A 72,089-nucleotide genomic window follows, 5' to 3' on the forward strand; every position below is an offset into this window, starting at 1 on the left:
TTTGTGAAATGGGAACCCATCTCATAGGCTGGGATTTTTGTTTCAGAGGCTGGATCTCCCTGTCTCACCCAGGATGGAAGTCCAGGCATGATCCCATTACTGATTCATCATGGAAGCGTTAACCTCCTCTGTCTTGCTAGTTTGCCACTTCCTAGGTGCTCTGGTGGCATCTTACCCCTCATCCCCTGAGAGGTCACCACCTCAGAACCAGATTTAGTGAGGACAACCACCAGCAGGCTTTATTCCTATTGAAGCTCAGGACTCCTGAACTCAAGTGATCCACCAGGTTCAACGTCCCCAGTAGCAGGGACTGCAGGATGCCACCACCACAACCAGCCCTCCCAAGATTGTTGTGAAGTTCAAATGAGATCGTGACTATAAAGGGCTACTACATGGCAGTTCTTATTACCTCCCTCACAGGGGGTTGTGGCAAAATTGTTTCATATATCCCCAAATAAGAATTATTATCATGTACAAGGCATCACGGGGATTCAAAATGAATGAGCCCTGGGCTCAGCTCTGTGGGAGCTTATAGTCTAGTAGGGAGATAAGACCAGGACAAAGATAACTGGAGCAAAATGTGAGCCTGGATATGATAAGTACAGAGGAGTTGTGCAAAGTGTTTTGAAAATGCAGAGGAGGAAGAGATAGCATCCATTTGGGGGGTAATCAGAAAAGGAGGTTGGCCTTGAAGGATACATACGAGTTTAGACAACTTTGGGAGGGGGCAGATTATTGTTTCCCATTTATTTGCTTGAGCCCTTTTTTCCTGGAACTGTTCTCAATTTTTGGATTGTTTTGTGACCACTTTATTTTCAGCTAGTAATAAAAATGGCTCATACTAGCACCAACAGCTCCCATTTCTATAGCTTTAAGGCTTACAGAGTATTCTCTTTATATAATGAGAGGTTAAACATGGCATCCTGAATTCTGGTCAACTATGTGTGCTAGCTGAGTACTCGACCTATGCTTTGGGGATGACAAAATCACAGCCTTACTGGCCATTAAGCAGGAAGAGCTGATGACTCAGTGGGTCTTTAAAAAGAGAGTGACGCTGCCCCTAGCTCTCTTCTTCCTTGGAATTTCCATGTGGCTTTCCTGTGAAGGGTAGAGAGAGGAACCACTCTTCCAAGCCCCCAGCCCCCAGCAGAAGTGTCAAAGTCCTGAGCACAGGGCAAGCCAGAGTCTGGCTTCTGGTTGTTTCTTGTGTTTCTAGGTTTTTTTGCCTGGTTCCCAGGTGGACAAACCTCTGTCTAAAGATCAGCATATCCAGATGTGGAGGCCACTTCCTGAGTGTGAGAGGATCGGGGTCCTGAGCTCTTTGGTTGGGGCTCACAGAAGCCAGAGAGGGAGCTACTCTATTGCTCTTAAGGCAGATGACCATCAAAAAGAGGATAAACCCAAACTGTGGCCCAGCCTGCCAGAGACCTTTAGAGTGAAGGGGATGGTGAAGAGCCAGTTCTACAAGATGCCTCCTGTTTAGGTAAGGTTTTTTGCTATCTTTGCAACTTGGTTAAAGCTTTCTGTCAATGTGTACTTGGGAGTTCTCCTGGTTAGCATTCTTTTTCCTATTTCAGAAATAAATACCTGGCCCATATTTGATTCATATTGTGCATTTAGTACTTTCAACTTTGTTCCTTCCTTTAACCTCTCCCTTCCATTCCCCACTCTGGAGAGACTAGACCAGTGATGGCAAACCTTTTATAGATGGAGTGTTGGGCCCTGCCCCCACCCCATCTCCACCCAAGTACTGTGCCTGTCCTCCAAGAGATGAAGTGCTGTGCCCCCTCACCCCCACATTCTGGGTTTACTGCCCCCCATTTACCTCACACAGGGGTGAGAGAAAGCATTCCCACTGGGCTGCTGGGAGAGGGGTAGATGATGTGAAAAAATGTCATTAGACACAGTAGAGAGAGGGAAGGGAGCAGCTCTGTCAGAGTCCCTCTGCCTTTTTAGTAACAAACTCTGGGGTGGAGGGTGGTCGAGTGCCCACAGAGAACCGGTGCCATCAATGCTCTAGACATAAACCAAAATATAAGCTTTAGGTAAACCATCTCCAGGGGGCTAGAGTAAAAGAATATAATAAGCAGAAATATGGGAAAAAATGGAGACCAATCCCTCTCATTAGAGGCCAGGTTCCTCCAAGGACTCAACCCAGCCCAGACCACAAGTATGAGTCCAGAGCAGAGAGTTCTTACGATGGAAAGAGAACAAGGCAGAGAGTCCCAGTCCTCTGGCTTAGCAGCAGTCATTCTGATTAGAGAATTACAATAATCTTGTAAGGGGAGGTACTGTGCATATTGTTGTCCTCATTTTGAAGTTCAGGAAACTGAGGCCCAGAAAAGTTAAGAGACTTATCTAGTTACACAGGTAGAGGCATCTAGGTGGTGCAGCAGCTAGAGTGCTGGGTATGGAGTAAAGAAGACCTGATTTCAATTTCAGCCTCAAACACTTATTAGCTGTGTGACTCTGGGAAAATCACTCAATTTCTGTCTGCCTCAGTTTCCTCAACTGAAAAATTAATAAGAGCACCTACTTGATAGGGTTGCTGTAAGGATCAAATGTTTTATAAAGCCTGGAATATAGCAGGTGCCTAATAAATGCTTTCAAAAAGTATCAGAGCTGGGATTTGAACCCAGGTTCTAATTACTACCCCAGATTACTTTTTTATTAGTCAACATTCTACTTTTTTAGTAGATTTAAAATTTATAATACTTAAAATAATCAACCTGTCTTTTCTCAGTGTTCCCAACAATATTATTGTGTATTTTGGATAAGCCAAAAGGTTTGAAATCTTAAATAATAGTACCAGTTTTTAATCACAAAGTCTATTCAGATAATCTTTTATGGTCCCCAAAGAGGTTTTTGCCTGTTCCCACAGAATAGTATGAAACAAGCCTATGTAATTGCCTCCAATATATGAAAATCAATTTGTCCAGGGAAAGTAGGATGCTTGTTGTCATCAATTAAAGCACTCAAAAGAAACCCAGAAACCCAGGAAATGGAAAAGAAAGTGGTGCTGCTTATTCTTATTCTCTCTCTCTCTCTCTCTCTCTCCCCCTCTCTCTCTCTCTCTCTCTCTCTCTCTCTCTCTCTCTCTATCTCCCTCTCTCTCTCTCTCCCTCTCTCCCCTCTCTCTCTCTCTCTCTGTCTGTCTACATCTGTCTCTTTCTGTGTCTCTCTTCCTCTCCTCATCTTCCTCTTGTTTTCTCTCTGCCTCTGTCTCTTACGGACCATGGTGATTGTTTGGCTTCCAGTTGGAATGGTTGGAAAGAGTGTGAATACCAAATACAGGTGAGCCCTGGTCTCATCTCTGGTCTAACGTCTATAACACAGATTAAGTTCCTGCAATATGCTAAGTGTCACTTAATGTCTCCTTTTTGCCTCGGTTTCTGTCTGGCAAGCTTACCCTTGACTTTATCTTCTAGAAGCTAACTCCATTTTGTTTGGAGAGTGATTGAATCGACTTGGGTCATAGTTTATACAAGAGTGCCAGGAGCTTGGAGATAAAACATCACAGACTAAATTCATAGATCTGTCCCATGGGCCTTTGAGAAAAAGTGTTTCCTCCTCACAGTGGGCATCTCTCACTTTCAGGAATAGAAGTTGAAAAGGGTCACTGAAATAAGCCAACTTGGCTTGTTACTATTGCCAACGTGTCCTAATAGAAAAGGAAATGGTCATGGAAATAGGATGAACTTGGAGGAAAGGATCATACTTCTGGGATCGCAGAGTACTGAGGTTAGTTTACGTGAGGAAGTAAAATGCAGTCGAGTATAGTAGAGCATACAGAGTGCTAGACTTGGAGTCAAGGAGACCTAGTACTTATTATTTATGTGACCAGGAGTAAGTCACTTCAATTCTATGAGTCTCAATTTTCTCATCTCTAAAATGGGGATAATAACATCTGTAGTCCATATTTCACAGGGTCACCATGAAGTTATAATGAGGTCACATGATTATACTCTTTTAAACACTTTGCTTATTGCTGCGAAGAAAAGGCAAAAGTTCTCTCCGAAGTACAAACACATTTAAGAGAAATCTTGGCCAAACCATTTAAGATATTTTAAAAGTCTATTCCCATGATCTTCTGATGTTGGGGCCCAAACAATGAAAACACTGTCTGAGGGGAAGATTTGAACTAAAAATATTTGGTGGCTTGGATACCACCTATCAGTCTGGCCTTTTATTCTTGTAATCACCCACAGTCCAATAGCCCAAACGGTCAATATCAGAACTACAACGACGGTGGGGCAAACAGCACTTTGTTCCAGGCCAGCATCTTGAAACATGTGCGTGACTTTTGTTGCACAGAAACAACTGAGGTTAGTATCTACTCAGTAACAATAATGACTACCACAGGGTTACTCAGGAGAGCTCTTCCTTCCATGGTCTGCACCACTCTGCTCTTCCCCCTTGGTGTGGTCTCTCTAGAATCACTTTCGACCCTCAACTGAAGTGCCTTGGATATAAAAATCGCTACTCACAACTCTGGTTAATCTAGTGGACTTCAACTTGTCCTAACCATAACCATCCAGTGTGCTCCCTTGAATTTTGTATCCAGTCCCATTTCCACATGTTTCACTATTCATCATTCAACATGAAGATCACTATGGTGGCAAACCTATGGCACATAGTACCTGAGAGGGACGCTCCCCTCCCCCTCTCCACACACACCTGAGAAAATTTCTCTCATCACCCACCCCTCTCTGCCTAGCAGCCCAATGGGAGCACTTCCTCCCTCCTCTGTCTGGGGTAAGGTGGCTGGGGAGGGGGGTGCTCTTGCATGCAGTGTAAAGGTTACAGTTTGGGCACTTGGTGGTCAATGAAGACTTGCCATCACTGCTCTATAATATCACCTGACAGTGCATTTATATATACATATATATGCACATATATATATATATATGTTTATATCCATTCAGTACCTTAGAGAAAACCAGTCCGCCCATCACATTTGGACTACTCCCAGATTGTATTCAATCAAATAAATCAATCAAAAAACTTGACTGAGCATTTATTATGCTCCAGGATCTGGGCTAAGTGCTAGGGACACAAAGAAAAAACAAAAACAGTCCCTGCTCTTCAGTAGCTTATATTTCCCAAAGGGAAAACAACACATATCTAAACAGGTACTTCCAAGAGAAGTTTAGAAGAAATGGAAGGTGTCTTTTTTCCTATCTAGCATTTATTTACTTGGGGGAGGTAATTTCTTTATTTCTTTACCAATTACATGTAATAACAAATTTCCACAAAAGTTTTCCAAAGTTATATGATCCAAATTGTCTCCCCTCCCTTCTCTCTCCCCTCCCAGAGCTGGCAAGCAATTCGATCTGGGTTGTGCATGTATCATCATGCAAAACATATTTCTATATTGTTCATTTTTGTAAGTGAATGATCTTATAAAACCAAAACCCCCAAACAAAAACGTAAATGGAAACAAGTGAAAAATTGTGAAGGTATTTTTAGAACCCTCAGATTCCATCTTAGATTTAATACAACGTATTCAGAAGAGCAGCAAGGGCTAGGCAATGGAGGCCAAATGACTTTCCCAGGGTCATGCAGCTAGGCAGTGTCTGAGGACAGTTTTGAACCCAGGATCTCCCATCTCTAGACCAGACTCTCAATTCACTGAACCATTTAGCTGTCCCCTGAAGACATCTTTAAAGGAAGAGGGACTAACAGCTGGGAGGACTGGGAAAGGCCTCCTCTACAAGGTGGTATTTGAGCTGAGTCTTGAAGGAAGCCAGAGATTCTAAGAAGTGGAGGAGAGGAGGGAGAGCATTCTTGGCATGACAAATAGCCAATAGAAAAGCATGGAGGGCAGAGATGTATGTGTGTGAGGAACAGCAGGTAGGCTAGGATGGCTGGTTGAACTATAATGGGCATGGAGGGAGTAATGTGTAAGAAGAATGGGTTGATGGGAAAGGGTCAGGTTGTGAAGAATTTTTAATAAGGAAAGTCATTTATACAATCTTAGACTTGTGTGGAGGTATACTGAAATGAACAGGGACCATTTAGCAAGAAAGAAATACTGGGTAAAGGCTAACATTTAGGCATGAAAAGAGCAACGGTCTCTTCAGAGTAGTCAACCTGGATCTCAAGAAGCAGCTCTTTGCCTCTCCTGCATTGTAAAGGCATAAAGCCATCCAGGGATGAAGAGAGAGGCAGGTATTTGGTCCCCGTGCATTTTCCCTATCAGTGTTTGACCAATTTTTATTTCCATGTTGCATCAGCAGGATTAGCCCCATGACAAGTCTTCACTTGCTCTTGCTAGTTGCTTACTACACTGATACCAGACAGGGAAGGTGGATTGAGTTCTACTTATCAGGTACCTGCAGTTGAATGCTGCTGGTGCCCTCCATCTCACTTGGTAAAGAAGGTCAAGTTGCCTTCTTTCTTGGAATGTTAAAGAGGATCAAAGGTACTAAAAGAGATCAGTGGTTGTCAAATCATTGAATCAGATGGCAGCTGACTAGGTAAGTATATAGGAAAGTCACTTTCTGTACCTGGATTGTGTGAGAGAGTCTATCTGCTGACCCCAAGCTCCAGAGGGGAACTTGGGTGGCCTTTGGGAAAGAAATTATCAAGATGGCGGCATGAAAAGTCATGGTAGAGCTCAGTTCCTCACCTGTTCTCTGGCAAAGATATAAAAAATAGTTCCAGACTAAATAATGATCAAAGAACCCAAATGCAACTTTGGTAAGAACCTTTATCCAGACCAGGACTAAAGAGAAATACTCAGAATTCTGTGGGCCACATTCACCAGAGACACCAGAGTGGGCTCAGATAAATAAACTAGAAGCCTACCACAATTAGCCCAGAGACCCTCCAGGGGCATCTGGGGGAGGTGAGAACAGAAGCAGGCAACACCCTGACCTTGATACCTTAGTGGGGCGGAAAGTTGTAGCACTCTGACTGGAGTCATTCAAAAGAACACTGAAGTCTACAGCACTCACTACTGAGAGATAAGAAGCTTTGAGGCTTCCATGGAGAATCCCTGAGTTGGGTGGAGAACCTCTGTGATATGGACTTGAGGCTCAGAACAGCATTCTTTGACTGCAATGCTCTGGGCTGGGAGGAGTGGCAGAATTCTGTAGCAATCTTATCTGATCTGCCCCACAGGACCCTGAAGACTGCAGTTCTTTGAACCCACATGATCCAGAAGGCACCAGAAACCTGCTAGTACTATGAGCACAGTGGAGGAAGAAATCAATGGCAAGAGCCAAGTAATTGAAGTCAGAAGCAAACAGGCCTTAACCATTCTAACTAAGAGTACAGGAGGCAACAGCCTAACCCTGGAACAAAGATCTAAATCATGAAACGAGGCTAAAGACTTGAGTAAAAAAAGAAAATGCTGAACACTGTGGAGAAATATTATGGGAGAGAGGACATCCAACCAAGAAGTATGCCCAGAAGAAATCAAATCAAGTCAACTGGCATTTATTAAATACCTAGTAAGACCCAGGCATCATGCTGTGTTGCATGTATAGAGAAAAAGCAATTCCTGCTCACAAGGAGTTCAGAGTCTAATGGAAGAGGAAAAGAGAGTAACCCCATGGCAAATACCAGTAGAGACCTGGAGGAAAAAACCAGCTAGGTCACAAGGACTACAAAAGTATTAAGAAGAAATGAAGCAAGAGATTAGGAAAAAAGAGAAATCATATATGAAATAATTGCTGTAGGAGAAAGAATTGGAAGGAAAATGAATAGCTTAGAATACAAAGTGGAAAGTCTTATCCAGGTTAACAAACTCCCTGGAAGTTAGAATGGAGCCAAAAGTACTCTCTGACTCCATAAAACAAGATGTATTAGAGCTAAATCAAAACCAACTGATCTAGAAAAACAGGTCAGGGAGAGAGATCATTTAAGAATCTGACTCCTTGGAAACCATGAACAAACAAAAAATGGAGGTTAAACTCAATTAATTTAACCTGCAAGATTTAGTAATTCAAAGAAGGAATCATAGAAACAACAGGTAATGTCATCATAGAAAATGACATTAGTGACACAACATAGTAAAACTTTTGGGATGCAGCCAAAAGACTCCTTAGGGGACCATTCATATCTCTAAATATTTTCATCAACAAAATGGAGAAAAACTGACAACCTATAGGAAATTGCTGAATATTAATAAAAATATAAAATACCCAGGTTAGGAGGACAAGAAAGAAAATTTAATATTAGATGGAGAAATTGAACAATTCACAAATGAACACCCCAAAGGAAAAAAATCCAGAATTTCCTGGATTTATAAGTGAATCTTCTCAAGCATTCAAAGAACAATTCATCCCACTCTTACCTAAACTGCTAAAAAAAAAGAAAATAGGAAAAAAGGAGGGATACTTCCAAATTCTTTCAATGATATAAATATGATTTTGATACCTAAATCAAGGAGGAACAAAATAGAAGAAGAAAACTATAGACCAATAATTCTAATGAGTATTGACTCCCCCAATCCTGAATAAAATACTAGCAAATAGGTCATAGCAATGTATTTAAAATTTTTTATATTATGGCCAGTTTGGATTTTTTTGGTAGGAATACAGGGTAGTTCACTATTAGGAAAACTATAAACCTAAAATACCATATTAATAATAAAATCAATAAAAATCACAATGAGTCAATAGATATATAAAATATTTTGACAAAATATAACACTGATTCCTGTTTTTTTTCTAAACCCTTCCCTTCTGTCTTACAATCAATATTGTATATTGGTTCCAAGGCAGAGGAGTGGGAAGGGCTAGGCCATGGGAATTAAGGGACTTGCCCAAGGTCACACAGCTAGGAAGTGTCTGAGGTCATATTTGAACCCAGGACCTTCTGTCTCTAGACCTGACTCTCAATCCACTGACCTGCCTAGCTTCCCACTCCCATTCTTACTAAAAAAGCTAAAGAGCATAGGAATAAGTGGACCTTTTCTTAATATGGCAAATATTATGTATCTAAAACTTAGGGCTTACTTATATATAATGTAGAAATGTTAAAGGTATTTGGAATGAGAATGAGGATAAAGTAAGGATATTAATTAAGACCACTATTATTTGACACAATGCTGGCAATCATAGCTGTAGCAATAAGAAAAAGAAATGAGAGAATAAGCATGGATAAAAAAAAATTAAACCATCACTTTTCACAAATAATATGATGGTTTATTTAGAGAACCCTAAAGATTCCTGGTGCAATAAGATCAGGAAGTCAAGTCCAGAGTCAGGAAGATCTGAGTTCAAATCCGACCTCACATACTTTCTAGCTATATGACCCTTGACAAATCACTTAATCCCTATTTATCTCAGTTTTTCATCTGTAAAATGGGGACACACTGGAGAAGGCAATGGCAAACCACTCTAGTAACTTTGCAAGAAAAGTCCATGTTCATGGGGGTCCCATAGAATCAGACATAATTGAACAGTGAAAACAAAAGAGTCAACTGTAAAAATAAATTGAAACATCAAACAAGTAATAGAATATAAAGTAAACTCCCACAAATCATTGGTTTTTCTATATTCTAGCAACAAAATCCCGCTCATAGAGCTAAAAGGAGAAATTCCATTCAAAATAACTACAGAGCCTATGGAATATTTGGGAATCTACCTACCAAGACTGGAACTACATGGATAAAATTAGAAAACATTCTTTATAGATCTAAATAAATGGAGAGATACTAATGGCTCATAGTTGAATTGTGCCAAAATAGTAAAACTAAAAATGCCACTTAAAATAATTTCCATATTCAGGGGCCATTCTGATAAAATTCGTTTGGTCGTTTGGTAATGTCCAACTCTATGTGATCCCATTTGAAGTTTTCATGGCAAAGATACTGGAGTGGTTTGCCATTTCCTTCTCCAGATCATTTTACAGATGAGGAAACTGAGGCAAACAAGATGAAGTGATTTTCCTAGGGTCACACAGCTAAAAAGCATCTGAGGTCTGATTTGAACTCAAGTCTTCCTGACTCCAGGCCTGGTGCTGCCCATAACAGTACTAACAATACTGCCTAAAGTAATTTACATGTTTAGTGCCATGTTAATCAAACTACCAAAGGGTTATTTTAGAGAGCTAGAAAAAATAGTGACAAAATTCATCTGAAGGAACAAAAGACGAAGAATCTCAAAAGAAATAATGAAACAGAGTGGTACTAGATTTCAAATTGTACTGTGAAGTAGTAATCATTAGATTATTTTGGTACCGATTAATAGATAGAAAAGTTGGTCTCCAACTCCTCTTAATTTCATTGTCTCCTCTCTGTTAATAATCTCCTATTTAGCCTATATGTAGCTTGCACTGTATGTATTTATTTGCTTGTTGTCTTCCCCATTGGATTGTAAACTATATTAGGACAGGGATTTTCTTTTACCTTTTTTTGTATTCCCAGCACTTAGCACAGTGCTTGGCACATAATAGTTGCTTAAAAGTTTGTTGATTGATTAATGGAACAGAACAGATACAGAACAAACAGAAAAGCTTTTACACAAACAATATATGGCTGGAGTTAGAACTCTTTACTGAGGAAAAAGAATATTGGCATCAAGGTTCTCTGATATATGCCTGATATTTCAAGTACATTAGAAACTGATTTAAAAATAAAGTTAAGACCTATTCCCCAATAGATAAATAGTCAAAGGATATCAATAGGCAGTTCTTAAGGAAAGAAGTACAAACTATCAACTTCCAAATTACCAAATACTCCAAAACACCAATAATTATAAAGATATAAATAAAAAGCAATCTGAGTTCTATTTCACATCCATCAAAATGGCATAGGGAATAAAAGAAAATGACAATTATTGTAGGGACACTTGGAGGACAGGCACACTAACTCATGGTTGGCCGAGCTATGAATTGGTCCAGCCATTTGGAAAGAAATTTGGAATCGTGCCCCCAAAGTCTCTAAATTTCTTATCTTCTGACACATCAATACTACCACTAGGCATATTTTGTATAAGAACACTTATGTAATACATTAAGGTATACCAATCACTTTACATATCTTCTCTCAAAAAGATAAAAGGAGGGAGAAAAATTGAGTATAAAAGTATTTATAGCAACAATCTTTATTGTGGTAAAGAACTAAAAACTAAGAGGGTACCTATGAATTAGAAAATAGATAAGGACATTATTACATATGAATGTAATAAAATATTACTGCATTATGAGAAATGACAAAGGTGATAGAAGTAGAGAAGGAAGACTTGTATGAACTGATACAGAGTAAAGGGAATGGAATCAGGAGAGTAATATCTATGACTACAACATCATAAAGAAAAACAATTTGGAATGATTTAAGAATCAAGACCATTGCAATGAACAACTACAAAAAAATCTAGATGACTAATGATGCATGTTACCCAGTTGCTAACAGGCAATGGCCTAGGACAGTGATGGCAAACCTTTTGGAGAAGGAGTGCTGGGTCCTGCCCCACCCCTGCCCCTGCCCCCCCAAGACGGAGTGCTGTGCTCGCTCTCAAGAGACCAAATGCTATGCCCCTGTCACACTGAATACCAGGCATGCCCTGCTCCCCTCTTACCCCACACAGGGGTGGTAGAAAGTTTTCCCTTTGAGCTGCTGGGTGGAGGGGCGAGTGAAGTTAGGAATAGCCTCAGCAAGTGGTTTGAGTACTTTGCTCCCCTCTAGCTCTGTTGCCTGTGATCTGCCCACATTACCCCCTGTGCACTCCCATTGGGATTCTGAGCATGGGAGGGGGGTGAAAAATGTTGGGCACAATGGAGAGGGGGAAAGAGCAGCTCCACCTGAGTCCTCTGCTTTTCTAGTAAGGAACTCTGGGGAGGGGGAGGGGGGAAGGACAACTTTGTGCCCACAGAGAGCACTCTCTGGATTGTCTTTGGCATCCGTGTCATAGGCTCACCATCACTGGCCATGGAGTACAGAGGTACAGAGTAAGATACACATTTTTGGATGTGTCCAGTGTGCAGACTTCTTTTGCTTGATTATACTTCCTTATTACAAAGAAGGCCTTTTTTAATTCTGAGGAGAATATGGAGAGAAGCAAAAAGTGATAGTGATGATGATGTCAAAGAAAGAAGAGAAGAATTGAAATAGTGTCAATGAAGAATTTTAAAAATTTCAGATGAGAATAGAAGAAAGTTCAGAAAGAGACACAGACAAGAAGGACAGCTTTGAAACTAATGTGCTGAATTTATTATGTACATATATATATATTTAAACAAATTGTACATAATAGAGATTTGTAGTTTCATATATAATCCTGTTTTATTCTTTCTATTCGGAAATGTCTGTGCTTGTTTATGTTTGTTAAGATCATAATAACAAAAAATAATTTTTAAAAGAAAGAAAATGGAACGTTATCCCTCCCCATACCCCACCCCTCCCACCCCTCATTGATTCAAATCCCTGGAGCAAGAGCCTCTTAACTCAAAAGAAGCATTTTAACTGTTCCAAATCACCAGCCATTAACAAATTCATGGAAGCCAATAAGCTGTTCAGGTTCGAACACAGTACAGAAAAACCCCATTCATTTCTTCTCTATTCATTGGGAATTTGTGATCATTCAGATGGGGCTGGGCTGAAATTTGCCTTTTGCCCTATGAAAAAGCATTTGTTAAGAAAATGAATAGAAGAAGCAAGATGGTAAGGCTTACTTGGGAAAACCCACTGTTTTCAAGTACTTAAAAATCCCCTGTAAGTGGCACCACATTTGCATAACAACAAGCAAATTATAAATTATTCTTAGCTATGTGTTAAAGCCAGTCCAGCAGTAGAACAACTAGTTGGCAGGGCTGGCTGTATTATCTATGCTACTGTGTATTTGAAAGTGATAAAATTGCATTTCTTAAATATATGTCTACATATATAAATATGGATGTATACAGATATACACATAGACATATTATATACACGTCAGATTTTCACTAGTTCACATTGGCCTTTTTCCTAATAATAGTTCCTATTTATTCCTGTAATACTTTGAAGTTCCTCCTTCCCAACAATACTGAGTTAGGAAGTGCAGGTATTATTGTCTCTGTTTTACAAGTAAGGAAACCAAGTCTCAGAAGTTCAATAATTTGCCCAAGAATGGCACAATGGGATTGAAAACCAGGACTCCTGACTCTGGTATTCTTCCCATTACAAATGATTATAATCCCCTCTCTCCTCTTTGCTCCCCCTCCACTCCACTATTCTGTTTATATACATACATACATATATATATATATATAATATGCACAGATACTAAAATAGATAATATAATATAATTCTCACTACAGAATTTGATTGTATTAGTAGTATTTCTAACTGATTCGGGGTGTTTGAGAAAGATGGGCAAACTGATGCACTGTTGATGAAGATGTGAATTCATTCAACCATTTTGGATAGCAATTTGGAAATACACTAAGAGAGTGACCAAATGTGCAGATCATTTGATAGAGAGATCCCACTGCTAGGCACAAATCCCAAGGAGGATGAGGATAAAATGACAGGTACCAGATATATAAAAATATTTACAAAGACACGTTTTGGAGTAAAAAAGAACTGGAAACAAATTAGATGTTCACCACAAGGGAATGGTAAACAGATTGTGGCATGTGATTGTGATGGAATATTATTGCACTTTAAGAAAGAATGAATGCAGAAAAAAATCATAAACTCATGCAAAGTGAAGTAAGCAGAACCAGGAAAAAACATACATGACTATGAAAATATAAACAGAAATGACAACAAAATAATGAAAATGAATTCAAAGAAATTATAATGGCCAAGCTTGTCCTTGAAGAAAAGATATGAAAAGGTACTTCCTACCCCTCTTCTTCTGTGCAGAGATAGAAGACTATGGCTATGTAATATTGCATATATGAGACATTTCTGATATATTGATTAGCTATCCCAGACTATTTTTCCTTTGTCTTAAGAGATAGCTGTCTGGAAGTAATCAGGAGGAATGCTTTGGCAGATGCAGGCAATAAAAAATAAAAGATATTAATAAAATATATTTAAAATTGTTCTAGGGGCAGAGCCAAAGAGAATATTCATCGAAAACATAAAGTACACTATATAAATGTGAGGGCTTTTTATTAGGTAATTAACAGTCCATGTCTTTTTTTTAAACCCTTATCTTCCATCTTGGAATCAATACTGTGTATTGGTTCCAAGGCAGAAGAGTGGTAAGGGCTAGGCAATGGGGGTCAAGTGACTTGCCCAGGGTCACCCAGCTGGGAAGTGTCTGAGGACAGATTTGAACCTAGGACTTCCTGTCTCTAGACCTGGCTCTCAATCCACTGAGCTACCCAGCTGCCCCCAACAGTCCAAGTCTTAAAGCTCATACTTTTTGGATTTGCTTTGCATCTTCATTTTTCTAGGGCTAACCTGTACTGATATCCTCTTCTGATGCCTCAAGATGGCATGGAAAGGATGCTGGGCCCATAAAGACTGAGCCATCAAATTATAAGGTGATACCAACTTATAAAGGTTTTGGATGTTAGCCTTAGGGACACATTCTCTTGCCTGAGAACCCAGTTAAGTTTAGAGAGGCTCATCATCAAGGTTGGCCTCCAGAGTTAAATTTGAATGTCACAACAATTCTTGAAGATATCTACCAAATCTTAGAAGATTTGTGATCTGCATTAATGGAAGGAATAGTGACAGTGATGAAGTCACGGATCTTTGAAGAAAATGTTAGTCAGTATTCATCTAAGCCATTCTGGTCCATCAATCTAGGGAAGCTCAGACAAAGCTCTCTTGTGCTTTTCTAGTTCCTTACATGATAGAATACTCTTATGGTGTCCAGGGCTAGACAGATGTCTAAAAATGATTTATAGGCTAACTGGCCATACTGGAACAGAATCTTACTACCTAGAGCTGCCCTGCTTCTTTTTGTTGGGGGAATATGATTTGATCCATTGTTTATCCAAATCTGTATCATAATGAGCTCGAGTTAGAAAACAACTCTGCTTTGTTTACGAAATGACTCCAAATGTCCCAATTCTTCTTCTTAGGAGGGGATTGGTGGGAGGGGAGGGAAAGAACATGAGTCTTGTAACCATGGAAAAATATTCTAAATTAACTAATTAAATACAATTTTTAAAAAGGAAATGATTTATTAATCTGTATTTGGGACCCCCAGGCTTTTCTTTGATTGGACACAGCTATTTATTTATCCATCCATCCAAAAATATTTAGTGAGCACCTACTATGTAGTAGGTCATGCTATCCCCAGAGAACAACCACTTTCAGGACTGAAAAGTGACTGAATTTTGAAGTTATTTTGGCCTCTTGGTCTGGATTACTTCAGCTAGTGCTAGTGAAATTTCTCAGGGATAGTAGGTTTTTTTCTCTCTTTTTTTTTAACAAGGTCATTTTATTCACTAAATGGAGATGCAAGACTAGTTATTGATTTAGCCACATTGTTATTCATCTGGATTCTTCAGACTGCAGAATGGAGGCCACAGGGGCTGATGGTGGGATTCTGGGTACTACCTGCACCCTGGAACTCTTTAAATTTTGGAAAATGGGAGTAGAGGTGGTGGACAGATGATTACGATTACGATTACAGGGTAAGGAAGGAGAGGGAAAGAGGGAATAGGAGGAGAACGTCAGGATCATGATGCTCACATTGATATTGACCCAGGGCTGTTGCTTCATCTTCACTCTCCACAATATCATTCAAAATAGAAAGGCAACAAGTCCAATATGGCAACTGCCTCCCCTCCTCATCCTGCCCCACCCTCGATGTTCCCTGGTTTCTCCTGTCATTTATTTACACTTTTGGTGGCCACTTTTCTCTCCTTCACTTCTTGACTCTACAGTCTGGCTTACGACTTCATCATTCAAATGAAATTGCTCTATCAAAGTTACTAATGATCTCTCAATTGACAAATCTGATGGTCTTTTCTCATTCATTATTTTTCTTGACATCTCTAACCTCTGATACTGTGCATTCTCCCCTTCCCCTTGATACTCTTTTTTTTCTAAGTTTTTGCGATACCGTTCTACCCTGGTTCTCTTCCTACCTATTTGTTCTTTTCCTTTTCTAGATCATCCAGATCATATTGGCTAACCATGGATCCCCATAGGACTCTGTCCTTGGCTCTTTTCTCTTCCCCCCTCTGTACAATTTCACTTGGTGATCTCGTCAGCTCCCACAGATACCATTATCTTCTTTTTCCTGATGATTCTCAGATCTACTTGCCCAGACCTAACCTCTCTCCTGATCTCCAGTCTCTCACCTTCAACTGCCTATTGGACATCGTGAACTGGATATTCCATGTATAGCTCAAATTTGACGTGACCAAAACCAGACTCATTATCTTTTACCCCAAATCTTTCCCTCTAACTAACTTCCCTATTTCTGTTGAAGGTATCACCATTGTCCCAATCACCCAGGCTCACAATCTAGTTGCCATCCTTGACTCCTTACTATCTCGTATATCCTTCCCCTCATATCCAATCTGGTGCCAAAGCCTGTCGATTTCACTTTTACAACATTTCTCAAATACACCCCCTTTTCTCCTCTGGCACTGGCATTGTCACTATCCTGGAACAGGTCATCAAAACTTCACATGGACTATTGCAATAGCCTGCTGGGAGGGTCTCTCCTCACTTGAGTCCATCCTCCACTCAGCTGTCAAATTGATCTTCTAACCAAAAAACTTACAACACTACCCCCTTCTTAATAAACTCTAGTAGCTTCCTATCACCTCTGTATTCAAACGCCTTCAAAACCTGGCCCCTACCTTTCTGGTCTTCTTACACAGGACACCCCATCTTCATATACTCTGTGATCTAGTAACACCGGCCTCCTTGCTGTTCTATAAAAAGGTGCTCTGCTGCCCAGCTCTAGACATTTTCACAGGCTCTCCTCATGCTTAGAGCTCTCACCCTCTTTACCTCTATCTCTTGGCTTTCTGGCTTTCTTCAAGTCTCAGCTAAAATTTCACCTTCTACTAGAAGTCTTTTTTAATCCCACTTAATGTTAGTGCCTTCCCTCTGTTAATTATCTCCAATTTGCCCAGAGCTTGCTTGTCTACAGTTATTTCCATGCTGCTTCGTCCATTAGATTGTCAGCTTTAGCTGTCAGGGAAGTCTTCTGTCTTTTTACATGGGTTTGTAAGATTTTGTGATCATCTTATAAGTCAAAGAGCCAGTGAAGGATTTTCTCCTCATTATATAGCCTTGAAACACAAAAGGGTCGTGAAAAAAATGCAAGATGGCGGTATGTAGGCTGCACTATATTACAAAATAACTATTTGTATAAAAGAATTGGCATAAAAAAGATCTCAAAAGTTAAGATTGATCAGAAAAGGAGGTAGGCCAGCCACATAGTCCAAATAGATAATAGATGGGCAATACACGACACCACTGTGTACATAATTTAAAAAGAATTAAGGGAAGGCAATCCTCTCCCTCCACACACAGCATATTGGGTAGATTTGTCATGGAGGACTTACAAAAAATGTTTTTTAAATATTTGGATTTATTGAGAATTTGATGGCAAATAATGAAAAGTATATAAATACTTTTATGGGTCTATGATCTCACTAATGTGTATACTCTCTCCAATAGTGCAGATTACACTTATTTCTACTCATTCTATATGGTTCTTGTTCAGGTTCTCCTACAAAATCCCCTAGAATGAGTTTGACCCAATTCTTTTTTTCTAGGTCTCAACATTTTATGGATACCAGTGGAGCCTATGGGCTGTCCATCAGGTATCCCTTGCTCTTGGTGTCTATCTCATCTTTTTCCAGTCATACATCTTTTGGAAGATGCCACTTCTGGTGCATACTAGCTCACTCGTAGCATGCTACAGCTCACTTGAACCTACCATGTACATTTCCATTGTCCTTTGAGTAATCGAAAGTTTTAATTTCCTAAAGTCTGTAGTGTCCATGACTTCTCTCCATATAACATCACTGAAGAATAGTGATGTCAAAAAGATAGCTTTTTGTTTCAGAGAGAAGCTTGGAGTCATTAAAAGCACTGCACAACGGTCCCAAAAGCAATCTGGCCCACTCTTCCTGCTATTCAGTTTGGGGCCCAGGTCACTCTGTATTTGTTATGTCCTGAAGGAATAGGTCTATGAGCTATCCATCCAACTGCACGATGACAATAGACATTCTTCCTACTTAGCTTTTCCTGTGTAAGTCAATAGGACAAATTCTTTGGAATGATTATGGAGCTAATTTAAAATCTCTGACATGTTCCAGGGTGGGATTCAAAAAACCCAACATCTGCATACAGGTGCACTTGGAGCACCTCATTATCTTTAGGGAAACCCTTCTTCCATTTGGAGTCTGCATTGGAGATGTTTTGTAAGAGAGGCAAACACCTTTAACAAGCATACATCTCCAGGTTGGGCTTTAATAATAAAAAGGCTGAACAAAATTATCCCTGTTCTTACATTTTTTAAGGAATCGTATACATTTTTAACATTTGTAGGAGAGCCACTTGACTGGATGGTGACATTTAAGAAGGCATTTCGTTCCATCATTTTTTATAATTGTATCCTTTGCACTTTTTAGTCATTTGTTATAAAGATGCGGTATGCTATAGAGCCATGTTGGCTAACCTATGGCATGTGTGCCAGAGCATGCTGGAGGGGGCTGCCCCCTTCCTTATTTCTGCACATGCCTGAGGATATTTCTTGCATCACCTGCCCCTCTGACCAGCATAATAATAAGAGTGCTTCCTCCCTTCCCTGTCTGGAGTAAGCTGGAAGGCTCACATTCAGTGGGAGGGTTGCAGTTTGGGTACTTGGCCTCTAAAAGTTTCACCATCACTGCTATAGAGTATTGCTTGCTTATTCCTTTCTCATATCTTCATTCAGAATACCCTTGATGGGTGTTCACATTATTCTTGTAAAAATGTTGTAGATATAAGAAAGTAAACATCCAGATTGGCAATTATTGGTATTTTGTCAGTGGCCTCTTCTGGGGGTAAGAGTAAGGTCTGTGAAAGGTAAGCATTTGCTATTTTTTGCTGTCTCATATATCTTGAGAATACTCTCAATGCTCTCTCAGTGGTATCACCTCTAGCTTGGACTTTGTATATACCTGGCCAGTCCAGATCTTTATATTTTTGTTTTCTTTAATGACATTCTTCTTTCCTTAGGACGGGAAAAAAGAAATGAGTAAACTGGGAGCTGGATGACAGAATCCAAAATGGTGGTTGAACAACTATTGCCAGATATATGAGTTTGTTAGAAAAATCTTGACAGAACTTTTCTATTTTATTGTCTCCTAGAATTTCTTCCTTAAATAAATATAAAGTGGCTTTAGGTGTTTATCTTTTTCCCCTGTAATCTTATAGCAGAGAGAACCTAGAATCACCCATATCACAATGGGACATCAAGTAGGATTTTGTGGAAGGTTATTAAAAATTGAGATTCAAATGGGAAATAGAATGTTGATGCCAAATTGCAGTTATTATGATCACACCAAATCAATCAGTAAAAGTTTACTAGGCTCCTACTATATGCCAAGAAGTGTCTCTGCCTTCAAGGAGCTCCTAATCTAATGCTTAAGGAAGACATATCATAGATGCATCAAATGTTCGGCATGAAGGTGCCCTAGAAGTCATCTTAGCTCATCCCTCACACTTTACAGAGGAGAAAACTGAGGCCCAGAGCCAGTAAGTTATGGCATTAGGATCAAAGCCCAAGTCTTCTGACTCAAAATCCAGTATACTTTCTATTTGTACCTCAGTGTCTCAAAGTAAAGAAGTGCTCTGATGACAGAATATTACTGATCACAAAATCTGAGAAGTCATCCTGATTTAATTATTTAAAGGCTAAAGTCGAGTAGAGCTGTTTCCTTCTGTTTAAGAAGACATGTTAGTTAGGTGAATGCTAAAGTGAATGGATGATGCTGAGCTACTTTGATCCATTACCTCCTCTTACAGCCAATAGTTAGACCATGCTAGTCTGAGCCAGCGCACCAATATATGGATCTGGTGTAATATTCACAATGAGAGAGTCTTTCAGGGGACAAAGAGGCTTATTGTAAATGATGATTGGTTAAGAGAATAAGAAAATTAATCTCTTCTCTGGGAAATAGATGCACGTGTTCTAAGTTTTGTCTTTTTGATCATCGAAACAACACAGCTCCCATAGTGTCATGTGGGATGGATGGGCTTCATTTGGGAGCTCAAGGGCGACTAAGAAGGGACTATAATTTTTTCTCCTTAGCATATGCCTCTCTTCCCCAAGGAAGTTGTAGTCTATCAGTATGGAAAGTCAACAAAAGCAGTGATGAGTTGCTGCTCAGATGTATCTGGATTTGACATCACTAAACCATACGTGTTTCGTGCATCAGATGTTCCCCCAGGGGAGTCACTGTGGGATAGTCGAAAGAGCCCTGAATTTGTACATTTCATCCGAGGATCTGTCACCTGCCACCTGTAACCTTGCACAAGGTATTTTATTTCTTTGGGCCTCAGGTTCATCTATAAGATGAGGAGGTTGGACTCGATGACCTCTCCATCTATAAACCTATAAACCTATTTGTAAAATGAATAAACTTTCTTCTATTGAGAGTTGGTTCCATTTTGGGACCACAGAGCTCAGGAGAACAAAGTCATGAAGTTGCTCCCTGAATGAGTCAATTAGCTTTGCTCTCTTCCACCGTCATAGGCTGTCCTTCTGACCCTAAGCAGCCACCTCTCAGGAGGGTGCCACTTGTAAAAGAGAAGCCTGTTTATTTGGATGGATGGGCACAGCCCATCCTTCCTACTGGAAATCCAATTCGAAGTGAAAGTCCAATTTAGGATACATCAGTCGTCTCACCTTGGTCTTCATGCAACGGTACTTTTCAACTCATTCAGGCTACCAGGCCCGAGTAACATCCAAGGTTACTGTTCTCGTCTAGTAATACCTCAGTGGCCTTCCAAAAACTTTCTTGCTGCCTACCATAGATAGCCAATCTGAAGCTCTGGACTTCCCTGGGGACAGGAAGACTTGTAATGCAATTTGAGTCCCAAAGTGCTAGACTACTAAACATGCTTCATCATGAAGGTAGGACTTAGGACATCAAAACAGGAGTTGGAGAATTGGAAGAAACATTTATTTTACTGGCCATCAGAATACAAGGTCATGTGTGTTTTATCTTTGAATTCTAGAAGATATTTTTTCTTTTTTCTGTTTTTTAAATCCTTATCTTCTGACTAAGAATCGATACCAAGTATCCATTCCAAGGAAAAAGAGTGGTAAGGACTAGGTAATTGGGGTTAAGTGACTTGCCCAGGGTCACACAGCCAGGAAGTGCCTGGGACCAAATTTGAACCTAAGAACTCCCATCTCTAGGCCTGACTCTTTACCCACTGAGGCATCTAGCTACTCTGAAATCTAGAAGATTAAAAAATGATTTTATGTGAACTATATGTTTAGTATCATAAAATAAAATGGAAAGTGGCTTGTAAACAGCTATTCTTACCATGGGATTATTTGGTCTTAATTGTTATAACTAAGAAACATAAGTTCCCAGATCCTTTTATCCTTGCTAGCTATATATGTATATAAAATTCACTTCCATATGTATATATATACATATATATGTATGAATAAAGGTACTAGATCTACAATCCTTTGATAATTTGCTTGAATTTGCAAAGCCTTGCTTAAAAAAATGGATGGATGAGCCCAATCGGTATCCATTTATTACTGAAGTCTCAAAGGTATCAATAACATCTTCAGTGAAGAAAACAACTAAAACCATTTCCTTAACCATGCTTTGATTCAGTTCTCTACTACAATAGGGCAAGCTAGGTGGCACAGTGGATAGATAATGCGCCAGGCCTAGAGTCTGGGAGGACTGAGTTCAAATCTGGCCTCAGGTACTTACTAGCAGTGTGACCCTGGGCAAATCACTTTAACCAGTTTGTCTCAGTTTCCTTATCTGTAAAATGAGCTGCAGAAGGAAATGGCAAACCACTTCAGTATCTTTGCCATAAAAACCCCAAATGGGATCACATAGAGTTGGACGCCACTGAGCAACAAGTTTGATCAGAATGGCCCTGAATATGTAAATTAATTTAAGTAGTATTTTTAGTTTTATATCGGCACAATCCAATCATATTCCTTTGGGGAGGGAGTGCTACCTGTGCATAATTAAATCCAGGCAGCTGAGTGGCCCAGTGATTAGAGAGCCAGGAAGTGCCTTCTTGAATCAAGAAAACCAGAATTCAAATCCTAGTTGTATGACTCTGAGCTAGTCACTTAACCCTGTTTGCTACAGTTTTCTGATCTGTAAAAGGAGCGGGAGAAGGAAATGGCAAACTACACCAATATCTTGGCCAAGGAAACCCCAAATGGGGTCACGAAGAGCAGGATACAACTGAGCAACAATAACCAAAGGCAAACAAGCAGGCTGTAGGATCTACAGCCAGATGGAATCTTAGAGGCCATCTGGTCCAATTCTCCTTCTTTTTAGAGATGAGGAAACTGAGGCCAAAGGGGTTAAATGATCAGCCAGGCATCAGAGTCAATAAAGAAGCCACATAAAAATGTGAGTTTCAGTTCTAAGTCTGGAGATTCTTTCCATAATAAGATCTCGCCTTGATCAGTGCTCTTAAAATGGGAAAATGTTGCTCGAGTCTGGCTCTCTAGTGTGAAATGTAAGACATGAAATTTCAAACCCTCGTAAAATTTAAGCACATTAAATTTATTAAAGTTATAATCACTAGGACCATACTACAAACCAGGGAAATTGTGGCTAGACAGGGGAATTATAAAACCATGCGCTTGAAGCAATCTCATCCCCAGATCTTAGTTTTCCTGCTGAGGAAGAGGGACAGAGATGATGGAAAGAAGGAAGATGCCGCCCAGCAAGATGGATAGTTTCTAAACTTTTACAAGTCACATTGGCCACTTCCCATTGACTGGGGAATTATGACTGAATTGAGTGCAAATACAGAGAGAGCAGAAAAAAACCTGAGAGTGAATGTAGACCAAAAAAAAGTTTGCAGTGCAAATTACATTTCTCTGCTAATTGTAATCTGTTAATTAAAGCTGGAAAATAGGAATAAAAAGGTGAAGCTCTCCCCCCACCCAACCACACGCACGCACACGCTCAACTCACTGTGTCATGTCTGGGTGCTGGTTTAGTGATGGGTACACAATTTCAAGACAAGAAGGCATAAATTGAAACACTGTCACTATATTTAGAGAGAATGCAGCTTTTCTTTCTTAAGGCTTGATATAAACTTTGATTACATAGCATTTCTTTAATTTGCTGCTATTCAAGAAAACCCTTAGAGCACCGTTGGTGAGCAATGCCTCTCTTTTTCATTTGCATTTTTTAATTTGCATATTTTAATTTCCCTGACTACAGCTCCACACCTACACGGGCATCCCCTGTGGGAGGGAAGAGAATATTTCTCAGTTTAAATGATACTGTGCCTTTTCTGCACCAGCTGAAGGTTATTAACTCTAGGGATCTGAGAAAATCACTTTGGCTCTCAATCACTTAGGGGTGGTTTCTCCCTTTGCCAGGCTGTTCCTCAGATCAGGCCTGTTTAAGCATGGCATCCCCAAAAGGACGGGTGGTTCACCCGATCAGATCACATGCCACGTTATCAGGGAATCCTGTGGCCCTCCTTATATTGATAATGTTTCCAGTGGGTTGACGAGTAGGAACAGTACAGGAAAGATGCTCATCTTCCTGCCCCCCAAACCTGTCCCTTCTCCAGACTTCCCAATTTCTAGTCACTTGGATTTGTGATTTCAATGTCGCCCCTAACTCTTCCCTCTCCCTCACCCTTCACATACATTCAATCCATTGCCCAGTCTTCTTCATTCTGTCCTCCAAGCTATTCATGTCTGTCCCCCTTTCTTCACACATGTAACCACCACTCAAGACCAGGCTCTTATCATGACTCTTTTCTAGATTACTCCGATAACCTCCTATATGTCTCCCTTATAATTTATATTGGGGCAGCTAGGGGGCACAGTGCTGGGCTTGGAGTCAGAGAGCTCCGAGTTCAAATCTGACCTCAGACGCTTACTGGATTCATGACCCTGGCCGAATCGCTTAACCCTGCTTGCCTCATCTGTAAAATGAACTGGAGTAGGACGTAGCAAACCACTCGAGTATCTTTGCCATAAAAACCCCAAATGGGATCACATAGAGTCGGACATGTTGAAAAATGACAAAAGAAAACAATATACATGTAATATGTAAGCCTCCCTGCCTCCAGTTTCTTCCCTTTCCAATCCCTCCTCCACACAGCTGCCAAAAGAACCTTCCTTGAAACACACAGGGCTGCCCGCCTTGTCCCCTGCTCAAGAATCTTCAGTGGTTCCCCATCTTCTTGTAGTATCAAATACAAGCTCTTTTGTTTGGTATTTAAAACCCTTCTTAATGTGTCTCCAGCCAACTTCTGCAGGCTTAGTTCATATCATTCTCTTTACTCTGCTTTATTATGTTCCAGCTACGTTGGCCTACTTGCTGGACCCTACAGTTGGCTTCTCTTCTCCTGCCTTAATGCTTTTACTCTACCCTCCAATTACTCCTCACCTGCTTCTTAGAATTCTGAGTGAGCTTCCTTGAAGGCCAGCCCAGGCACCATTCTCAAACTGACTCGTGATTGGTCTGTAAACATGGCGAGAGAAAGGGCTCTTTTTTCATTTTTGTCTTTTGATCCCGAATATCTACCACAGCGCTTTGCCTTGTTATACTGATACTCGGAAAGGCGGCGGAACAAACAGACTGTAAGCTCCATGAGGGAAAAGATTGGTTTTCGTATCTCCCTCCAGTGCCTAGCACTGATCACAACAGGCACGTAGAAATGTCTGAATGGATGTGTAAAGCACGTACTCTGAGAACTCTTCCAGTGGGATTCAGAAGAGACAGGGCAAAGTGAGGCCAAAGAATACATTTAGGAGAAGAGAAGTGGAACGATGAAGTAACGGGAAGAGAGAATTTTAGATGTCTCAATCACAGAAGATTACTTGTGGGTGACAAGAAGAGCAAAGATAGAATTGTCCCAATGTGTCGCCAAGGCAGAGTGAGAGTATATGCCAAAGGATCATAGATTTAGAGTTACAAGGAAACTTAGAGAACATCAGATCCAATTCCAACACTTTACAGATGAGAAAATGGAAGCCTGGACTTCTGAGGGGACTTATCCAAGGTCAGGTGACTTGGGATTGGATGTGGCTGATGGATTGGAAGCTAGAATGTTGGAGGGCCATCGACATGAATATCGACAGAGTGGAGAGTGAGAATGTAAGCCAGATGCTAAACTCCCTGAGAAAGGAGGCAGAATGACCAGAGGAGCCAGTAGAGAACTTCCCCCAGGATCTGGATAGACTGATATATCTACACAGAGTGAACATCAGAGGAGAGCTTGCCAAGTTAATGGCAGCAGGAAGGACACATGGGGAGTGGCAGCAGGGAGCAGTGACACTGGGGAGCATCTCTAGTCATTTTCCTTTTGGTAAAAGAATAGATGGGTACGTGCACGTAATTTATTAAGTCAGTGCCAACTCTGTCTATCGCTTATTTGAATTTTGTTGCCATTGAAAGTTGTCTTTGTTTACATAGATGTGTGCTAATGTGTCTAGTCTTCATTTGAAGTTGATTTCTTTATTTTTACATCAATATACCCGGGCTTTAGATTCTTAAACTGTTAAATGGAGATAATAAGAGAACATATCTCACAGGGTTGTCCTGAGGATCAAATGAAAAACTTATGTAAAGCACTTTGCAAACTTTAAAGTACTATGCAAATGCTAACTATTCTTATTCATTTGAGTCTTCCCATATTTCTTTAGATTAAACCTTTCTATAGTTCTTTATACCAATCTCAGTTTTTAAATTATTTTTTTAATGTTTAATTCTTTTTGTTTTTATAATTGCATATGGATACACTGTTGGCCTGGGCAATGCATGGACAGTGCTTTTTTGCTCCTCCCAAAGGGGTCCTATGAATACCTTCCAGGTAGGGAGCTGCAGAGAAACTGACTTCCAAATCAGTATTCTTCTCCACGGCATCACAATCCCCTCACTTGATCATGGGAAGGAGAACCAGGATGGCAAGAGACCAGAGCTTGGTCTCGGGATTCCCTTTCCTAAACTTTCCAGTGCAGCCACATTCATATATGACACCCTAGCTCCTGTCTTGGTGCCTTTGCTTCTCCTCCATTCCTCCTCTTCCAATCCTTAGAGTCTTTCCATAGACTTTGTCCATACTTCTTCCTTTGAAGGGAGCAGGGACGTTAAGCCTGGAGGAAAGCAAGTTTTGATGGGCATGTATATTCAAATACTGCATTCAGCTACTGGATATTCAAATATTTGAATAGTTGTCTTGTGGGAGGGGGATTAAACTAGTTCTGTTTGGCCCCAGAGGGACCTCCAAAGAGGGAGAACCCACTGCATCCTGAGGCTGTTCATTCCACATGTGGTTGGCTCTAATTACTAGGCAGTTCTCTGTTCTCACCCCAACCCCCAATCTGTCTATATTCCTGTATTTGTCTCTTTGCAACTTCAACCTATGGCTCCTAGGCCTGGCCTCTTGGGCCAAACAAAACAAGTCTAATCCTTCCACATGACATTCCTTTAGGGGCTTAAAGTACTTAAAGACAGCTACCATGTCTCCCAGGGTTTTCGATCTCCAGGGTAAACACCCCTAGTTCCTTCATCTCATGTCATATGGTATTTTCAAGCCGTTTCACCATCCTGCCTGACTTCCTCTGGATATTTTCTAGCTCCTAAATGTCCTTAAAAGATGGTGCCTAGATGCTCTCTGACCAGTGCAGCATACAGTGACACGGTCACCTCTTTATATCTGTATGCTGGCTTTTAAAAAAAAATACGTTTTTATTGCCCTTTTGAATGTTTACAACACCATAACTTCATCCCCTCACCCCATATTCCTCCCTTCCCAGATGGTCATTTCATATGACAAAGAGTATTTTTAAAGACAGAAAAGGGGGGGGGGGAGGAAATCAACATAACTGATCAATACGTTGAAAGTCTGAAAATATGTGCCATGTACAAAACTTATGGATCTTCCACTTCTGCAGAGGAATGGGGTAGAATTGTCCTCTCCTAGCTCTTCCTTTGAGTGATACTTGAGGTTTTTAAAAATCATTTTGAAACACTGATTTTTGTGTGTAGGTGCTTGTTCTTTCCATTTCCATTATTGTAGCTGTGTATGTTGTTTCTTTGGCACTCTACTTGGTTCTGCATCAGTTCATGTGGATATCATCTCTTTGGGAAGCTTTCTTGTTCCCCCCGTTAATTAGTGCTTTCCTCTGTTAATTATTTCCAATTTACCTTGTCTATGTCTTTTTTTGACATGGTTGTTTACATGTTGTCTCCCCCATTAGAAATGGGGGGGGTCCTCAAGAGCAAGGGCTGTCTTTTGTCTTTCTTTGTATTCCCAACACTTAGCACAGTACCTGGAACATATAAATGTTTACAGACTGAGTTTTCCCTTCTTTCCAGTTATTTATCTATAATATTTGTCGTTTCTTACAGCAAAGTGGAATTCTTTACCACAGTTTGCCTAGCCATCCCCCCCCCTGCAATGGGCACCTATTGTTTCCCCTTCTTTGCTGTGCAGCCCAAGGCCCTGGTGGCATTTTTGGCTGCCGTATCACACGCTGCAGTCCACTAAAACCCTCAGATCTTTTTCAGATAAACTGGTATCATCTCACCATATTTATCTCATCTTTAATTTGTGAAGATAATTTTTGAACCTAAGAATAAGATTTTAAATTTACCCCTAGTTTAATCTCATTAGAATCAGCTTTGTTCTATCTTGTCAAGCTATTTTAGTATCCCTACTCAATCATCCAATAAGTATTAGGTATCCTTCCTAACTTTGTGTCAGCTGTAAATCTGATAAGCTACCATCTTTGCCTTTATTCATGTCATTGACAGAACAAGGTCCATGCAGATTTCAGGGGCACTCCACTAGAGACTTTCCAAATTTACATGGCTCCATTAATAATGACTTTTTAAAATTGGTTATTCAAACAGTTTGGAATGCATCTAATTGAAATAAAAGTCAATCTCATTGGTACATAGCCACAGCGGTGAACCTATGGCACACATACCAGAGGGGGCACTCAGAGCCCTCTCTGTGGGCACAGGTGCTGCTGCCCTAGCACAGAGTTTGCCAGAGTTCATTACTAGAAAACCAGAGAGAAAAGGGGCCGGGCTGCTCCCGTCACCCTCTCCATGGGCACCTGAGGACATATATCACCCCACTCTAAAAGGTTTGCCATCACTGGTATACAGTTTGCATATCCTATTCTCTACCCATTTTTAAAAATCAGAACATTTGCTTTTTTGTTGTAGAAGTGTATCACATCTTATTGTTGTATAGATTAGACTAGATGGACCTACACATGTTCCTGAATACCAGTTCAGTGTCACTGACTACCTACTGGATATTTTGAACAAGATGTCCCACAGGCATCAACAATTCACTATGTCTGAGACAAAACTTATGATCTTTGCACCCAAACTAACTCCTATCCAAACCTTCCCTATTTCTGTCTTAGGCGCCATCATCCTCCCAATCATCCAGGTTCACAACCTTGGGATCGCCCTCTGTTCCTTGCTTTCCCTCATCTAGCCATTTAGTCTCCACATCTCTGGACTATGCCCCCAACCCTTTCCTTACATGGCTACCACCATAGTCCAGGCCTTCATCACTTCTTGTCAAGACTATTACAAGAATCAACTACTTGACCTCCTAGCCTTGAGGTTCTCTTGTCTCCATGTTTTCTTCTACATAGTCACCAAAGTGGTTTTTCTACAAAACAGGTCTGACCATGTTACTGCCCCATCTACTAGAAAGTCCCAAATACTCCCTAGGATGTCTAGGACAAAATATGAACTCCTCTGTTTGGCATTTAAAACCTTTTACAACCTGGCCCCAACCTACCTTTTTGGCTTCCCCACCCCTTGATTCCCTTGTCTAAATTTCCCAGTCCAGCCACACTGTACGTGTACTCATACATGACACCCCAGGTCCTAGTTTACATGCCTTCACTCTAGCCATATCTTGTAGCACTAGCGTTCACTCCCTCCAACATTCTACCTCTCCAAATCCCGAGATGCTTTCTTTCGGCAGGAAGCCTTTCCTTATTCCCAAAGATAGGAGTAATTGCTCCTCACAATGAACTCCTCTTTAGCTGGTATATGCCTTTGGGCCTTTGTATACCATATGGCACCATGTCAGAGTGGTCTGAGAACCAGGATGAACTCACTTCCAGATCTACTTTGGACACCTTCTGGCTATGTGACTCTAGGTGAGTCACTTCACATCTTTGCACTCTGGACAACTAAAACCAGTATGGTGTAGAGAAGGTACACAGACTAGCACAGACAGAACGAATTTCCTCAGCTTAGAATTCCATATGGCAATGAAATCACAGGTCTAGTCCCTATCCTCATTCCTTTACATCTGTCCCTATTGATCAAAATTTACAAGAGAGGAGGAACTATTTCTCTTTTCCCTTTGTATACCTCACACTTAACACAGTAACTGGCACACAGTAGGCACTTAATTAAGGCTTATTGATTGAATGAATCAATGCACTTATATTTACTTTTTTTAAAAGCCCTTACCTTCTGTCTTAGAAATAATGCTAAGTATTGGTTCCAAGATAGAAGAGTGGTAAGGACTAGGCAACTGGGATTAAATGGCTTGCCCAGGGTCACACAGCCAGGAAGTATCTGAGGCCAAATTTGAACCCAGGGTTTCCTGAATTTGTACCTACCCACTGAGCAACCTAGCTGTCCCATATTTAACAATTTGGATCTTTTGTTTTTATGTTGCCTTCACTTCCAAACATGCCCCTCCTTTCTCTTCTACCTAAAAACTTATCCTTTATAAAAGAATATCCAAAAAAAGAAAGAAAAAGAAATGAAAATAGTTTTGCAAAACTAACCAACCCATTGATATAGTCTTAACCATATGTCCTGTGTTCTACACATCCAGTCCTCTACTTGTGCAAAAAAGAGGAGGTACATTTTTCCCTTTCTTCTTTGAGATCAAGCTTGACTACTGTAATTACAAAGTGTTTAGTTTCGGGTTTTGTTGTGATTGTTATTTCCATTTGCATTGTCATGAAGGGTGACCCAATTTCTTAGGGTGATTTTAAGTTATTAAAGATTAAAAGACCCTATAGCTGGGGCAGCTAGGTGGCACAGTATATAGAACACCAGGTCTAGAATCAGGAAAATGAAGTAGAAATGGAAAACCACTCTGGCAATTCTACCAGGGAAACTCCACATAAGGTCACAAAGAGTCAGATACAACTCAAATGACAGAATGACAACAACCTGTAGCTATTGTATATATTATTTTCTGGTTCTAGGGTCTTCAGTTTGCAACAGTTCATATTAGTCTCTACATGCTTCACAATCATAGTTTCTTATAGCACAGTAATATTATTCACGTACCACAGTTTGTTTGGCCATCCTGCAACCAGTGGGCATCTACTTGGTTACCACTATTGAAAAAGTGGCCCAAAATATTTTTGGTATATCAAAGATCTTTCAAACTATGACCTCCATAGTGTAGATGCCTAGGAATGAGATCTTTGAGTCAAAGGGCAAAGACATATTCATCCCGTTTTGAGCATAATTTTGAATTGCTCGCCAGAATGGGTGGACCAATCAATAAATCCACCAACTGGATATTAGTGTGCCTGCCTTTCTACAATCCCTCCAACATTGGCTTTTCCCATCTTTTCCATCTCTCCCATTTTGTTTCAGCGTAAGGTAAAACTTCAGAGTTGTACTCAGAACATTCTGATAAATGAAAATGATTCTCCCACCAGTTGTAGGACATGTGTTTCAAGTCTACTTTTCTGAGGATGTGGGTAGGGCACCAAATCATCCTTAATTTCTCCTTCAGTTTTCCCCTCTGTTGTGATCAAAGAAGACTTGAGACATGATGATTAGTTAGAATTAGGGCTATGGTTTGTAGCCACTATCAATAACACTGAGCAAGCAATGTGTGCCACCTAGGTCAACAGATGACTTTGCCATTATCCTTGGATGGACTAGGGCTACTAAGGCTTGGGTGATGAACCTCCCGGCATCAGAACCTTGAGTCTATGATCAAGTATGCAAGAAACTCCTCTTGCTCTTGGCTCTCTCTTGAACTCAGAGCCTTCACGGTGGCCTTTTTCCATCTTACCACTGCATTATAATCATAACCATTCATTAGCATCATCCTCAGTATCCTGTCTATTCTTCACTTTACCATATCAGTGTTTTCCAAGGCAAGGAAGTGATGTGAGGCCCTGAAATGATGACCAAACACAAAGCAATCTGGAGACAGAGAACTAAGAACCTGGATGTAAAGCAGAAGTATGGATCCCAGGTAGCCCCTGTTTGAAAGCCCCTCATTACACCATGGGTGAACTAATCCTGCTGGTCATTTCATGCCCTGTGTACACAATGCTTCACTGGCTGGCCCCATCTCCCAGAGGGGCTGGGTTCCAAAGGTTTGTTTGTAAGTCACTCACTTAGAACTCAAAAGCATTTCCCCATAGAAACAGTTAGACATAGTGGTTGCATTCACAGGTCAGTCTACATGGGCCTTTTTAACCCATAAAGTACCTGATAATAATCCTATGTATCATTTCTATAGCATTTTAAAGTTAGCAAAGCACTTTTCAAATAGTATTTCATTTGCTCCTCATGATCACCCTGTGAGCTGGGTGCTGCTATTTTATTTTCCCTGTTTTATGGATGAGGAAACTGAGGCAAACAGGTTAAATGATTTGCAGAGAGTCACACAGCTAATAAATGTCTGAGGTGATATTTGAACTAAGGTCTTCCTGACTCTAGAATTCTATTCACTGCAGTGTCACCTAGCTGATATGGTTGAAAGAGTATTGGATTTAAAATGGAGGACCCAAGTTCAAAGTCAGACTCTGCCATTTTCTAGTTGTATGATCTTGGGCAAGTCACTGGGCCACTAGGCTTCAGTTTTTGATGCTGTGAAATGAGGGAATTAGACTAGGTGATGCTGTGGCCCTACTGTGCTCATTTTCCTACAGAATCTAGCCACCATATTGAACCATGTTACCATGGCAAAATGGGTTCCAAGTGTCAGTTGGAGCCACTGGGTTCCCACTTCCTCATCTGCAGTGTTGAGAGACTGATCAGGATATTCCAGCTTCTCCTCCCTCACCTCTGGCCAATGAGCACAAGGACTTCTCCACTCCGTATCCTCTTATTCGCACTCCCACATGTAGCCCAAGTGGCTCCCTGAAACTGAGGCCCAGTAGGAGGGAGTAAGGAGCAGGAATCAGGGCTTGGAGGAATAGGCCTTGGGGGAAGATGTCAAGGCTTTTGTTGGTATAAAATATCTGGAGATGTTTCTTACACACAGGCTACCTCTTCTTTCTTCTGAAAGACTGAAGGGCCTGCCAAGTTTTCCCTTCTACTGCCGTCTCTATGGCCATGTAACAAAGCTTTTGGTTTCTAGGCTCACTGTGGGACAATAAGGTAGCACCAGCTTCTAAGAGATTCTGAAGCAAGCATGCAGTCCTTTAGAAAACCTCCAAAGGTTTTTATTAACTTCTCCTGATCCAGAAAACAGCTTTGGGCTGGAGGTGGAGGCTCAAATGAGCAAATAAGGACTAAGCGACCTAGTTTCACCAATTGTAGAGCTGGTGCTCTGAGGCCCTCCCTTGGAAAAGGAAGACTAGCCTGAGCCCTCTCTTGGAGGGGCTAGAGCAGGGCCTCTAGGGTTTGGCCTAGCTAATGTCACAGTGGCTATGAATGGGACAGGAGTAGGCCCGGCAGCCATGACAGGTGGTGGTGGTGGTGGTGGTATGAGGGGGAGGGAGAATTAGCACCTGAGAACTAGTGGTAAGAGTACCTCTCTCCCTACCCTTGGTTGAGAGGGATGGGGGATCTCAGGAAGGTATAGGATCTATAGAAGTGAGGAGAAAGGGAAGCAAAGGGGCAAAAAATTCAAGGTGGGCAGCAGGCAGGGATGAGGACCTTCTCCAGCCACCATGCACTTCCATTTAAGAAAGGGTGCCCCTAAACATTTATGGGACATTCCTGATGAGCCTATAGAATAGTAGTAGCTTTATCGGAGTTACAATGGAGTTTTGTTCTATTTTATAAATCCTCCCCCATAATATGACCTCTTCTCTTTAGTCCTCCATGAAGGAGGCAGAATTTCGGGAGCTTCTTAAATGAAGGAAGGCAGAAGCCTTGGCAAGTTAGGGTTCTAGGTGGGAAAGAAAAGACCTTTGGAGTCCTTGGGAGAAGGCTCTGATAGGAAGAGAACTAGAATGATCTCAAACTGATTCATACTGTCCTCATTTCCACACTCTGGCCTTTGCTCTCATCGCTCGATAAGAACACATTGGAATTTGAACACATCTCCTTGGAAGGTCCCTGGCACATAACCTGACTATTGATGTGAACAGGGAAGCAGTTCCTGGTGAAGACTTAAGGATGGTTAAGATGAAAACCCGGCTGCCAAAGTCCCAACCAGAAGTCACGTGGTAATAAGGTAGCCCAAGTAGTAGTGGCGGCAAGATGAGTGGAAAGCTCCGAGGTTTGCTCTTTGGAGGCCCAGAGTGGGTTTGATCAAGGGATTAGAGAGTGCTGTGTCTCCCTTTTATCTCCACCATTTCTCCTAAATTAGTGTGACTAAAAGACTGTTGAAAATAATCAGGCATCCAGTGAAAATAGTACACAAAGCAGAGCCCCAGATAAAGATTTCAAGTGCACAGAGTTAGGGGAGTGATTGAATATCCCTTCAGTGTAAATGCTGGGGCTTAGAGATCCCCCAGAGGGGGCGGGGCAGGGTTTTCTGACCTTGAAATCTCCCAGTAAGGAGGCACGTTTGGGGGGGTAGGAGGTGGGGCTCCCCTCCTCAAAGAGAATCCCAGCCAAGGATGGCCTGCTGATGTGGCAACCTGCTTGGAGATCTAGCAGGTGAGGCTTTGAGGTCTCCCCATAGATCCAACTCTAGTGCTGGGAGACTCGGGAGTGGTCTCTAAACAGACACTATCTGCAGGAACCAGCCTTTTCCTTAAGGAAAAATATATCATTGTATATCATTGTAAAGAAACAGCAAGGATTGCCTCCGAGGAGCAGAAATCCAATCTGAAAGGGAAGAGATTTCAGCAGATCTGTTCTGGGCTTTGTAATCTGCCAGCTGATCTCCCTAAACTAATTTCCAAACAAAGGGAACAAAGAGGCAGCTGTTCCTCTGGAGACATTAGGATTTCCTAACTTGAGTACATCAGGTTGAATGAGAATGAAGAGCTTGGCCAGAGTAGAGAGAATAATGAAAGGGAGCTGCTGAATGGAATAGAATACCAGCCAGGGCGGTTTATGCAATCTACAGGACTTTCCAGGCCATTATTATTTGTCCTTCTTTAGGTACCCTGGCACTAGCCCACACAATGTATTCCCTGGGCCTGCCCAAAGAAAGTGCTGGGATTCCAATCACAGGAGATCCACAAGAGCCTCCGTTCTTCTCTAAAAAACGCTCTACGAGACTACCTTACTGTCCTATGTTAAAGGATTTTTATTCTTGCCAGAGATGAGTAGCCAAGCTCTGATATAACAGGTGAGAGGAGGAAGGAGAAATGTTTGAATTGCGTGTAAGTTCTCATTGGATCTCCAGTGAGAGGCTTGGTAGGAAGTGTAATTCTACAGGAAGCCAAGTCCAGAGTCTGGTTTAAGACAGGTTTCTTAAGCTAACTCTCCATGGAGGTATAAACACTAGTTTGAAAAATAAGTGTAAATTCCAGTTTCTACGTTTTGACTCCACTATGAGAAGGGAGAAAGGAATAAGCCATGTGCCAGGCACCGTGCTAAGTGCTTTACTAATATTATCTATTACTTTATATCTGAACTGCTGCACCGACTGAGATTTCTACTATTGTCTTCCTTTGATGCCTCATTATAATCCAGAGAACTAAGTGACTTGGGTTCTTGAAGGCTATGCCAGCAGAACACAAACCCTGAAAGGTCCTTCCAAGTTGGAACAGTTTTGAGTCCAGATCCAGAGACAATCTATATGTCTGTTATCCAAGGAAGAGACTACCTAAATTTGGACCAGGTCATTACAATTATTGAGAAATCCTCAATTAAAGTATAGAAGGAGAAAGGGAACAAGCATTTATTAAGCACCTACTAGGTACCAGGCACTGTGCTAATCACTTTCCAGATAGTCTCTCATTTGATCCTCCCAACATCCCTTTGAGGTAGGTCAAAGGGCTGGATGTAAGAGTATCAGAAAGTTGAGTTAGAGCTGGAAGACCCTTGAGGTCGTCTAGTCTAGCCCTTCCATTTTCACAGCCAAGCAAACTTGGGCTGGGAGAAATTAGGATAGGAAGTGACACAGCTGGCCGTTGAATCAGTTTAGCATTGTGCCAGGCATAGAGTAAGAGCTTAAAAACTACTTATTGATTGATTCCAGGTCCTATGACTCCAAATCAAGTGCTCTTTCCATTGGATCTTTTGTAGTCAGAAGTATTATAGTAATTCTAAACTTAGAACTGGCTTTCAGATTTCAAATGGTCTGAGGCTCAATGGCCCAAGCAATTATGTTTCAGAGCTATTGTCAGAGGCAATACAGGAGGATGACTTTGTGCATCTCTCCCTCACTTAAATTCAATTTATCTGCAAGTCAAGACATCACCTATTATGTCCTGGTCCTCTTCAAAACAATGAAGGAAGAATGAACAAGGGAAGGGAAAAGGACATTGAGCCAGGAACATAGGGACCATGGTTTTATGCCCAGATCTGCTATTAGCCAACTCGGGCAAGTTACTTTTCCCTCATGGCCATTGGTTTCCTTTACGTAAATGAAGGGCCTGGACAAGATGATTTCTAAGGGACCTTCCAACTCTGGACTTCTACGATTCGAGCCATTCAGGGAAATCTGAATGCGTTGGCTCGGACTTCTCTGGGGACACCACTGTTTTAGTCTGGATACAGATCATAGAATATCCCATTACAACCCTGTCAAGGTAACCAGAAGGTCAACTGTTTATATCATCTTCCCACCTAGAAGGGCGAGAGAAACTTCATTTTCAAAAACAAAGCTTAGATTTGAGAGATAGCAATCAAATCCAAGGGAAGCCCCTAATTCCACAGGTCCTATGGATTTTCTATGCAAAAGGATTTCTATTGTTCCCAGTGGTAAGTAGCTAAGCTCTGACATGATCAATAAGGACTATATCCCCCTGTCAGAGTGGATACCGTGTACATCTCTTGAGAAGTCAACAAATCCCTTCAAATTGACAGACTAGAAGAGGTAATTCCAAGTCTTTGTTTGCCTCTCAGGAAGGCAGGAAGGCAGGGAGGAGGCAGAAAGGTTGGCTGTCAGAAGATGCTCAAAGCATCTAGCTAATAATCAACCTTGGAGTACAGGAAAGAGTTTCCCAAATACTACAGGGTCAAGGTGGTCCCTCTGACTTCTCACAAATATTGTCCTTTTTGTTAGCAATCGCTGCCCAGGCTGTTTATGGAATTCTCGCTTGAATACCCTGGTTGGTCAGGGGCTAGGACGGGGGGGGTGGAGACCTTTTTTATTAGGAAGTCAAAGTTACTCTAAGAGGAGGTCCCATCAGACTGTAGACTCTAGGTGCAATTTAATAAACACTTTGACTCAGTTTGAAGAATGTGCAAAAGAAGACCCACGGACATTCCCAAAAGGACTTTGGTTTTCTACCTTTGGTATATGGGTACTTAGCGATACTAAATGTTAGAAGATCCAGAGTCTCATCCCCGCTGTGCCTATACACCCAAATACGTTTGAACAAATCCAATTTTGACCAACTCGTTTGGTTCCACCAAATAACCACGTTGTTACCACATTCAGATAGGCAGGGCGGTAAATATGTGGGGGATAGGGAGACAGCAGCCACCACCGATAACTTCAACATGAGTCCTAGCCTAGCTTAGAATCACAGAATCTCAGAAAGGAGTCGGGCCAAAGCTGCACCTTAACAAGGATCCGCTCTGTACCACTTGGTCGAAATGGCGGTTAACGTTTTACTTGAGGCTCTCCAAGGAGAGAGAACCCAGCACCTCTCAAGGCAGACTATTTTACTTTTGGATAGCTCTGACTGTTAGGAAGTTTGTTTCTTACCTCAAGTCTACATTTGCCTTGTTACAACTTTTACCTATAGATTCTGCCCTCCAGCCAGAAGCAAAACAAGTCTATTCCCTTTTCTACTTTGAGGCTGTCTGCAGGAAGCAGATAAAAGCAAAGAGCGCCAATTCTTCTAGATTGGGGTTTGTTATAGGCTGGCCCATTACACTGCTCCTTGCAGAGCTGGTTGTCCACAAAGGAAGGAAGGAGAGAGAGAGCCAGGTGGAAACTTTTTCTCAATCAAGCAGGAAAACTCTGGGGATACGGCAGTCCTTAGTGGCCTTTTCTCTATGGGTATTCTCCTGCACTGATTTGTGTTCCTGGGTAAATCTGGCATGTTGGGTCATGCTGTAAATTGGCTGAGGCTTTGGACATAGGGGAAATTGGAAAATCGGGCAGCAAAGACTCCATGTCAAGGTTAGTGACTGATGCATCGTTGAAAGCACCTTCTGATCCCTTCACTAGTCAACTGGGCATGCCTGGGTTAGAGCTCATAGAGCCATGGTAATCCGAGGTTGCGGGATCTTGACCAGCACACTTTTTCTGTTGCTACTAATGTCATACCAAATAATGAATTTGAATGAACCCCTTGCTGGGTTTATAACGGTGTTGGCATCCTGTGCCACAGTTTCACCACAATCCCATCCCGTAGTCTCCTCAAAGCTTCCATTTTGTCATTTCTATTATAAAACAATCTCTTCCCCTTGTATGCCTCTTTTGCCTTCCCTCTCCTATGGCAGCGGGTAGGAGTGCTTATCTGTTGGATTTCCAAAATGGCTTGAAGGTCAAGAGATCACGAGAGCTTGTGAATTCCCAAGAACTTCACTACCAGGTACTACACCAATGAAGATAAAGGGTCATTTTGAACACGACTACAAAGACCATGTCTATAAGAATATTTTGAGAACTTTACAGTCGAAAGAGATGTTTGAGATCATCCCACCCAACCTTAATATTTCACAAATATGGAAATTGAGGCCAAGACCATTGCTACTTCTGGGACCAAGACAAATGATCTTGATGGGCTCCTTGGGGCTGCTAAGTAAGGTCCCTGAACCTGGCCTGGTCCCAGCCCAGGCCCTTGGAGCAGCCACTCAAGCCCTAGGATCTATATGAGATAAAGATGAGGTAATAGCCACAGCAAGATCAGGATCCCGACAGGTGTTCTACAAACTCATCTCCTTACTTTAATTTAAAAAATTTTTTTGTTTATTTATTTATTTCAACCCTTCACTTCCCACTTAGAAGCAACACTGTGTATTGGTTCTAAGGCAGAAGAGTGGTCAGGGCTGGGCAATGGGGGTGAAATGACTTGCCCAGGGTCACACAGCTGGGAAGTGTCTGAGGCCAGGTTGGAACCCAGGACATCTCATCTCTAGGCCCTGTGCCCTATCCACTGAGCTACTCAGCTGCCTTTAATCTCATTTTTAGCAGCATGTCTGTATATTCCACCCCCCCATTCCACTCCTCTACCCCACTACCCCAATTATAGTTACATGAATTGACTCATATTTATTATCCTGAATTCTTAATTTTTTGTTGGTTTTTGTTTTTTTGTTTTTACTTTTTAAATTTTATTTAATTGGTTAGGAGAATTTTCCCATGGTTACAAGATTCATGTTTTTTCCCTCCCCTTCTTCCAACCCCCTTCCCGTAGCCAATGTATAACTCCACTGGGTTTTACATGTGTCGTTGATCAGGACATATTTCCATATTATTGATATTTTCACTAGGGTGATTGCTTAGAGTCTATATCCCCAATCCTATCCCCATTGACCCATGTGATCAAACAGTTGTTTTTCTTCAGTGTTTCTACTCCCACAGTTCTTTCTCTGGATGCGGATAGTGTTTTTTTTCTCATAAATCCCTCAGAATTATCCTGAATCATTGCATTGCCACTAATGGAGAAGTCCATTACATTCGATTGTACCACAGTATATCGATTGTAACACAGTGTACAATGTTCTCCTGGTTCTGCTCCTCTCACTCTGCATCACTTCCTGGAGGTTGTTCCAGTTCCCATGGAATTCCTCCATTTTATTATTCCTTTGAGTGCAATAGTATTCCATCACCAACAGATACCACAATTTGTTCAGGCATTCTCCAATCGATAGACATCCCCTTATTTTCCAATTTCTTGTCACCATAAAGAGTGAGGCCATACCTATTCTTGTACATGTCTTTTTCCTTATTATCTCTTTGGGGTACAAACCCAGCAGTGCTATCAATCAAAGGGCAGAAAGTCTTTTAGTGCCCTTTGGGCATAGTTCCCAATTGCCATCCAGAATGGTTGGACCAATTCACAACTCCACCAGCAATGAATTAGTGTCCCAACTTTGCCACATCCCCTCCAACATTTATTATGATGAATTCTAAGTTATAGATTGTACATGTAGAGTGCTGCTGGTCACCATAGCACCCTCTTGTGTAAACACACATGCACAGGTAAACCAAGGCCATCCTGCCCTAATTTTTTTTTTATCTCAAAAAAGTTTAAATCTTAAATACACTCAGAAACAATGCCTGCTGGGTCAATGTGAAATCTTCCTGGCCTTGTATTTGAACCTGACTTCTCTTAGTCTTTGCTAAACAGAGTATTTTATTCATTTCCACATTGACCTAATGCCCGAATGCAAGATTCTGACTGACTTACCTGACACAATAGACAGAATGCCCACCTGGCCCCAAAACACGGGCTCTCCTCTTCCTCCCACCTCTGGTTAGTCCCATGTGTCCAAATTCTATGCTAGAGTTGTAAGCCACAGTCTGGTTTGGTGCTGACCAAATGAGCAGACACAGAGAAAGAATTTGTTACCCTAGATGGGACCTTGGTGAAGGTGGATGGGGGTGGTTTGGCTAGACAACATTCAAATGAATCTGAGCATCTCAGAGGTGACTAGACCCTCACAGGCCTATACTATAATCTATACTCCTCTCTAAAACAAAACATATCTGACAAATGGCCATCAGCCTTTGCTTGCTGACTTCCAGAGATATACCATTCCGCCTGCAGAGGCCTGGCTCAGGGGCTACATCCTTTTGGCCAGCTTTCATTTATAAGAGAAAACCTCCAACTGAGCGAAAAACTGGTAAAAAGGATCTGGGGTTTTCTGTTGTTGATTTTTGGCTTTTTGAAGGTAGGGACCAAGTGTTTGCCTCTCTTTGTATACACAGGGCTTAGCACAGTCCCTGGCACATAGTAGGAACTTAAATAAATGCTTGTTTGAACACACAGTGTGATATGGTACCCAAAAACCAGATACAATCTTGGGCTGCATTAGGAGAAGTTGAGAGTCCAGGACTAAGGAGGTTTTCATTCTGCTGGCCTCGGTTTACTCAGACTACATGTGAGCATATTTTAAGAAGGCCATCTGCCTGCTAAAGAATATACAATATATAAGAAATAATGAATAGGATGAGATCAGAAAAAGCCTGGAAAGACTTACATGATGAACTGATGCAAAGTGAAGTGAGCAGAACCAGGAGAACAATAAATACAGCAACAGAAATATACAATGATCAACCGCGAAAAGACTAGACTATTTTCAGCAAAGCAAGTTCCTAAAATATCCACAAAGGACACATGATGAAAAATGCACTCCACAGCCAAAGAAGGAACTGTTGGAGTCTGATTGCATATTAAAGCATGCCGTGCCGTCTTCCACTACATTTCCTTCGTGAGTTTTTTACTGTATGTATATGTGTCTTCTACCACATGAGCAATATGGAAATATGGATTGTGTAAAAGCACTGGTATAACCTATATCAGACTATTTACTGCCTCAGGGAGCAAGAGAGGGAGAAAATCTGAATCTTAAAATGTCAGAAAATAAGTGTCAACAATTGTTTCTCCATGTAACTGAAATGAAAAAATAAACAAAGAATATCTAGGAGAGGGTGACAGGGATGGTGAAGGGAATAGGGATAATGCCACCAAGGATGGTTGAAGGAACTCAGGTTGTCGAAGCTTGCAGAAGAGATAAATTAGAGACAGTTATTGCGTCATAGAGTTAGAACTGAAGGGGGCCTCAGAGGTCAGTCAAGTTCTTCATTTTACAGAGAAGGAAACCGAGGTCCAAGAGAGTTCAGTAATTTGACCCAAGTTACACAGGTAATAAGTGGCAGAAGTAAAATTCAAACGCAGGTCCTCTGACTTTCCACCCATCATTCTTTGCATTGTGTCATGCTACTTTCCTGTCTTAAAATATTTGAAGAGCTACCCCGTGGAAGAGAGACTATCCTTCTCCTTGGCTCTGAAGGGCAGGCAGAGCTAGCAGCAACAAGGAGCCAAGTAGAACTTTAAATTTCAGAGAGGTCAATTTTAGCTTATAGAAAAACTCGCTAACACTTTGAGCTGTCGCTAAATGTAAAGAGTTTCAGAAGGGAGTGATGTATCCATCACTGGAGCTCTTCAAGCAGAAGCTAAGGGACCACTTGTCAGGTGTTCTACAGTCTGAAGACAAGACTTGGGTAGAGGTTGGATGAAATAAACTCTCTGAGGCTCCTTCCAATGCTGAAATTCTGTGATTCTATGAAAGGCAGAGTAGAATATCCATAATCATAAACGATTACGCTCTTCACCGGTTCCAATGACTGTCTATCCAACTTAATTGCATGAAGAAGGGCCTTACCCTAATAGTCCTAATACTTCCTCCCACCCTTCCTCCCTCTCTCCAGTAATTGTTTCTTCCCTACTCTCTCTGAGAACTATGATTAAGTCTCTTCCTTCACTTCCCTTATTGCTACAATATATTTATAGACTTGGATTGGGCAGAAACCGAAGGAAAGATGCCACCAAAATGCTGATCAGCCCTTGCAACTGGAACATGGGGGCGATATCATTTTTCATTATAATTCAAGAAATAAAACTTATTTCCGGTGATTAACTGAGGCTATTTATAGCTCCCCCCCCCCAAGTCCTGAGCTGGGGTATTTATAGAATGTCATGGCATGGAGCAGCAATCGCACAATTACATGTTTATAAAGTGCTCGGTTTTGTCATTTTTCCTAGAATTCCTTGACATTTTGAGAAGGAACTTTCACATTTTAACCCACAAGGACAGCAGCTATTTGTTTAAAGGTGAAAAGCAGACACTCTTCTCAGTTGTGTCTTTCATAGCCAAATGCTGGGCCCCACATGACAGATCCAGCTTGGCTTTAAATAAAGAACAAGAAGAGGAGCTGTTACTCATGTTGAGGGAGCTGGGATTGTGGTTTTAAATGGGAGTTCTTTCATGGACTGCTATTTGAAAACTCACTGGGGTGGGTTGATGGCCATTTAGGATTGGTGGTGACTGCTGCATTCTTTGTATTGGGTCTAAGTGGGGCTGAGAGCCGAAGGCGAGGAGATGCAGCAGCCAAAGGATTATGGGTAAGTGGAACTGGAACCAATTCTCCCCAAGGCTCCATCTTCCACATATTCAACACTAAATTTAAGACCCAGAGTCCTCAGAGGGAAAACTCTCAAGTCTTGCTGGGTTACTAACCTCCAAAATAAACCAGTCTCTGATTACTCAGCCTTCAAGAAGAACCTGGAAGTCCCCTTTCTCAGAAAATTCCAAGGGGGTCACTTTTCACACGTGTCCATCAATAAGTAAAAGGGTGTGGGTGGTCCCAAGGAGTATACTGTTCTTTTTTCTTTTTTTTAATTTTTAAGCCCTCACCTTCCATCTTGGAATCAATACCATGTATTGGTTCCAAGGCAGAAGAGTGGTAAGGGATAGGCAATAGGGGTCAAGTGACTTGCCCAGGGTCACACAGCTGAGAAGGGTCTGAGGCCACATTTGAACCCAAGACCTCTCGTCTCTAGGCCTAGCTCTCAATCCACCGAGCCACCCAGCTGCTCCCTATACTGTTCTTTACTTGGGTCTGTAAGAGTTAAAATGGGTTAGACAAATATGAGTGAAAAAAGTTGTTGTGGTCGCTGTTTATAAAAATTAACTCTTAAGTCACAAGGCTGTTAGTAGCTTTAGTAGCTTTATTACAGCAAAGTAAAGATAGTAAAGGGAAGGAAATGTAGGAAAGAGGTAGAAAATATTGCCTAGCTAAATACCCTAAGTCCGGATCCGAGTGCCTCCAGACCACGAGTGCAAATTCAAATGTGAATCTCACCAGCCCACAAGAGTGACTCCAGCCAAACATACCATCAAACAAATGACCAACGCTGAAGAAACTGAGCCGCAAAAGGCAGTCTCTAATGCCAAGGAGGCAAGAGTCTCAACAGAGTAAGTGTCTCTCTTTAGCCTGAGTTACCAATGAAGCAATCCAAATCCGAATGTCCACCAGAATCCAAAGTTCAAATCAGGAAATCGAAATCAGAAGCCTAATTTGAAATGGGAATTTGAAATCAGAGTGCCTGACTTCCTGTTGGGTCTCACCTTATAAGCACTTTTCTCTACCCAATAGTTCTCCCACATCACATCTCAGGAACCAATCATAGTTCCTTAATTTGCCTAGCACTGCTTGTGGGATCCACTTCTGGCCTTTGAGGATATGAACTTCCTTTTCTAGTAAAAGGTTCTTCAAGTGCCTGAATGACTAAGTGTGAAAGAAGGGGCACTCCAAGTTCTTGAATGATTAGGTTAAAATAAAGAAAGGGAGTTAAAAATTCCCTTTCACAGGTTCAAATAATGTGGTGGAAAGAACCTTGGCCTTGAAAATGGGAGATGAATTTGACTTGAATATGGGTTCTGGCACTTGCATCTACTACTTAACAGCCACCCATGGCTGCCCATCCTCTATGACTCTGGTTCTGGGAATTAAGGGCCTTCCTTGAGTTCTTTGGTCATCACAATGATATGAATGGAGCATGCAGATTATTCATCATTGATCCTCCATTCTTGTGGTGTGATGAGTCTATACTGTATTCTTTTTCACTCTTTGATGACAGAATGGGTACCATGGGTATCATTACCCTCATTTTACAGATGAAGAAACTGAGACTCAGAGAGGTACAGTGACTTGTCTATCGTCACACAGCTAGTAAATGTTGGAGGCAGGATTTAACCCTAGATCTTCCTGATTCCAAATCTGACACTTTATCCACTATGCCACATTGCTTCATGTAGCTTGCTGCTCTCAACATAATTTTCTATTCTTGAGCTTTCTCCTCTGAGGGCAGTTTCCTTGGTACTTGCTAGGTACATAATTGCATTGAATTTTAAAACACTAATATCCTTGGATGCAGCAATGAACTAGCCTATTACAGAGGACTCGGGATGGATAAGAAATCTAGAGTGCTCCTTGCTTATAATATTGAAAGCTACTTGGAGAGAGGAACTACATTTCCAATTTCTTTTGGACCTCTCCATGATACCTGTTCTGAGGCACTTCAACTACAGTGAAAAATCAGTCAGTGTTTGTTGATTGACTCACTAACAGTGGCTTAGCCTCTGAGTTAAGGAAATATGAGTTAAGGAAAGCCACTTACTCAATTTCCCAAATTTAGGAAGTTAACAATATAGGAAAACCTGATTCACAGTTTTGACTAGTCCCTGTGGGTTCTGCCAGTGTTGTAGACATACAGCCCAGAGGCCTTAATCTCTCTTTAGCATCTTGTGGTCCTTGGGACTGAATTCCTCCCACACAGTAGGCTCTTATCTAGCTTGTTATGCTTTGTAGGATAAGTTTTGCCATCTCCCACAGGAGAGTACAGGAATATTAGGTTACCTAATTCTAGAGAAGTCTTAGTCTACCATGAATGGAGAAGGCATCTATCCACTAGGACGTGCTACCTCTTAAGGTCTGTAAGGGAAAAAGAAAACAATAATATCTGTGAGGCTATTGAAAAATGCCAAGACAGAGCCTAGATGGCAAAAAAAGAACTCAAGCATTCTAAAAATGATTAGAGATAAATCCAGGTAGAGAGTTGAGGCAACATGAGTCTATGCTTATTACTTTGTGGTAAATTGGAAAGAGCATTGGACTTGGGAATCAGAAGACCTGGGATTGAATCCAGGTTCTGCTATTTTCCATGTGTGACTAACCTCTCTGGGCCTCAGTTTCCTTATCTATAAAATGTGGGGCCATTTCAGCTGTGAGTCTATGTGAATCAGAGTTAAAAAGGTCCCCAGAGACCATTAGTTGAACTAGCACCAACAACATACCTGACAAGTGGTCATTGGTTGTCTAGCTATTGCTTAAAGACCTCCATGGTTCCTAATCCACCACTCTTTAGAGATAATCTGTTTCATTTTTGGATGGCTCTAATTGCTAAGAAAGCTTTCCCTAAAAAGAGCTTAAATCTGCCTCCATTTACTCTTGTTTCTACCTTCTGGAACTAAGTTGGGCAAGACTAATCCTTCTGCCATAAATCAGTCCTTTAAATATTTGAGGAAAATAATTAAGAGAAATACAAGTCAAAACAATTTGGAGGTTTCATCTCACATTCAACAAACTGATCGAGATGACAAAAGATGGAGGAGCTGTGGAAAGATAGGCACACTACTATGCCATTGATGGAGATGTGAATCAGTCCAAGCATTTCTAGAAAACAAATTTCTGGAACTAAAATGTCTGTACCCCTTGAGTCCTAGACCCCATAGCTAGGCATATGCACCCTAGGAGATCAGAAACAAGACATATAGATCCCATATGCACCAAAAGATTCATTGTGACATTTTTGTGTGTGGTAGCAAAAGAACTGGAAACAAAGTAGACCCTTTTTAATGAGGAAATGGTTAAACAAATAATACTATATAAATATAATGCAACTGTATCAGGCCATAACAAACAACAAATATGACAAATTCAGAGAAACATAGGAAGACAAAGGAACTGATGCAGAGTAAAATCAGCCAAATGATGCACACCATGACTGTAATGATATCAATGAAAATGCTAAAACATTGCTGTGTAATAATAAAGACTAATCTCAGCCCTGACAAGAGATGAAGAAAACTATCTTCCTCCTTTCATCAGAGAAATGGAAGGAGGAAGTGCTAAGCATAAGGAATATTGCATACATTGTCAGACAAGTTTGCTGTTTTTCTTTGGTACCCAGGAAGGCTCACTGGACTGGGTGGGCACAGAGAGTACAGTATGTCCAGAAAGGACTTTGATATAAAAACAAAAGGCATCCTTATACCCTTCTTAAATGGAAAAATACTTGCAGATAGCCATCATATAGCCCCTAAATCTTCTCTTCTCCAGCCGAAACACTCCCAGTTCTTTCAACTGATCCTCATATGACATGACCTAGAGTCACTTCACTTTCTTCACTAAAGGGCTTTCTGCTTCATTCTGGAAATGCTGCAGCTTAGTCTACAACAGCATACCACTTCAAATATAGCATCCTATCAGAGACTCACAACAGTTTTGTAGCATGGATTCTATAATTATTATTGTTCCTATTTTTAAGATGAGGAAACTGAGGTTCAAGAGGTGAAGAATGGGGGATAGCCCATGGTTCCACAGGTATTGCCAGAGGGCCTTAATTGCCAGACTAGAATGTAGATTTTATTTGGTAGAGAATGGGGAGCCATTGAGCAATATAGTGATGAGATTAGTGTTGTTCAAGATAGACTGGCCAATGAGGGAGAGACTAGAAGCAAAGAAACAACTACTACGGTAGTCCAGGTGAGAGGTCCTAGGACCTGAACTATAGGGGTAGCAGTGAGAGGAGAGAGGAGGGGGTAGATGTACAAGGAGCACAGAGGGGCAGCTTGACATTGGGCTCGGAGCCTGTGTTCAAATGTCAGCTTTCTGACACTTATTAACTGTGTGACCTTGGGTAAGTGGCTTAACTTCTCTCTGCCTCAGGTAACTAGTACTTAACTTCTATGCAAGTTCTTTAATGAAATCACAGATTTTATATGAGCTAGGCACTGGGGATATGAAGACAAAATGAAAACTGTCTCTGCCTTCAAGCTTACATCCCACTGGGGGACACAACAAATAAGAAGATCAGTAAATAACACTAGAAATTACTTACAAATATCTCTATTACTTACAAAGGAATCTCAGGAGGGAGAGAACACTAAGAACTGTGAAGACTGGGGAAGGCTTTCTGTCAAAGCTTTGAAAGAGGTTAGGAATCTATTGGATAGAATTGAAGAGGGCTTCGCAGATATGGGATACAGCTTGGATAAAGGCATTGAAGCCAGAGATGGAACACTGAATTTAGAGACCAGTTTGGGTGGAATACAGAGTACTGTACATGAAAAATTGCAACATAAAATCAGCCTGGAAAAATTAGCTGGAGCCATACTACGAAGAGCTATAAATGCTAAGCTGTGGGGCTTGTGCTTTATCCTAGCAGTCATGCAAGAGATATTCCCAGGATGACATGAATAGGATTGGTGACTGATTGGTTGCAGGGAGTTAGGGAGAGGAATAACCAAGGATGAGTTCAATATTTTGAATCTGAGAAATAAGGTCTGGATATGTGTATGGGGTATGTATACATGTTTGAAGGTATATGTCTGTAAATATGTATTGGGAAGATTATATTATAAATGAGAAAAAATGTTAAGACAAGATAAATCCTGTGTAGATATTAAATCTAGCCACATTTTACATGGTTTTATTCAACTGCAGTGCCTAAAAGTAATGGGTTGTTACTATGCCGTAAGAAATGTTGAATGGGCTAAATCTGGAGAAGCATTGGAAGACATACATGAAACAATGCAAAGTGAGGTAAGAAGAACCAAGAAAACAATAGTCCTGATGACTATAACAATGTAAATGGAAGGCAGAACCACACAATGATCAAAAATGAATATAGAGGAATTAAAAGCTTCGTCCCTGAGGAAAAGACATGAGAAGACACCCCCTCCCCTTTGCAGAGGTGAGGGATAGGGAACACCACGTATCATGGCAAGCGTTTTAGTTATGGGCTTTTTCTTTTTTTCTTGTCAGGAAATGATTTGTTATATAAGGCAGGATTCTTAAGTTTTTATGTGTCACGGACTCCTTTGGAAGATAGGTGAAACTTCTGGATCCTTTCTCAGAATAATGTTTTTAGATATATAAAATAGAATACTTATGATTACAAAGGAAACACATTTTATTGAAATAACAGTTTTCAAAAGACTTAAAAAACCAAATTCATAGATCCCAGGTTAAGAACCCTTTGTTATAAGGGATAGGGGGAGGGTGGAAGGAGAAAAGGAATACAGGGGAAATCTAGGCAATGTAAAGATAAAAGATGCCGATAAAAATCTACTGTCAAAACACTTTTGTTCTTCACTAGAGAAACATACATTTTGTAAAACGGGAAGAGGAATAGAGATTTTCAAATTTTGCCTCTGACACTTAATGCTCATGAACTCCTGGGCAAGTCATTTAAGTTCTCCCAACCTTAGTTTCCTCGTTTGTAAAGTGAGGATAACGGCACCTATGTCATAGAGTTGTTATGAAGCTCAAATGAGATAACATATGTAAAGCACTTTAGAAACTTTAAGGCATTATATTAATGCTATGATTGTTATTATTATAGAGGATTGTTAATAAACCATGATAATGGAGAAAATCAATACAACCTTCCAAATATGCTGGTGTTTCTGAATGGTCAGCAAAATGTCTGGGTTGTTTATTGAATTATTTACTTTGTATCTGGATATGTGAATGAGTTTAAAAGCCCTTTATGACTATAAACTCCAATAGAAAGGTCAGCTCTGCTAAACTGTAAAATTCATGTTCAATGGCTTTCCCTTAACTACTGCATAAAAGAAATATGGGAAAAACTACATGAACTGATGCAGAGTAAATAAGTAGAACCAGGAGCTCAACATGCCCAATGACTACAAAAAACGCAAAGGAAAACACTAAAGGGCCACCGATCTGAGATCATGTGCTAGGATCAGACTGGTTCTAGAAGACAAACAATAAAACTCCTCCAGGTAAAGGGAGATAGAGAACAAACGGAGCTGAATGCTGTATAGTCGTGTTAGATGCAAAGAGAATTTTTGAGTCCATTTTGCTCAACTTTTTTCTTACTTAGAAGATAATGGATGGGAGGGGAGTTTTAGAAAATGACTATGATCTGTTAATACATGTATAACCCAGATCAAATTGCTTACCATCTCTGGGAAGGGGGAGAGGGAGACAATTTGGATCTTATAACTTCAGAAAACTTATGTGGAAAATTGTTATTACATGTAATTGGTAAAAGAAAATATCTTTAAAGAAATAAAATGACTATGATGTAAAAAACTAAAGATATAAATAAAAACTAAAAAGAATAAGCTCAATGACATTTAGAAGAAGAAGGATAGTATTATGGAAAGATTGCTGACCTTACTCAGGTTAAAGTTCTGGTTTTGTGTTCCTTAAAAGCTATATGACCTTGGGCCTATCATTCTCCTTCTCTGAGCCTCAGTTTCTTCATCTTGAAAAGTATAATACTAAGGCACATGCTTCTTCTTCTTCTTCTTCTTCTTCTTCTTCTTCTTCTTCTTCTTCTTCTTCTTCTTCTTCTTCTTCAGCCCTTACTTTCTGTCTTAGTAATGTCTCTAATAAAGAAGGGCAAGGGCTAGGCAAACTTGGTGAAATGACTTGCTCAGAGTCACACAACTAGTAAGTATCTGAAGCCAAATTTGAATCCAAGTCGTCCTGACTCCAGACCTGGTGCTCTATCCACTGAGCAACCTAACTGCTTCACATGGTACTTACTTCTCAGGGTTGTTCTGATGAAATCACTTTGTAAACTACAGAGTATCATACAAAGGTAAGCTATTATTATTAGAAAAGCCCTTTTCTCCTATGAACAGGTGCTAAATGGAACCCTGAGGTGCGCAAGCCCTCTTTGCCCTTACCTGTGGCTGTCCTCTATGGTCCTAGTTGAAGGGAATGGGAGAGAGTTCCTAGTTTCCTGCCTGCCTCACTTAACACTCCCTGGCTAACCCCAAGCTGAAATGATCCAAGCATGTGGGCAGTTGGCTAATTACAAGCCTGGTTCAACCCAGTCTAGACAGAGGAGAATCTCGCCTATTTTTAAAGTTCTTCACTGAAGGAAAGCTCACAAGTACTCTGGGGAAGCTGTCCTCATGGGTTGGCAGCTGTTCTTCCCAGCGAACACCAATTTCTCACAATGCTACTTACACCCATTTCCATTCAGTTTTGTCCTCCATGGATGGAGAACATCTGTGTCTGGGTCATAACCACACAGAGGCATTTGGGGGCACTGCCCCAGCTGGAAGTTGCTCACCCCAACCCCACGCCAGTTGCTAGGTGGCAAGGGAAGCACTTGGCAGTGACTACTCTTGCTCTTACAAACTGACTAAAATCACCCCTTGTCTTCCTTTCCTCTAAGACAAAGGATCCCAGTTCCTTTCCTCAGAGGTCCCATTTTTCAGCTTGCCTCTCAATCTTTTCCATATTCTCTGTCAGGATCTGCTCACTGCTGAGTGTGTGGTTTCTTTTTAGACAAGAGATGACTTTTGTAAATGACAATGTCTTATGAAAAGGCATCCTCAAGGAGGCACATCAGAGCAGAGATTTCGAGCTGGACCTTCGAAATCACCTCATGTAGGCCTTTTCAGTTTATGGAGGAGGACCCAGGTCCAGAGAGCTAAGCTGACTTTCTTTTCACCGTCTTTCCAAGTGAACCACCAACACTCCACATTCCTGATTCCAAAAGAGAGCGCATGCCGTGACATATGCTAAACAAGGATTCCATTTGGAGGCGAGGATGGGTTCTTCTTTAAGGGGTGGCGTGATCCTTTGAAAAGATGTTAGGGGGACTTGATATCGAGTACTACTATTTACTTCTTACCTCCCTTTGGTTGGACAGAAAGATAAAATGTTTTTAGCTACAGACAAAACAACGAAAGGTTCTCAGTCGTCATCAGGAACTCAATCTAGAGCACCAGGACCACAGAGATTTCCAGGAGGAAAGTTATCACTCTCTTCTGGGAACCAAAGGGAGAACCACCTATGCTTCCAGCCTAGAGAGACTCATGGATCTGGCTAGGTAGAATAGTTTGGCAGCCTTAGGCACCATCTAATCTGGAAACAGGCCATCATTCTTTTTATATTGTCTTTAGATTCTTCTTCTGAAGTTCTCCTTGGATGCTATTGAAGTGATACAAGAAGTTGGGGTGACCAATTGCTTACCATCTCAGTAGGGGCAGGGGGAAGGAAAGAAGGGAGAGGATTCAAGACTTAAAACATTTTCTAAAATATGTTAAAAATTTTTTTTGACATGCGATTGGGGGGAAACCAAAAATTTAAGAAAGTACGAGTGTGACAGGACGGAGAAATCACTCTTTTGTTTGCTTACCTAACCATGACCTTTGCCAGAATCCTGTCATTCAGCACATTAGGATGAACAGTGCTGTCTTTTTGTTGATCTGCTATCGAAACCAGGTTACAGTTGGCTGTTAACCCATTCATTAGATTTTTAAATGTAAAATATGAGAGGCAGAGAGGAATAGTGGATAGGACACGGAAGCCAGAATCAGGAATATCTGAGGCCAACTCTCACCCTAGAGACTTAATCTCTCTGAACCTCAGTTTCCTCATTTGTAAAGCGAGGCAGGTTGGATTCAATATTTCTTATGATCATTTCTAGCTTAAAAACTATGCTTCCATGATAAGTATTCCTGTCTTCCCACAGCCTCTACGACATTGACTATTTCCATCCATTGTCATTTTGGCCAATTTGCAGGGTGTGAGAAAAAAATGTGAAAGTTGTTTTGATTGGAAGTGATCTTTCATATGGTGAACAGTCAACCATTTTTCAATTGAGGATTATTTATCCATTTCTTTTGATCACTTATTTATGAGAAAATTCATATATATATATATATACATATATATATATATATATATATATTTAAACCCTTACCTTCCATCTTGGAATCACTACTGTGTATTGGTTCCAAGGCAGAGGAGTGGTAAAGGTTAGGCAATGGGGGTTAAGGGACTTGCCCAGGGTCACACAGCTAGGAAGTGTTTGAAGTCAAATTTGAACCCAGGACCTCCCATATCTAGGCCTAGTTCTCAATCCACTGAGCTACCCAGCTGCCCCCCCCCCAAATTCAGATATTATTAAAAGATAGCTTGAATTCTATTATGAAAGCAGTGAGTCCTCCCCACTTCTCACCCACCCTCATGAGATGGCAAACAACGTATATTCATTCTTACCAAAGGCTCTGCAATTCACCTTTTAGGCAAGATGTTCCAAGGTGGTTTATCCAATGGAGCTGGTATACTAAATGTCACCAGCTTCTTGCCCAGTGAAGTTGGAATACCAACATAACACTAGCTAGTATTTAGCATGTATTACACATTGGCTTTGAGGAGTCGGGTATTGAAAAGGTTCTCTCTGTCTCTCTCTGTCTCTCTCTCTCTGTCTCTCTCTCTGTCTCTGTCTCCCTCCCTCTCTCTTTTGTTCTCTCTCTGTCTCTGGCTCTCTTGCTCTCTCTCTGTCTCTCTGTCTCTGTCTCTCTATCTCCATTAGAAATGATTGATTTTTGTGGAAGAAAGGCCCCTAAGGACAGATCTGGTCCAAGATGAGAAAATTGAGGCCAACAGAGAGGTCACGAGACTCGCCCAAGGGCACCATAGATAATAAGAGGGAAAGGCCTAGAGATTTGCACCCAGGTCTTCAGACTCCAAATGCATGGCTCCTTTTTCATTGTATCACACTGCCCCCATCTTCAATTTGCCAAAGTGCTTGAAAGGGAGGAAAACTAAACAGAAAGATGTCTTCTCATTTTATCGCCACATACGGCCTTTCAAAACTGGGAGCCCATCTCCATCCACGGCATTGAGTTGGTAAGACGAAATAAATCATGGCAGGCTTTCTAGCCCGTCCTGTGTGGAACACTGTGTAAATGATTAATATGAAGTCAGTGGAATTCCACAGTCGCTGTGCGAGAAGAGAGTTCTGTGCCCAAGAAGGAACTGCATTGCTAAATCAGCAAAGACAGTTGTCAAGGTAACCCCTATGTAATCTATTTAACTGGCTCCCCAAACACCAATCAAGGTCAGATAAAGCACTGGAGCACCATCTGAACACACACCAAGACAGCAGGGAAGGAAGCGATCTCATTAGGAAGAAGGGGAAAAGCCCCCCGAAATTCTGGTTTGCTAAGAGTTCACTGGGCTTGTGGTTTGCTTGATGGGGGAAAGTGGGCCACACTGCAGAAGGCCTGGGTTCTAGCTGTGTGGGCAGTAACTGTCCTTCAATTCAGTTAGAATAGAAGCATCCTTCTAGCACTTTAAAAACCAGAAAGCCTGGCTCTGGTAAATTATTAATTTCATTTATTGTTTTATTAATGCAAAGACTTGTATTTACATTTTGTTTTAACAGCACAGTCTTGGATGGCTCTTCCCGATGCCACCCCCATCACTGGCCTGACCGCCATCTCCCAGCAGATCCTGGTATTACTTAACAGCCTCAGAGGAGCCATAGACATTCAGCCAGTGCATTCAGCCCCCGGACATCCTGGGTCTCTTTAGAATTTACTAGTGGAGGGGCTGACCTTCCCAGACTTGATGTCTCCTGCCATCTCTCTTTCTCCTTTGGGGGTCTAGGAATGGACTCCAGGGTGTGGGTAGACAGGAAAGGGCAGGAACACAGAGGCACAGTCTTCCTGTTTCTGAAGGAAATGTCTGATGCTCAGCTACTGCTTCTGATAACTTAGGATTCACTTAAACCATAATTAGGGTGAGGCAATTGGGGCTTTTCCCTAGGATGCTCAAACTTGGAGGCTGCTAACAGTACTTATACTCCTCCAGCAGGATGAAACAATTGAGCTCAGCACCTAGTTAGTAAGAGTAATTTTGTTAAATTGGAAACTGCCAGATGGCTGCTTCTTCCACATCTCCTGTGAACTCCTCCTGGGCCTGATCCCACTCTACTCCCTCTTCTAGGCATGGCTTCCCCAGGAGCATACCCATGGTATCTCAGAGCCTCTCACATTTCAAGGTCTCATGTCCAAGCTCTGGGTCTCTTCCTGAAATATCCCATGCTAACTTGCCAGGCTGAATTTCTTTTTGAAAGTTGATTTACAGATTGAGAGTCAGACCTAGAGACGGGAGGTCCTGGATTCAAATCTGACCTCAGACACTTCCCAGCTGTGTGACCCTGGGCAAGTCACTTCACCCCCATTGCCTAGCCTGGTTTAACCATTCTTCTGCCTGGGAACCAATACACAGTATTGATTCTAAGATGGAAGGGAAGGGTTTCAAAAAAGAGTCATGAACTGGTCATACTCTTTGACCAGGTGGTGCAGTAGATAGAACCCTGGGTGTGGAGTCAGGAAGAACCAAGTTCAAATTCAGACTCAGACATGACTCTGGGCAAGTCATTTAACTCCCACTACCTAACCCTTACTGCTCTTCTGCCTTAGAACCAATACATAGCAGTGATTCTAAGATGGAAGGTCAGGGTTTAAAAAAAGTTGATTTAAGGCACTTTCATGACACTTGTCCTAGGTACCAGAATCACTAGTTATGGTTCTGGGGCTTTCATTCTATTGGCAATGTGGTCTAATGGAAGTAGTACTACTACATTTGGAGTCAAAGGATAGGTTTGAATCTATGTACAACCTGTGTGACCTTGGGCAAGTCCTTTCTACTCTCTGAGCCTTAGTTTCCCCATTTGGAAAAAAAGTAAGGTAGGACTAGATGATCTCGTGGGCCCTTTTCAGCTCTGAACCCTGTGATCCAATGTTCAGCTGAGCAGGTTAGAATGAAAAAATGCCTTGGAGGGCAAAGTAAACAGTTCAAATAAGAGCTGCAGAGTCAAAACTACAACTGTGAGGAGTTGGAGCTTCCCTGATTTGCCTCTGATATTACTCTTGGACTCTGAAGGTAGATCTGAATGATATCTTTCTCCAGCTTGGGTTTTTCCATTTCTCTTCCCAAAGCCCCCTGATAATGACAAGGCTTTGGAGCTTTGGCAACTGCTTCCCCTACCTTTGTACACAATGACAAAATCTGGTGACTCCTTTCAGAGACACTCCTGAGTGAATCACACAAGACAGTCATCACACTGCCTCTGGAACAGTACACACTGGGGGGGCTCTTTCCCTTCCTTCCTTCCTCCCTTCCTTCCTTCCTTCCTTCCTTCCTTCCTTCCCTCCCTCCCTCTCTCCCTTCCTTCCTTCCTTCCTTCCTTCCTTCCTTCCTTCCTTCCCTCCCTCCCTCCCTCCCTCCCTCCCTCCCTCCCTTCCTTCCTTCCTTCCTTCCCTCCCTCCCTCCCTCCCTCCCTCCCTTCCTTCCTTCCTTCCTTCCTTCCTTCCTTCCTTCCTTCCTTCCTTCCTTCCTTCCTTCCTTCCTTCCTTCCTTCCTTCCTTCCTTCCTTCCTTCCCTCCCTCCCTCCCTCCCTCCCTCCCTCCCTTCCTTCCTTCCTTCCTTCCTTCCTTCCTTCCTTCCTTCCTTCCTTCTTCAGCAAGGAGATCATAGCACTGACACAGGGCTGGGCTAAATCGGGTTACTATCCCCATTTGAGAGGCCTCTCCATGGGTCTGCCCTTCCAGTAAAGACTTTCAAAATGAACTTCCCCAAAGACATGGAAAAGACCAGGCGGTGCTGAGGAAACTGGCAAACCAATATTTTCTTTTGAGAACGATCATATTTTGCCTTTCTAATAGGAGGACCAAGCCCAGATTGTATTGGCCAGTATACTTCTGTAGGAATAGTACTTGTCTTGAACACTATTTCCAAGGACGAACTTGCCATAAGTTCCACATGAGAGCCCAAAGGAACAACTGAGCTCTAAATGAGATCTTTCATGTTCTAACTAAGATGCTCCCCTGGACAAGAAGCTTATGTGGGTCCCCCCCCATCACCTCTTGGATAAAGTATAAAGTCAATTGTTCGGCCATCTTTTTCAGAATGGATTTAACCAGAGTTCTTGATCTGACATTCCTGGCCTCAAGGGCCCAGGGTTACGTTTCAAGGGGTCCATGATCTTGGGTAGGAAAAATTGGCATTTTTATATTCATGAACCTCTAACTTAACTTTAGTATTTTCTTCCATTAGTCAAGAATGTTATTCTGAAAAGGGGTCTATAGACTTAATGGGTTAGCCAACAGGGTCCATGATACAAAAAGAGTTAAAAACCCATTCCTAACTTGTGTTTCCAGGCTGATGACATACTATATTTTGTACCCCCAAATGTACTTTATGTTCAGTTTCTTTTCTAAAAGTGTGTACCATGTGTCAAACACTGGCTAGACACTAGGGCCATGTTGGTGCATGCTTGGTAGAGCATGCTGGGGGGGTGCTGCTCCTTTCCCCCTCTCCATGTGCCCCTGAGGACATTTCTCACATTACCCACCACTCTGCCCAGCAGCCCAGTGGGAGCGTTTGCTCCCTCCCCTGTTGGGGATTTGGGGGGGGGGAGGCTCACATGCAGTGTGAGGGTTGTAGTTTGGGTACTCGGTCTCTAAAAGGTTTACCATTACTGTACTAGGCCTATTAAAGACAGGCTGGTCTCCTTGATGTTTCCCACACATAGCAGTTTGTAATTGACTCCCTTAAAATTCCCTATTCCTAGAATATTCTCCCTCTATAACTCATTCTTGGGGTCCTTTGTCCCCTTGGAGGCCCAGTTTCTGTACTACTTCCTATCTCAGGCCTTTTCCGGTCCCCTGAGGATTATAGTGCTCTTCTTGCCTAAAACTACTCTGTGTTTTACTTGGTATATATTTAGTGTGTACCTGTTGTTGTTCTTGGGTAGAATGTAAGCTCCTTAAAAGTGGGGCAGCTTTGGATTTGTCTTTGTATTGCTAGCATGTACAAGGGTACCTGGCACTTAGTAGGCATTTACTAGGTTGCTAATATCTAGATTTAATTCAACAAGAATTTCTGTCTGGATTCTGACATGTTAAGCAGGCAGAAAGCTAGTGACACTCAAGTCCATGGCAGTAACTCTCTCACAAGAAATTGAAATATGTTTCTGGCTTAGTGATGGCGCCTTATAAAAATATTGGACTGGTTGTAATTCCGAGACCTTTGAGTCAGGACTGCCACATTTGTCTTCATGCATGAGAAAAGGGGATACAAGACAAGATGGAGACCTGGTGAGGTAATCTCTGAATTAAATGAGCATTATGTCAGCAAATGCTACATAATGTCCATCAATCTTTTATGTGCATGGGGGGAGGAAGGGAGTTTGGGCTCTATAGATGTGTGTTAACCTGCAATCACAGTCAATAGGCAAAAACCTTTGGGGCAAAATAGAATCCAATCGGATATTTCCAATTTGGCAAGTGGGAAAACTTTCAATTCTCAGGGATTTTTTTAGGAGACGTCTATATTTAGATATGCATTGCCAATGGAAACTATTAGTCTCTCTGCTTCCTGGCTGCGGGAGTATTGGCAGCAATAGCCACTAGTCCCAAATCAGTAACAACTGCTATCTCCGATGGACCCATTCTGTGTGGGGACAGCCTGCACAAGATAGGCTAACTCACCAATGGAAAGAATGGGGCTTTCTAAGAAGATACAAAATGGGTCTAGATGGCACCAACAAGTTCTTATCTTATCCTCCCAGACAAAGGGAGCCACGTGAGCATCTTGAGATGGCAGGAAAGCTGTTTTGCCCATCTAAAAGACTACACATCATGTGCTATCAGCAGTAGATCTGAATTGGAGTAGCTCCCTTAACTCTGAGAAGATGGCCTGCCCGACTAGTTTCCCTTCTCCTTCGAACCCAAAGCAGTGACACTTGTAAAACCCAGTGGAGTTACTCGTGGGCTACGAGAGTGGGGAGGGACGAAGGGAGGGAAAGAACGTGAATCATGTGACCATGGAAAACTATTCTAAATGAATGAATTAAATTAATAAAATTTTAAAACCCAAAGCAGAAGGCCACAGCAAGGAAAGCAGCTGGAGGGACCTGTGGCTTCATAGAACTAAACCATTTCAGGAGGGTCTCTGGTACTCCTCTGGTCCACTCTGTCCCAACTCCCCATGCCTTCAAAGGCAAAAAGGCAAAACTTGGCTAGCACCGGTCTACGAGAGGAATGACATAGAATGAAAATTAAGTTGTATCTGGGTCAACACCAATTCCATTCAAGAAACCTTTGTTGAGTGCCTGCTCTGTGTCAGGAACTGTGCTAAGTTCTAGGGAAGCAAAGACAAAATCAAAAACAGCCTTTGCCCTCAAGAAGCTGACATTCTACTAGGTGATACCACATGTCTGAAACCAAGGATGATACAAGGCAAATGAGGTAGAAGAGAGAACTAACAAGCTGGGAAATCAAGAAAGGTTTCACTGAACAAGTAACATCTGAGCTGAGCCACGAAGGGGGAAAAATAGTTTGAGAGGCAAAGATGAGGCACTGAAGGCGGGGGGAAGATGCCAGACAAATTAAGGCTATGTGACTTTGAGTAAACCATGGAACTTCTCGGAGCCACAGTTGTCTCATTTGTAAGATGTGGTAGTTGCAGGGGGCAGCTGGGTAGCTCAGTGGATTGAGAGCGAGGCCCTGGATTCAAATCTAGCCTCAGATACTTCCCAGCTGTGTGACCCTGGGCACATCACTTGACCCCTCCAGTGCCTAGCCCTTACCACTTTTCTGCCTTGGAACCAATACACAGTATTGATTGTAAGATGGAAGGTGGGGGTTCAAAAAAATAGTAGTTAACATGTTCCATCATAGGTCTTCTGGAGATACAATTGGTCACTGCATTGATCACAATTCTCAAGTTTTTCAAAATTGTTTTTCCTTACAATGTTGCTATTCTTATATAAATCATTCTGATAAAGTTCATACTTCCCAGAATTCTCTGATAGTGTCTTTTTAATACATTTCTTATAGCATAATAATAGTCCATCACATTCACACACCACATTTTGTTCATTCATTCCCTAACTGATGGTCATTTCCTTAGATTCTAGTTTTTTGCTTTTCCTTCCTACTTCTTTTTTAACCCTTCCTTCAAGATCAGAAAATTTATTTTGCTTGTGACTACTCCCTTCCCTGTATTATTCTCTCCCTTAATTGTCCTCTCTGTTCCTGCTTATTTACCTGTTGAGTCTGATACAGTTCTACATCTCTACAATAAACTGGGTGTTCAACCCTCCTCTGTTCGTGGCATATGAGTTTCATCTGATGCCAATTCCCCTTACCACTTCCTCCATGTTTGTATACTCTTTTCACATACCCCAATTATGGGAAATAGCAAATTCTACCATCTTCTTCCTTTCTACACTCATTTTTACCTTCCTTCCTTTCTCCTCTTAAAACTCAAACAGAATTAATCGATCTCTAGATCTCTTGTCTTATGTAATTCTTTCAACAACTTTCTTTTTTCCTCCCCTTTAGAATGTTAACACTTCATCATAATGCACCCCCCTTCCAGTTTCTCAAATAATTTTAGCTCTATGGGGCTTTCTTGACTCCTTTATCTGCATTTCAAAATTCCCACTCAACTCTGATCTTTTTATCAGGAATGCTTAAAAGTTCTACATTCCATTAAAGGCTCATTTTTTCTTTCTGCTGGAATACATTCAACTTTTCAAGGTAAGGTATTCTTAGTGTAAGACTTTATCTTCTGCCTTTGGGAATACTATATTCCAAGATCTCCTCTGGGTTTTAGTTGACGCTTGCAGGTCTTGTATGATCCTGACTGTGGTTCCTTGGTACCTGAACTTCTTCCTGAAGGCTTATAGTGCTTTTTTTAAAACACAGGATCTCTGAATTTTGGCTATGTCGTCCGTGGGGCTTGGTCTCTGAGGTTCCTTTTATGAGGTTAACAATGGAGTCTTTTTATCTTTAATTTGATATCTGTTTCTAGTAGACCTGTATACTTTTCATTGGTTGTTTCTTGAAATATGGCATCCAGGCTTTAAAAAAATCATGGTTTTCATGGAGACCAGTGATTCTTAACGTATCTTTTGGTGGTGGGGGCAGGGGGGAGGGCAGCTAGGTGGCTCCCTGGATTGAGAGACAGGTCTAGAGACAGAAGGTCCTAGGTTAAAATCTGGCCTCAGAGACTTCCTAGCTGTGTGACCCTGGCCAAGTCACTTAACCCCCATTGCCTAGCCCTTTCTTTTCTTCTCCCTCAGAACCAATACACAGTATTGACTCTAAGATAGAAGGTAAGAGTTTAAAAAAGGTATCTTTTTTATATGTTTTCTAGGTAAATTACTTTTTTTGTAAGATATTTTACCTTTTATTATATATTTTTCCAGTCCTTTAATTTTGTTCTAATATTTCTTGATGTCTCATAGAATTATCAGTTTCTGCATGATCTATTCTAGTTTTCAGAGAGCATATCATTTGTGTAAAGTTTACCACTTTCTCTTCTCAACTACTTCAACTTCTCAACTATTTGTTTGCCTTCTATTTCCCCCTCTAGGGCTTTCATTTAATTTTTTATCTTTTGCTTCATTTCTTCTAGGTATTTGTATAGCTCTTGTGGAAAATCTCTGTTATTAACTTTTTTAGTGACTGCTTGTACTTGTAATAGTTACTTGCTCCTTCCCTTGGGATATTTCTTGATCTATATTTTCATACTGGCCAGTGCTTTCTTTTATTTCCTCATCTCTTCAGTTTTAGCTTTTTTCAGTTTCAAGGCTTTGTGCCAAGGCCACGTTCTGCCTCCTGCTGTGCCTTTGGGTGAGGTGGTTGCCCCGCTTGGTCTCTCCTTGGGTACCCTGGGTACTTTCAATGACCTACCATCTCCTGGGGTTAGGCCCCCTGGATCTTTGAAGTTCAAAGCACTCAATTTTCAAGACTCTCAAGACATTATGATAGGGACCTTATTGCCTCAGGGCTTGGGCCACCCTGGTCTAAGCGCAGCTGTTCAGTTCTTGTTGTTACTGCTCTCCAGAGCTTACACCATTCCAAAATGGTGTTTTCTGACCTTCTCAGATCTTTCAGCTCTTGCTGCTTCTGGACACAAAGCCTCTACAGGCGACACCTATCTTTGGCCATCTCTGATTGGACTGGAAGGCTTGTTTGCCGATTCTGATACTGGTCTGCTAGCAGCACCCTTTCCTATTACCCTTGGGTTTCTGGATGATTTGGGGGTGGAAGAAGTCACTTATGGTTTCTCATTGGCTTTCTTGACCAGTCTGAGATCAGGTATACATTTTACGGTTTTGCTAGCAGGTATGTGGGACCTGAGGATGGGGAGTAGAGGTGGTCTGCCTCTGTTCAAGCGGGCATCTAGGCCAGAAGTTCCTTATAGTGTTTCTCCCATGTTTGTCATATCCTTAGGAAGAAAAGAATAGAAAACACAAACTAAGCCGGAAGCCCTGTACTTGGGCCCTTGAGTTTCAGGTACTCTGTAGTTGAATAGTGAGTGCCAGGCTCCAAGCTAGGAGAATCTATAGTGTTACTAAGACCTGAAGGAAGATGGGCTTTAAAAGGTAAGCAGTATTAGCTCCTGAGAAAGTTAGGGCTGCCTTATGGCTTAATGATCTATATTTTCCAGATTCACTCCATGACATACGGATTTATCTGATGGGTGAAATCAAAGCAATTAGTACATAATCCACAGTCTAAATGATGAAAGATAAATTTCTAAGGTTCCTTCTAGCTCAAAAATTCTAACTCTATGTAGATATTCTTTTTAAATCAAAAAGTCCTGCAGAAAGCATCATATTATTACCTGAAACACTCATACTATGTACGTACTGAAATATTTTTGAGGATCTCAAATGCATACTAGATGCCCCGCCTAAAGTCCCGGGGTCTCTATTGATGGTAAGGGGCTCTCCAAATGCACGGAGTCACAGTTGATATTGTACTATTAGCCTCAAACCCTGGAACACTAAAAAGACTCTTTCCTGGAATCCAGGGCAATGGGAAAGAGATAGATTGGGTCTCTTAGGATGTGTAACAGTTCCAAGCACCCTATGTTAGGGAGAAGAGCCAGGAGCATGCTCAGCTAATCCAATCCAGATAGACACAAACTCCCAGAGTATCATTGTTAGAAAGGACCTTGAAAGGTTATCTGGTCAAAGTGATATCATACCGAACACTTCCACTGAAGGGGTGCGTATATGGGGGTGGCGTGGAGGGGGATGCCCACTACCTCCCAAGAAAGCCTACTCCAATTTCAGATTCTCTTTTCCTTATAGGAAGTTACCTCTTTGCAACTCCCAGCATTGTCCCTCATCCTTCCCTTTTAGATGGAACAGAATAAATTGAATTCCCCTTTCACATGACAGTCTATCAAGCCTCCCTTAAGTCTTTTGTTTTTCAGAATAAAAATTCCCGATTCCTTTGACCACGCCTCATCTGGCATGATCTCCAGTCCTCTAACTACCCCATTTGCCCTCTTCAAGACTAAACTGGACCTGACATCACAGTTTCCTCCTACTGGCATGGGAATCCTGGAGCAAACAAACTAGGAGCTTGGATCAGCCCAAGCACCTACTTCGGAATATCCCGCACCTAGCACAGTCACAATATACAAGGAAACCTGAAACCAAACATGCCAGCATTTACCCTGCTGCCTCTTCCCAGTCTCCTCCCTCACTCGGCCTCCTTTAATTTACCAACTCCGAGTGACACACTCTTTGCTCCTCTCTAGGATACCCCAAATAACAACTAGTCTCTGCCTCCACTAAACCTCGTACCCCAGCCACCTTATCAGCAAATACAATTCAGATTGGCACTCCTAGACTGGCTCTTATATCCCAGCTTCGTGATATTAGTCTCTCTCTCCACCAAACCTTATATGTGAGGCCTCCTCCTGTTTCCTAGTACGATGTAGTGATCTCTGTCAGCTACTTTTGCAGCAGTAAGAGCTGTCAAGGGCTCATGGCGGGATCTATGTGCCTTTCAACATCCCAGTCTTACCACGTCTAAATCCCCGAACCACAGAAATCCATACTGGAAAAAATGAAGTGCCTGAAAAATGCAACATTATCTATGTTTTATCATATTTTTATTTATTTTGCTAGTATTTCCCAATCTCATTTTAATCTACTTTGGGCCATATTCAGGACTGCTGTGGGCTGTAGGTAGCTTGCAGACCACCTATTTGACAACTATGCTCTAACGTGCAGTTATGGGAAAACAAGGACAAGAATCACACAAGACAAGAAGGTGTGGAGTAGTAGACATCTTGAACTAATCGAGAGCATGACTACATTGACCAAATCACGGATCCATTGAAGTAACCAAGGCTTCTATTACTTTATAGGATTTAAGATATCTTGATAAATATTTCTTTGATGACTCTGATATCTTATCCTTGTGGCCATTCCCTCCAGTAGCACAGAATGGACCCTATTCATCGCTCCTGCCCATCCCTGTGTTGAGACTCTTTTCTGTCTTTGACTAAATTGACCAAAGTACGAAGGCCTTTCTTTCTCTTGAGCTCTAGATATTGTGTAGATACCAATGGAACATACATGCTATCTATGGCATAACCCTCACTCTTACTGCATGACCAGCCCATTTTTCATCTTCTTTGCCTCTCATCATTCAAACATTCCTTTCAGGATGTCCTTAGGCCCTAAATTCAAGTTAAGTGAAGAATAGGCAAAATTTTCCCATCCAGTCACAAAAGCTGAACAATTCAAAAGTGCCAATCTGGTCATAAACTGGTTTACTTTGAAGAGATTCCAGTCTTCTTTCATCTTATCTTTTCCTGCTTTTTACTTTCTACGAAGTATCTAAAACTAAACACTATGCATACATGAGCTTTTAGCTTCTAGAACACTCCTCTGATCAAATGAGTGCAAAGCCCAATTTCCCATAAATGGCCGACATTCATTTCCACTAGCTTGCTCTCTGCCTTCATAGTTTATTGATTTAACTGAGCCAGAGAAGAGAGAGGCAAGTCAGTCAGTCATCCTTAGGTCATAATAAAGCCCTTCACAGCCCTGAGGCCACACATCTCACTTGCTGTTGCTTACTAGGCTTCTGATGACCTGGGATGTGGAAGTGGCCCCCTGCCTTTGTGTTCTCTCTTTCAGCATCCTGCCTCAGCAAGGATGACTAATCAACTCCCACAAGGCTCTCACTTGTTTATTCCAGTTAGATTCTTCTGGGTCATATCAATTCAAAACAGCCAGTTAGTATCATTTATCTCCATTTCACGAAGCCCCAAATGTGGCAATCGAGGCAAATGCCTTGATAAAAGAACCAAAGAATTTTTTTCTTTTCTTGATCCCACTGTGACTAAATTCTCCTTCAAGAACAGTAGTTGTCTCCACTGCAGCAGGTAGAAATAGCCCAAGAACTGAGGACAAAAGCAATTTGCTCTCAGAAATGTGTTTTCATCATAAGCTCCCCCCCCCCAAATACCTTTTAGGAATGGGTTCGAAAAAGTACCAGGCAGTAGCTTTGCGAAAAACCAGAATACCCCATTCCATCTCAAATACTAATCTTCACACCAGGTCTGAGCCATCTTGTTTCTCTCAGGTGGTCTTTAAGTCTCCCTCATGGAGACACTACAAATTAAATTTAAATTAGCTTCCCTCCCAAACATATATTCCATCATAGCAAAGCCCCTATGACTCGGTCTGGGCCATTTAAATGACTGTCAGTGAGCTATTGCTTCTAATCTAGGAAGCCATTTGCCATGTCAGGTGAACTGAGTCTCCCATTCAGGTGGCTGACTGCCATAGGACCATATTTCTGCATTTCACTGGATCCAGAAGGCCATTTCCAACCCCAACCCCTTATACTTTGCCCTCCACTTGCTAGAAACAAATACTCTTCAAGTTTTGAGATGCCATTGGACTTTTTTGAAAGAGGGAATGAATGAGTCTACTATATCTAGCCTGATCTAGATGAACTCATGGACCACTGATCTGGGCCATCAGGATATCCTGCCTTGCTGCTAGGTGAACATTCTGACTCAAGCTTCTCCCAATACTTTCCAACTCTAGTTTGGGGCATCATGATCAAATCCATACTACCATTGCTTCTGAAAAGGGCAGGCTAATGCTTATTATTATTTTTATTATTATTAATAGGGAAAATAACATTTAGATTGCTTTTCAACGTTTTCAAAGTGCTTTACATATGTCATCTCACAACAACCATGGGAAGTAGGTGTTACTATCACCTCCATTTTGTAAATGAGGAAACTGAGGCTGAGAAAGGGTAAATAACTTGTCCAAGAGCATATAGTTATTACATGCTCGGGGCAGGATTTGAACTCAGGTCTCTAAGTCCAGCACACCTGATTGTCAATGTCAACATGAGATTCCATGTTGACACCAACAAGGCATCTGACTATCTTACAGATCAAACTCATCATCCCTGTGACTGCCCAGTCCAAAACATTCTTTCTTGGCCACCAATCTCCTACATATGTTGTCTCTATTAGAATATAACCTCTTTGAGGGGAGGGACTGGCACCCTTTTGTATACGTATTGCCTTAACTTAGTACAGTGCCTGGCAACCACTAAATGTTTAGAAATATCTTTTCAGTCATTCATCCAATAGTAGAGATCCTACTCTGACCTCACCTTTTCATGCCATGACACTTGGATATCAACACAAGGCCAGGCTACCCCCTTTTCTGGCCTTCCACCTCAGATTACTATACAACATCATCATTGATAACATGCTATATATAGTCTCTTTCCTATCTTGGTATACTTTTGACTCTCCCAACGTGATCAGCATGCTTCAGCTGGAGTCTCACTTTGGCAGTATCTGAGACCTCCTGACCCAGGAGTATCATTGTTCCCTGTGGCTTTCCCACCTTGAAACATCTCTTTGCGATGCTGGGCTCCTTCTTCTTGTTCCTGGTGGCAAGTTCTTCCCAGAGCCTCCATTTTGGGAGGAACCCAGGCCAGCCAACTTTCCTTCATCTTCTGGGTGCACTTAGGACTTTCTAGACCACCAGGTTGGGTGCTTTTACGCCTTTTCCATCTTCCTCTATTAGAATGTAAGCTCATTGAGGGGTAGGGGCTGTATGTCTTTTTGCTTATCTTTGTAAACTCAGGGTTTACTATGGTGCCTAGAATAAAGCAAGTGCTTATTAGGTACTTGTTGCCTTTGCCCCAAGGGCATCTAGTTTCTTTTCTTTTCTCCCATATGTCTTTTCACTGTTCTCTAGATGACAAGCACTTTTTATTCTTTGGAGACCTACGTGATCCATGATTTATAGCCATAGTGAAAGAATCATCAAAAGAATAATGTTATTGAAGAGAGGGTTTTATTTCATGGAGAAACCTGGGGTCAGTGAAAGCAGTACACAATCTACCTGGTGTAATTCTCAATCCACACAGGAAAAGTCAAGTGGATGAAAAATGACTATTGTTGAGGCTGTGATAGTAGTTAGACAGGTAACCAGGTTAAGCTGGTCCATCAGCTTATCATATCTTGGGAAGACAGTGAAGGTGGATAAAAAAGCAAGGACCAGAAGGAAATAGGGAGCTGAAAGCAAACTCTAGGAATAATTAGGCAGAAATGGATTGTGTTTAAAAAAGAATTCCCTAACGAGTCATTGATTAGCCAGGTCATATGCTGGTGAAAACAAAGAAATGCTAGGCTCTGGCTAATGATAAGATTAACAAATAATGTGAATAGATATTAGGGAAACAAATTTGCCGCTAAATAAACACCTTAAACCACCACTATCTTCAGCACTTAAGAAATGCTGGTGATATTTCTGTATGTAGTTTGTAAGCAAACCTGCCCTTTTGGAAAGATTTATTATTAGTCAGTTCTCTATGAATAGTAGGAAGATTAGCTAGCAAAAACTGACATTGGACACAATGTGACTCAGCCCCAATATATCCTTACCATATCCTATACTTTACATAGCCAATTTACCTGTTTCTGGAGATAGAACAATAATTGATGGACTTTAGACTACTCTGGAAGGCATTTTTTAATCCAGCACCCTATCATCCGGCACCGGATTAGCAGTTCCTTTTCAGAGTTGATCTCAATTCAACAATGTTTAAGTGTCTACTGAGGGTGAGACAAAATGACACAACAGCTAGAGTTGGCCCAGAGCTAGGAAGACTGGGGGCTCCTGTCCTGCTTCTGACACATCCTGACTGTGTGACCCTGAGTGAGCCACTTCTTCTCCTCTATGATCTAGACAACTACTATACATTTCAGAAATAGTGCTGACCTGCATTGGTGGAGACCACTTCCTATCCCAAGATGCCTCTTACCAATGAAATCGGAGCTTTACTCCCCATCCCAGCTTTTTGCAAGGCATGATACCAGGTGGCAGGGATTCAAAGACAAAAAAACAAGACAATCCTTTCCATTAAGGGGCTTAGGTTCTCTTGAGGCATGAGGAGGAGAAGTCGGGAAAGGTCTCATGTTGTTTCTGGGTTGATAATCTGGGCTGTTTTCCTTTTAGAAGGAAACTAGTGATTCTAAGAGGTCCAGGCTAAGGATTTTGTATTTTATTCTAGAGGCAAAAGATAGCTCCTGAAGAGAGAGATTGGTTCCAAACTTAGATTTCCAATGAAAAAGAAAACCTTTGCAGTCTGATTTCATATTACTTCCATCTGTCCCTTCCTCAACGCTAATCTGAAAATGGTATATAAATGCTAGTTGTTGTTGTTATTATTGTTATTATTCCTTGTGGTTTCTCACATATTACTGCTTCTGTACTTTTCCATAAGATAGCCTCCATGCCTGGAATGCTCTCCCTCCTCAATACCATGGCCTAGTATCACTAGCTCTCTTCCAGGCTCGCTCCTCTAGGAAGGCTTTCCCAGTCCCTTGATTATTAGCAAGGTCCCCTTCCTCACCCAATAATTTTATATGTGATCGGTATTTGCTCATCTTTGCTGAACAGCCCCAGGAGAATGGGTCGAGGGTAGGAACGATCTCTTTTGTGTTTTCGGTGCCCGGCGCATAGTAGGCACTTCCTGCAAACTGGCTGCCTTGAAAGAAGTCAGTCATCCCTATTGCGACCACACCTACCGAGATGTGCTGCTTTGCCTTTGCTCCTTCCATGCTTTACTAAGTCAGATGTGAAGGAGTAAAATGAATGTAATGCTACCCTGGAGAGAGGCTGGCCAAATGCCAAGTCAATTGCTCCCAGTAGGGGTGAGCAGGGGAGGAGGAATAAGAGAGGCATTTAAAAGACATCCTAACAGTTACCAAGGCTCATCATCTACTGCAGTTAGAATAAATACTTACAAAGAAAAAAGATTTCCAAAATGGTGATTTATAAAGGAAAAAATGGCACCCACTGGGGAATAAGTTTGGAACAAAACACATTTTCAATTTGCCTTCCAGTGTGTTTGCCAGAACAAAATCACATTTCAATTTCAGTATCTCTGTAGTTGAGGCCATTCGATAATGTGGACATCATTATCTAGCAACCTTGCAGACTTAACCTTTGAAACTGCTAAAATCACTAAAAGATGAGATTTGTACCAAGGGAGCGGCAGCCTCTCTGCCCAGGCTTGTAGCCTATGAACTAGAATGTATTGGGTTAAATGGATTATTAGACTCTTCCTCCATTCCTTGAAAAGCTCTCCATCCATCAGGTGAGCCCACAAAGGAAGGATGGCCCCCACTTAGAATCATTTAGAGCCGTTACCAAATCAACAGGCAGATGCAGCATTTTGCAGCTCATTTGACTTCCCTAAAAACAACTATTACTTGGGTTAAATGCTCTGACTTGAATAAATCATGTGCTTCAATATTGACAGTGTACATTCTTAGGCAAATAGAAATCCCTTTCTGGATTTTCTTCCCCTTATAAGATCTGTGCTTTAAAGACACAAGCTTTGGAAAACACGATCCTTGTGGGCGCATCTCTGGAAATACAACAAAGGGCCATGGGTATAATATCATTTGGTCTTGGATTTTTCCACTGATTGATACCGTTTCCCCTCTAGGACCCATTCTGCTGACCACGCTAAGCAATCTGAACGCCTCCAATTCACAGTTACTTCCCAGATATGCTCCAAGATATTCCCAATGTTTGCCAATAACTCAGCCCAAGGGAACAAACAGAATTTCTTTCATGAGTCTCTGGTTCTTGGAGGTTCCAGCTACTCTAACAGTCACTTCACCTAGAGGTATGTCAAGGAAGAAGGGAGTTATGGTAGCTTCCCTCTTTTTTCTTATTGGTGGTCGCCCTACCTCATACTGAAAACACTGCTGTCTCCATCTGTCCTTGAGGAAGGCCCTGTGGATGGCTGGATGGCCAGGATGGCTTACCACTTCGCTCAGTGCTATGTTCCAAACAGTGGTATTCAAATACCCGTAGAAACAACTTGTGATTTCCCCCTTGGCAAACATTAATTGAACATCTACTGGGTACAGTGAAGTGTGCCCAGCACTATGGGAGATGCAAGGTGGAGATGCAACAAAATCCCTACAGCCATGGAGGGATCTTGGGAGACTGTGATGGAAACACAAATGACTACAGTCCAAAATGATCCCAGGTACATTGGGAGAGAGCAAGGTGCTTTTACAAGAGATCCAGGAATGGCGGTGGGTGGGACATTTATTACAAACTCTCTGGACTAGAAGAGGTAGCAATTGAGATGGATTTAAAAGGATGGCCTCAGTCCATTTAAACAGAAGCAGATCTTCAAGGCAAAGGGACCAGCAAAAGCAAAGGCCCAGAAGGAAGAAAGTAGAAGGCGTGCTGGGAGGCCAGGGAGCAATATTGGCTTTAACACAGACGACAATGTAGAGGTCAGTAATATGAGAGAAGGCTGGCCAGGTAAGGTGGCACTAACTTATGGAGAATGCTGGATTCTAGGCTAAACAGAACTTGGAAGGCAACAGGAAGTCAAAGGAGAATTTCAAGCTGAGCAGTGACAAAAACCACATAGATGCATAAGAAAGGCTAATCTGGCAGAGCTATAAAGGATGGATTAGAGAAAGGGAAAGAGTTGAGACGAAAATACCTGAGTGGAGGCTAATATAATAGGTAATGAGGGCCTATTCTAGAGTAATGGCAGTAGAAAGAGAAGGACAGAAGAGATGATCAAGTAAATATGAGAGATGAGGGAGGAGGAAGTGTTGATAACCCCAAGGTTTCTGACATGGGAGACTGGGGGAAAGGTAGTACCATTGGCAAAAATTCAGTCAAAAGGGAATGGATCTTTTGGGAAGCTAAGGAGCTTTGTTTTGGACGTATTGGCTTGGGGGCAATAGAAGAACATCCAGGAATAAATGTCCTATGGGTAGCCAGTGGGAGAGAGTGAGATTACCAAAGGAGAGAGTAGAAACAGACAGGGACAGACTGTTGGAAGGGTTAAGAAAAGAAGGTCATAAACAATTGGAAAAAACATTGATTGCTCATGGATAGGACAAGCTAACATAATAAAAATGACAATCCTACCCAAATTGATTTACTTATTTATTTAGTGCCATACCCATTGAACTACCAAAAAACTTTTTTACTGAATTAGGAAAAAACCATAACAAAGTTCATTTGGAAGACCAAAAGATCAAGGATATCTGGGGAAATAATGAAAAAAATGTGAAGGAAGGTGGTCTTGTAGTCCCAGATTTCAAACTAATAATAAATAAACAATTAATAATTAATAAATAAAGCAGTGGTCATCAAAACAATATGGTATTGGCTAAGAGATAGAAAGGAGGATCAGTGGAATAGACTTGGGATTAGTGATCTCAGCAAGACAGTCTATGATAAGCCCAAAGATCCCAGTTTTTGGGACCAAAACTCACTATTTGATAAAAACTGCTGGGAAAATTGGAAGGCAATATGGGAGAGATTGGTTTGGATCAACATCTCACACCCTACACCAAGATAAACTCAGAATGGGTGAATGACTTGAACATAAAGAAGGAAACTATAAGTAAATTAGGTGAACACAGAATAGTATACATGTCAGATCTTTGGGAAAGGAAAGATTTTAAAACCAAGCAAGAGTTAGAAAAAAATCACAAAATGTAAAATCAATAATTTTGATTACATCATCAAATTTAAAAAGTTTTGTACAAACAAAACCAATGCAACCAAAATTAGAAGGGAAGCAACAAATTGGGAAACAATCTTCATAACAAAAAACTCTGACAAAGGTCTAATTACTCAAATTCATAAAGAGCTAAATCAATTATACCAAAAAAAAATCAAGCCATTCTCTAATGGATAAATGGGCAAGGGACATGAATAGGCAATTTTCAGTTAAAGAAATCAAAACTATTAATAAGCACTTGAAAAAGTGTTCTAAATCTCTTATAATCAGTGAGATACAAATCAAAACAACTCTGAGGTATCACCTCACATCTAGCAGATTGGCCAACATGACAGCAACAGAAAGTAATGAATGCTGGAGGGGATGTGGCAAAGTCGGGACATTAATGTATTGCTGGTGGAGTTGTGAATTGATCCAACCATTCTGGGGGACAATTTGGAACTAGGCCCAAAGGGTGCTAAAAGACTGTCTGCCCTTTGATCCAGCCATAGCACTGCCGGGTTTGTACCCCAAAGAGATAATAAGGGAAAAGACTTGTACAAGAATATTCATAGCTGCGCTCTTTGTGGTGGCCAAAAATTGGAAAATGAGGGGATGCCCTTCAATTGGGGAATGGCTGAACAAATTGTGGTATATGCTGGTGATGGATTACTATTGTGCTCAAAGGAATAATGAACTGGAGGAATTCCATGGGGACTGGAACAACCTCCAGGAAGTGATGCAGAGCAAAAGGAGCAGAACCAGGAAAACATTGTTCACAGAGACTGATACACTGTGGTACAATCGAATATAATGAACTTCTCCATCAGTGGCAATGCTGAACAACTTGGAGGGATCTACGAGAAAGAACACTATCCACATTCAGAGGAAAAACTGTGGTAGTAAAAACAAAGAAGAAAAACAACTGCTTGATTACATGGGTCAAAGGGATATGGTTGGGGATGTAGACTCTGAATGAACATCCTAGTGCAAACATCAACAACATGGAAATAGGTTCTGATCAAGGATACATGTAATACCCAGTAGAATTGCATGTCGGCTACGGGAAGGGTAGGGGGAGGGGAGGGAGGGAAAGAATATGATTCTTGTAACCAAGGAATAATGTTATAAATTGACTAAATAAAATTTAACAAGGAAAAAAGAAAAAAAGAAAAGAAGGTCATTTTAGTGACAGACTAGGGAATAGAACAGTGATGGCGAACCTCTTAGAGATGGAGTGCTGGCCCCCCCTCCCCCAGAGCAAG

Source organism: Monodelphis domestica, chromosome X (assembly GCF_027887165.1).
Source record: "Monodelphis domestica isolate mMonDom1 chromosome X, mMonDom1.pri, whole genome shotgun sequence".
NCBI classification, from domain to species: Eukaryota; Metazoa; Chordata; class Mammalia; order Didelphimorphia; family Didelphidae; genus Monodelphis; species Monodelphis domestica.